This window comes from Coffea arabica, chromosome 7e (assembly GCF_036785885.1).
Source record: "Coffea arabica cultivar ET-39 chromosome 7e, Coffea Arabica ET-39 HiFi, whole genome shotgun sequence".
In the NCBI taxonomy this organism is placed as follows: domain Eukaryota; kingdom Viridiplantae; phylum Streptophyta; class Magnoliopsida; order Gentianales; family Rubiaceae; genus Coffea; species Coffea arabica.
In genome coordinates this window covers 1712380-1780857 of record NC_092323.1, presented here as the reverse complement: position 1 = coordinate 1780857, position 68478 = coordinate 1712380, and the positions used below count along the sequence as shown (strand labels likewise).

At 37.3% G+C, this 68478-nt stretch overlaps 9 protein-coding genes and 1 long non-coding RNA gene across 19 annotated transcripts in view; 5 read left to right on the top strand and 5 right to left on the bottom strand.

Moving 5' to 3' along the window:
* The window catches only part of LOC113722870 (pentatricopeptide repeat-containing protein At5g14080), a 3297-nt gene extending 383 nt beyond the window's left edge, over window positions 1–2914 (top strand). The window contains exons 1-2 of one of the 2 annotated variants that reach the window (XM_072058898.1): window positions 1–1427; window positions 2335–2914. The exon at window positions 1–1427 is cut by the window's left edge and continues 383 nt beyond it. In XM_072058898.1, the coding sequence (XP_071914999.1) occupies window positions 1–1427; window positions 2335–2504 (1597 nt within the window). In that variant the 3' untranslated portion in view covers window positions 2505–2914. Of the gene's footprint in view, window positions 1428–2241 lie in introns of both variants that reach the window. The other variant, XM_027246094.2, reaches the window with a different exon arrangement.
* A 556-nt stretch (window positions 2915–3470) lies between these two features.
* Window positions 3471–5746, bottom strand: LOC113722873 (large ribosomal subunit protein eL8y). Of its 2 annotated transcripts, XM_027246097.2 has the most exons (6): window positions 5588–5746; window positions 5151–5403; window positions 4258–4427; window positions 4033–4161; window positions 3862–3954; window positions 3471–3775 (listed from the first exon to the last, which is right to left on the bottom strand). In XM_027246097.2, exons 1-6 carry the CDS (start codon window positions 5588–5590, stop codon window positions 3644–3646), a joined length of 780 nt encoding a protein of 259 aa, XP_027101898.1. In that variant the 5' UTR covers window positions 5591–5746; the 3' UTR covers window positions 3471–3643. The 2 variants fall into 2 exon arrangements, with proteins under 2 accessions (XP_027101898.1, XP_027101897.1); XM_027246096.2 differs by having other exon boundaries at window positions 4033–4427.
* Window positions 5747–14418: 8672 nt separating this feature from the next.
* Window positions 14419–14650, top strand: LOC113722869 (uncharacterized). Its single transcript, XR_003456844.2, has 2 exons — window positions 14419–14475; window positions 14506–14650. It is a non-coding gene; the product is annotated as an uncharacterized lncRNA (long non-coding RNA).
* On the bottom strand, window positions 14501–16739 carry LOC113722868 (large ribosomal subunit protein eL8y). Of its 2 annotated transcripts, XM_027246093.2 has the most exons (6): window positions 16601–16739; window positions 16165–16417; window positions 15291–15460; window positions 15066–15194; window positions 14895–14987; window positions 14501–14808 (listed from the first exon to the last, which is right to left on the bottom strand). In XM_027246093.2, exons 1-6 carry the CDS (start codon window positions 16601–16603, stop codon window positions 14677–14679), a joined length of 780 nt encoding a protein of 259 aa, XP_027101894.1. In that variant the 5' UTR covers window positions 16604–16739; the 3' UTR covers window positions 14501–14676. The 2 variants fall into 2 exon arrangements, with proteins under 2 accessions (XP_027101894.1, XP_027101893.1); XM_027246092.2 differs by having other exon boundaries at window positions 15066–15460.
* Window positions 16740–19054: 2315 nt separating this feature from the next.
* Window positions 19055–22268, top strand: LOC113722866 (GRAS family protein RAM1-like). The gene is made up of 2 exons (XM_072060473.1): window positions 19055–20596; window positions 20749–22268. The coding sequence occupies exons 1-2, from the start codon at window positions 19499–19501 to the stop codon at window positions 21868–21870; spliced, it is 2220 nt and encodes a 739-aa protein (XP_071916574.1). The 5' UTR covers window positions 19055–19498; the 3' UTR covers window positions 21871–22268.
* A 352-nt stretch (window positions 22269–22620) lies between these two features.
* On the bottom strand, window positions 22621–27851 carry LOC113722867 (membrane-anchored ubiquitin-fold protein 4). Of its 4 annotated transcripts, XM_027246089.2 has the most exons (4): window positions 27740–27851; window positions 27029–27666; window positions 24706–24876; window positions 22820–23823 (listed from the first exon to the last, which is right to left on the bottom strand). In XM_027246089.2, the coding sequence occupies exons 2-4, from the start codon at window positions 27156–27158 to the stop codon at window positions 23621–23623; spliced, it is 504 nt and encodes a 167-aa protein (XP_027101890.1). In that variant the 5' UTR covers window positions 27159–27666; window positions 27740–27851; the 3' UTR covers window positions 22820–23620. The 4 variants fall into 4 exon arrangements, with proteins under 4 accessions (XP_027101891.1, XP_027101892.1, XP_027101890.1 ...); XM_027246090.2 differs by having other exon boundaries at window positions 22621–22911; window positions 27029–27835; XM_027246091.2 differs by having other exon boundaries at window positions 22621–22908; window positions 27029–27835.
* A 3368-nt stretch (window positions 27852–31219) lies between these two features.
* Window positions 31220–38682, bottom strand: LOC113722865 (uncharacterized). Of its 4 annotated transcripts, none has more exons than XM_072058874.1 (8): window positions 38316–38682; window positions 36843–36981; window positions 36038–36285; window positions 35104–35223; window positions 34834–34993; window positions 33289–33428; window positions 33151–33186; window positions 31220–32307 (listed from the first exon to the last, which is right to left on the bottom strand). In XM_072058874.1, exons 2-8 carry the CDS (start codon window positions 36916–36918, stop codon window positions 31546–31548), a joined length of 1542 nt encoding a protein of 513 aa, XP_071914975.1. In that variant the 5' UTR covers window positions 36919–36981; window positions 38316–38682; the 3' UTR covers window positions 31220–31545. The 4 variants fall into 4 exon arrangements, with proteins under 4 accessions (XP_071914975.1, XP_071914974.1, XP_071914976.1 ...); XM_072058873.1 differs by having other exon boundaries at window positions 38256–38679; XM_072058875.1 differs by having other exon boundaries at window positions 34834–34990; window positions 38256–38670.
* A 7607-nt stretch (window positions 38683–46289) lies between these two features.
* On the bottom strand, window positions 46290–48590 carry LOC113723088 (exocyst complex component EXO70C2). The gene has a single exon (XM_027246353.2). The coding sequence runs from the start codon at window positions 48588–48590 to the stop codon at window positions 46290–46292; it is 2301 nt and encodes a 766-aa protein (XP_027102154.2).
* Window positions 48591–53159: 4569 nt separating this feature from the next.
* Window positions 53160–56983, top strand: LOC113723087 (uncharacterized). Its single transcript, XM_027246352.2, has 7 exons — window positions 53160–53736; window positions 54394–54556; window positions 54891–55091; window positions 55177–55422; window positions 55640–55781; window positions 55914–56145; window positions 56233–56983. Exons 1-7 carry the CDS (start codon window positions 53388–53390, stop codon window positions 56568–56570), a joined length of 1671 nt encoding a protein of 556 aa, XP_027102153.2. The 5' UTR covers window positions 53160–53387; the 3' UTR covers window positions 56571–56983.
* Window positions 56984–63646: 6663 nt separating this feature from the next.
* On the top strand, window positions 63647–67499 carry LOC140011024 (probable serine/threonine-protein kinase PBL7). The gene is made up of 5 exons (XM_072058850.1): window positions 63647–64404; window positions 65209–65402; window positions 65562–65751; window positions 66054–66445; window positions 66828–67499. Exons 1-5 carry the CDS (start codon window positions 64254–64256, stop codon window positions 67263–67265), a joined length of 1365 nt encoding a protein of 454 aa, XP_071914951.1. The 5' UTR covers window positions 63647–64253; the 3' UTR covers window positions 67266–67499.
* Window positions 67500–68478: the final 979 nt, after the last annotated feature.

Genomic DNA, 68478 nt, shown 5'->3' with positions numbered 1-68478 from the left:
GCACACTTCCGCTACTTTCCAATCCGTCCTCAAATCTCTCTCCATTGCCCGCCAATTCAACAGTGTCGATATGCTCTTAAAGCAAGTCAAAGCCCTCGATATCCACCTTGACCCTTGCGTTTATCAGTCCCTTATTTGCTACCACCTTGCAGGCAGGAAAACCCATATTGCTTTCTCGATTTTCCAACAACTCCTCCATTCTGCGGCTTCCAAAATCCAATCTGAAACCTGCAATTCACTTCTCGCCGCTCTGTCTTCCGAGGGGGGGAACCTGAACGATGCCCGCAAGGTGTTGGATGAAATGCTTCACAGAGGCATCGCCTTGACTACAGTTGGTTTCGGTGTGTTCGTATGGAGGTTTTGCAGAAATGCTCAAGTGGGACAGGTGTTGAAGTTGTTGGATGAGGTTCATATGAACATAGGGTTTTCACGGCTAAATCGGTCAATCATTGCATTTTTGGTTGTTCACGGGCTGAGTTCTCAGTCTAGAGCGCCTGATGCTATTCCTATGTTGGATGACCTGAGGGTAAGAGAATACAAACCTGATTTCTTGGCTTACAGAACTGTTGCGGAAGCATTACGGGAGATGGGAAATGTGGTTGATGTTCAGAATGTGTTGAAGAAGAAACGGAAGTTGGGGGTGGCACCCAGGTCTAATGACTATGGACAATTTATATTTGCCTTGATATCTGTGAGACTTGTTTGCGAAGCAAAACAAGTAGCTCAAGTCATTATCAGTGGAAATTTCCCCCTTGAGGAGGACGCTCTTAATGCTTTAATAGGATCCGTATCAACTGTTGATCCATATTGTGCAGTGTCGTTTCTGAATTTCATGCTTGACAAAGAAGGGCTTCCAACCCTTCTTACTTTAACCAATCTGGGTAGGAACCTCTGTAAGCATGGGAGATCCAGCGAGTTAGTTGAGGTTTTTCAAGTTTTGTCCGCAAAAGATTACTTCGTTGACACACAGAGTTACAACGTGATAATTACATTTTTGTGCAAGGCTGGGAGAATTAAAGAAGCCTATCAGGCACTGCAGGAGATGAAGAAGAAAGGTTTGGTTCCAGATGTATCATGCTACAATGCTCTTCTGGAAGCTTGCTGCAGGGAGGATTTACTGCGCCCAGCAAAAAGATTGTGGGATGAGATGTTCACAAATTGCTGCAATGGAAATGTACAGACTTACTCTATCTTTATCCAGAAGTTCGTTGAAATAGGTGAGATTGATGAGGCTCACAGGCTGTTTTGTTGCATGTTTGAGAAAGGGGTTGCACCTGATGTAACAATATATACAACCCTCCTTGGAGGACTTTGTCGAGCTAAACATCTGGACACTGCTGTTAGAGTTTTTAACAAGTCTGCTGAACAGGATATGAAGCTTGGCCAGACCACTTTGATTGCATTCATCCTCTTCCTTTGTAAAGAAGGTGCGATTCCATCCTGTTAGTTGCTATTGTGTGAATGAACTGGGAGCTATTGACAAACGCTTGGAGCTTCTAACAACTCAGTTGTTCTCCGCCTAGGAAACATAAACTGGATCGGGTGGCTTGTCATCATAAGATTTAAGAGCAGTCTTTGGAGTGTGGCATCTTCTAGGAGTCTTCCAGGATGAAATTTGTCCTTGATGCATCATTGCCTTGAACTGTGAAAACACATGATCAAATTCAACCGGATTGCTATCCCATTTGGCGTTATGCTCCCAACCCCCTCTGGAGACCTCTTGCCTATTAACTGATATCCTAATTGACAATTACTCCTTAAGGATCCAATGCCACCTATCTTGGCCTCAAACCATGATGGGAGTTGTTAGGAGTGCCACAATGGTGGAGTGATTGATCCCATTCCCTGTCATGTGCCAATCACCAGTTTTAAGTCTTAATGCTTTTAGGGCCTGTCCTAATCTGCTCAGACCTTTCTAAGGTACTCAAAAAGAAGCCATTGTTGGGGGAAAAAAATTAAGCTAAAAGCTCTTCCCATAAGCCACTCGTGGACTGCCTTATCTTGATTGACTTTGTTTAGCTTAAAATAAGCTAAAACCAGTTAAAAGTAAACAAGAACAGCTCAAAACAACCTTTAGTTGTGAAATACATATACATAAAAAAGAAAGAGTAATCTGCTCATGTTAAGCAACCTAGAACAGGTCCATTATATGAGTAGCAATTCCTATTTTCAGTACTCTCTGTTCTTCTATAATATTCTATTAAATATGCATTTTTATTGATTTTTCCTTGAACCTTGCAGGTTTATATGTTCCTACTTCCAAATTGCTTACCAGTTGCATCTGTGGCATAGAAAATTTAGAAGCTCATATGACCTTTCTGAAATTTTTAGCAGATGCTGGAGAGGTTTCATTGGCCAGTGAACACCTAGAGCAGATAGGAGATAAATCGCCTTTGATGTTGCATGCTTTGCACACTGACATAATGTCATTTTCATCTTCACCAAAGCTCAAGCCAATTGTAAAGTTATTTCAGCAGCTGCAAGAAAATCATCAGAACTTTTGAAGCTGGTTCCAAGAAGGAAATGCACAGCAGTAATCTTAATGGATTTCAAGCTTAGTCTTTTTGACAATGATCCAATGTTTATCCTCCTCCAGGATAATACATCGTCCTCTCGCGGTCAGGGGAAGTACTGCTGTCGAGTACCTAAAGAGTTATCTCTGCCATTTATTCCTTTCTTTTTTTTTTCCAACTAGCACCAGGCCAAGCAGAAAGAAAAGCGAGAACTGGCATTTAATTTGGCTTGTATCCAAGTAGCTCTAGATTTTGTGAAGAATAAAGTGAAACGTAAATTGTTTAATCTGTAATAATAGCTGAGTAGGTTTGTGTATATATGTCTCGCTATTGTCATGTAAATATGCACAATGACCAGTGCTGAAACTGAGGCTAAAACTTCGGCTGTGTCCCCTGCTTAATCTCTTATTTTTTAAAATCTTCATGCTGAGCCAACTAGAGAGATTGAACATGATCTATATCTCCTCACAAAGGGTAATACGAGTATCTGGTATTAATCAGCTCTTTCTGCGTAATCTAATCTTTACAAACTTTGAAAATGGGATTTAACTTCCTTAGTAGCCTTGGTATTACTTTAAACATGTGATTTCAACCCTAAGAGCGTCCTAAGTTGATCCATTTTGCATGCTAGAGCTTATCCTTGGAATGGTAGCATCAGCAGTCTCCACTCGCATTGACCTTAAGGCGATTATTGACAAACAATTAAAGTCACTATACATAGCAGAGAGGACGACACGATCTTGCGAAATTCAGCTCAGTGACAGGCAAGAACGGAAGACTAGTTGCAACAAGGGAATGTTAAGGGCGGGGAATCTTGATATCAGAGCAGCCGGCGGTAGTAGACATACCCAATTAGTCCTCAGATACTTAACACACAGTTTTTTCTCACCAGTCAAGCGGACCAAATATGACCAACCAAACCGCGCTCAATGCCAATTATAAACTCGGCCAACATCATTTATGGAAACAACTACCATTCATAAAGCAAGCAGTCAACACAAAATTTAACTATTGCAGAAGCTTTGATAATCAAACATGCCAAATAAATGTCTACCAAAAATACACATGTATGTCAGAAGCAAAAAATCTAAAGCCGCAAATAAAAATCAGGACAAGGAAAATCGCTCTTTCTAAGACATCCTCTGAGCGGCTTCCTTTTGAAGAAGCTTCTCCTTCGCCTTGGTTTTTGCTTGAGATTTGGACCCCATGACTCCACCACCCCACTTTTTCCTGTACTCCTCATACTTATCGTTGAAGTTAGCCTGTCAGGAGAAATCATAATGTCAGATGAGTTTTTAAGGCAAGGAAATATCATTACTTGTACAACCCCTACGAAATTATGCATCACCTTAATGGCCTCCAAAATTTTCGAGAACTCCAACTTATCTTCATTCTTCACTGAGGTCAGGCACAAGACTGATGCAGTTTTCTTATGAACAATCTGCGAGAGAGTGTGAATTACATCAGTCCTGGCTACAATAAAAGCTTCCAAAAAGGCTCCACAAAGAGGGAAACTTACCGCTCCCAATCGCGATTTTCCCTTCACAATACAATAGGGAATTTCCATCTTTCTGCACAAAGCAGGTAGCCAAACAACCAACTCAATTGGGTCCACATCGTGAGCAATAACCACCAATTGTGCCTTGTTCTGCAGAAAATAATTTCTATGAGCCACAGCTTGCACTACCAAGAGTGAGACACTACAGAAAACCAACAGAGTATAGAAGAAAAGTAGGATAAAGACCTGCTCAACAAGGTACGTCACATGCTTTAAACCGTATTTGACAACAATTGGCTTCTTAGCATCAGAAGCTTTCCCTTCAGCCTCAGCTTGAGCTCTCTTGAGAAGACGCTCTTTTTTGGCTGCCTTGTCCTCAGGCCTGTACTTGAGAAGCATCTTGAACAGATTTGTTGCTGTATATCAAAGGAAGCATCAGAGAATACATACATTGGCAAGAGAAAAAACGAAGCAGCGAAATGGCAACCCCAAAAGGAAACAAGATATCTCCTTGACTGGTATTAATAAGATAGGGACACAATTAGAGACTCCCTTAAATCTACCAAGGCAACTTATTAGCTTTTACCAATTTCATGACAACAGATAGCGCAAAACACTACGACTCAGTTTCTAGTAATCCAAGAGATTATAGGGGAAGACAAACTACAGTTACCATGTACAAATATTATGATCCGAGCAACCTCAATTTCTTTCTATTTATCACATCTGGCATATCCAGTTGGCTAGGAACCATAAAAGAATGATTTTTAAATTTACGTAAAGATTTCGTTTCCTATTTAGTTACAGCAACACCGTTTGCCCTGCTCAACCAATAATGATCAGGGAAAAAGGAATGGGATCCTATTCTACACAATCATCAGGGGAAAGAGGATACGAATGAGTATGCATTTGAAGTAGGATTACAAATGCAATAGGTGATCAATATGCGAGAGAGCACAGATTTATGTCAAGAACATAACTGGATATTTCTTTATAGCAGTAAAATACCAGACCAGGGTTGTCAAGATGGTGCAATCAAGGTGAAGAACTCAGAGTCCCGATAAAAACCATCTTATAACATTAAGAAAAAAGGGAAACAACATAATAAATAAAAAGCGAGTGAGGGAGAGAGAGGTGACCAAGATTTTTGTCGAGAGTCTTGGAGAACTGGTTGAGCGCCGGAGGAACCTTCAAGCGCTGCCTGAGGATCCTCTTCTTCCTCTGGATCCGGACATTGAGAGGCCATTTGACGAACCTGGTGAGATCCTTCTTCGGTGGGAGGGCTCCTCCAATTCCGAACTGCTTCGGACGCTTCTCGAACAGAGGATTCGCCACCTTCTCGGTTTTCCTCCTCGCCACTGCAGCTGGAGCCCTCGCACCTCTCTTTGGAGCCTTCGAAACAAAAAAAATCATCCATCAATGACAACACAAAGAAATCAAAATGTCAGTGAAGTATCGGTTTTTTCAAAACCAAACGAAAGATTGGAAATTAGAATCCAACATCTGCATATATGTGTATCAGCAACAATCATCATCGATGACACAGAAATAACTCGGTGGCGAAGAACCGCCTTACCATTTTTCTTTGCCCGAGGAGTTTGGAGAACGACGGCGCCAAAAACCCTAGGCTTAGTTTGGGAGTTTAGGATAGAAAAAAGAAGAGAAGGAAAGACTCAAGTTACGAGAGACGAGAAGAGAATAGGAAGAATAGGAAGGAAAGACTCATGTTATGAGAAATTTGCCAAATTGGTTCCTAATATTTTCACAAAAAACTTTTTTAGTACCCAATATTTAAAATCAATCAGAATCATCCCTAACATATAAATTATGATCCATTTTGGTCTTAATGCTCTTATTTGCTCATTTCTCTGACTGAAAATAGCACGCTTCTCTCACGTGAGCATATTTTTAAGGGCAAAACCGGGAAACACACTTCATTCTCGATTGAAAGTAAAAGTAACCTTTTTCACTTTTTTTCCTAAAATTACAGTCATAAAAAACTCTAGTTTTCTCCCTGAATTTTGGGAGGAAGCATATGGAGAAGGTATTATATACCTAATGTTGAATAGGGCCCTTTTTTCTTTTGCTTTCGTGCCAACCAAACACCAAGCACCACAAGACCAATTGCTACAAAGCCCACAAATTCAATTGCCATAACTAGGGCTGCAAACGAGTCGAGTCGAGTTTTGAGCTAATCGAGTCGAGTCTCGACTGAATTTTACCAAGCTCGAACTCGACGAGCCGGCAATTTCGAACTCGAGCTCGACTCAAACGCTCGAAAAAATAAAAAAAAATTATTTTATTTATTAAAAAATAAATAAAATAATATTTTTTTGTTAATAAATAATAAAATAATATTTTTTTTGTTAATAAATAATAAAATATTAAGGATATATACGTAATTTTACTATGAAAATAAAAAAATATATATAATATACGTAATTTTATTATTAAATAAAAAAAATAAAATATATATATATATATACTCAAGGCTCGCAAGCTAACGAGCTTAATATTCTGAGCTCGAGTTCGAGCTCGAGTTTGACTCGAGCCGGCTCGAGCTCGATATTAATCGAGCTCAACTCGAGCTTGACTCGAGCCGCTCGCGAGCGGCTCGATTCGTTTGCAGCCCTAGCCATAACAACTTTGCCCTTCATGCCCCCACCATTTCTGGATATTGTGATTGCATTAATATTTGGAGCAGATGTAGTTGATCTTGTAGTGGGTTTCTCAGGGACAATTGCTAGTAAGGCTGAGCTAATTGGAGCATCAGTTTGGGATGTATTATTCCGGGAGGCAGGGAGAGAATGTGGAATAAGAGATGTGGTGATGAAAAGAGGAGATGCAATCGAAAGTGGAAGGGGGATTTAACAAGGATGGAACTTGGGAAGAAGCAAGTGGCGATACAGGAGGTAATGCAGGAGAGGGATGGGTGGTGAGTTGTGACTCTATAGTGGGATGAGGTGGAGAAACTGAGATAGATAGTGATGAAACTACAATTGGTAGAGGAGGAGAAGGTGAAAGAGTTGGAGAGGGAGGTGCTGTGCCAAAGGGAGAGGAAGGTGATGCTTGTAGGGGAGGAGGGGGTGATATGATTACAGATGACGGGAGAGGCAGCAGGGGGTGGCGGTGGTGGCACAGTTTTATGTAACTGTAGTTTTAGGGGGAAAGGTGAAAAGAGATACTTTTGTTTTCAATCGGAAATGAAGTGCGTTTTTTGATTTTACTCTTAAAAATATGCCCACGTGAGAGAGACGTGCTATTTTCAGTCGGAAAAATGAGTAAATACGAGCATTTGGATCAAAATGGATCATAATTTATATGTTAGGAACGATTCTGGATGATTTTAAATGTTGGGGACTAAAAAAGTTTTTTTTGTGAAAATGCTAGGGACCAAATTGGCAAATTTTCCTTATATTATTTGGGAGTTTTTAGAATTAGTAAAATGATTTTGGATATGAAAGTCATTAAATATTTATTCAAAACCATTTTAAGGATAAAATGGGCATTTTCAAAAAATTTGACAAGTTTCCTCAAAATTTCTTTTCATTTTCGTCCAATTTGGAAGGAAAAATTTTGGCTACTTTTTATCCTTCGAAATTCTCCCATTTCCTTTCTTTTCTTTTTTTACTAAAAACTAACAAAAAAAAGGAAAACTAAGGAAGTGTTTGGATAGCAGATTATTTCAAATAATATTTTATTTGCATTATAAACACATTTTTCAACCCATCTTTTTATATTTTCAATAACATTTTTATCTCATATACATCACATCAAAAAAAGTAATACAGTAATTATTCCAAATAATATTCTATCCAAACATTCTGGACCAAATTCTCAGCTCCCAAACAAAGCCTCTGGAAGTTGAGGATAGAAAAGAAAAGATTAGAAAGGTTAATTAAAAATGAAAAGCAAAGAAAAGAATTGAAGAGAACCCTAGTTGTTTGGGGATAATTTCAGAAACCTCCTTTAAAGTTTCTGATTATTTTACTGGTCTCTTTTTAGATTTTAAAAACTACATTAATCTCTCTTGAGATTTATCATCTTGTAACATTTACGTCCAATCAACAATTAAAAAATGATATAGAAGAGAGAAAATAATATGATTTCACCATTGCCCCTAATTTTCCAAATTATTTAATTAATCTAATACTCGTCCAAACATTAACAAAAAAATATTAGAATTTAAGGTTTATCATCAGAAATCAAATCACATATGGTATCAAAAATAATATATCATTATATATATTTTAATTAATGTAAGATATAAATTGCTCTTTTTAGTCACAAAACCAATATCATACATAATCAATTGCAAATAATCAAAAAAATTTGTAACCAAAATATTACAAAATGCGAAGTTCAATACCATAAAAATTTCAGCAACTAACTTTATTATATTGACAAGAATATTTATGATGTTAAAGTTTATTCTCTGTAATATTTTGGTTGCAAATTTTTTGATTATTTATTGTTGATCATGTTTGACAATAAATATGTAACTAAAAAGTGTAATTTTGATCTTGTATTAAGTGAAAAATATAAAATGATATGTTATTTTTTGATACTATATGTGATTTAGTCTCTAATGATAAATAACAAATTTTAGTGCTTTTTTTAATGTGTGGGTTAGGATTAAATTAATTAAATAATGTAGTAGATGAGGAGTAATGATGAAATCATATTATTTTCTCTCTCCCAATATCACTTTTTAATTATCGATTAGGCCTAAATGTTACAATGTAATTAATCTTAAGAGAGATTAGTGTAATTTTTAAAATTTGTAGGGATGCGAGTGAAATAGTCACAAATCTCAGGGAAGGTTTCTGAAATTATCCCGTGTTTGGGAGTTTTGGAAAGGAAACATTACTAATGTTGCTATTTTGTTAAAGTGCCTATCCTTTTTATGTTTTTAAATAATATTTGAAGGCAAATATGATATTTAATTTTTAGTTGCAAAAGTGGTTGAGTTTTCCTTCCATTTCATCCCACTTTTGGTCGAAAAAGTTAGTAGGTGTTTTAAAAGGAAAAGAATCCTTTCATTTCCATTATTTTCCTTTTCATTCTCCCGTTTAAAAACTCCCAAACTTATGATTTTCAAATTTTTTTCTCCAAATCCTTTCTTCTTCTTTCTTTTCCTTCCATCCAAACAGATTACAAAGACTACCTTCACCTTTTTTTTCAACCCAACAAAAACCACAATCCATTCCACAAACCCTACACCTCTTGTTTTTATGTTGGGGATAATTTAAGAAATCTCCTTGAGATTTTTTATAATTTTATTTAACACCTTTAAATTTTTAAAAATATCACTTATCCCCTTATTTTCAAATTTTTGTAACATTTTCAACCCGATTCAAATTATATCATTAAAATACCATGTTTAGGAAAGAGAAAATTATTTCATTCCAAAGTTGCCTTTTTATGTGATTCCTTAGTTGTAATCACAAATCAATTTAAAATCCTTTCATATTTGAAAACTTGATGGATGTGTTTTTTAGTAAAAAAATTATATGTTTAGAGTTAAGAAATTTTTTAACAAATCTTATCTATAATTTGGAGACAAAATTTTAAATTGGAAAATAATAAATAATTAACAAAGTATTTAAAAACTATTTGAAATATTGTAAAGATATGGAAAAAATAACTTTTTCATCTTCTAAATATCTCAAATAAATTCTATAATATAATTTAAAAATTTTCCCCTTTTCTAAATTTTCAAGCCATTGATTCAAATAAATAAAAATTAAATATTTTAAATAGTTCATAAATTTTATTAATTTCAAACAAAATATGTTACATAAAAAGAAAGATTTTTCTCATTTAATAATCTAAGGGCATGTGATAAACATATGGATAAATAAAGGTTGGATAAATTCTAAAGTTTTTAGATTTTAACTAGCCTCCTTAATTGCAACACTTTTGTAGAAGAATTCTACATTTTTGTCAAATAAACAATCAGAATAATATCGGGTTTCTTTCTTCCTACGTGACCGTGAAGTACCAAATAGACAAAGCTTAAAGGAAAAAATTACTTTGTAATTTGAAAACATGTTAAATAAAATTTTATTATTTGTTTGTATTTAAAAAAATATATATTGTTTATGGTTGCAATTATTATACATTGTTCCTTTAAAAAAAGAACATTTTCATAGTTTTTGTCCTTATTTTTAACATATGATTATTACACGAACAATTAAAAAAATTAAGGCAATAAAAGGACATTATTGGAAAGAAATTATTTTCTATTTCCTAAAATGAGTATTTTAATCATATAATTTGAATTGGATTGAGTATGTTATAAAAAATTTAAAAACCCTAACTGCGTTGTTTAGGAGTTTTGGAATGGAAACATCACTACTGTTGGTCTTTTACTAAAGTGCTTGTCTTTTTATGTTTTTAAATTATATTTGAAGGGCAAATATGAAATTTCATTTTTAGTTGTAAGATTGGTTATGGGCTTGTTTGGCAAAGGAGTTTTTTTTATCAAAGTTTTAACCTACAAGTCTTTTAACAACTTTAATAACAGTAATTTCTAAAAAATTTTAAAATATACACTTTAAAATACTAAAAAATGCAAAAAAAATCATCCTAGAGTGTCATGAAATTTGAAGTGAGAAATTTTAATAATAGAAATTAGGGAAGTTTTACATGAAAAAAAATATTTCGGTATGAAATTCATTCGTCAATGTGCCTCTTGTCCCAAATCTTGTGGAGTGGTAAGGCAGTTGCATCTCCAATGTATGTGCTGTGTGGAAAATTTTGCAGAACCTGTAGCCATTCGGAACAGCATACAGATGGCGATGTAAAAAAGCTAATAGCTACCCACACTCTCTTTTTCAACCCAACAAAAATCCACAATCCGCTCCACAAACCCCACAACTCCTGTTTTTATACTGGGGATAATTTTAGAAATCTCACTTGAGGTTTTTGATAATTTTACTTAGTGTCCTTAAAATGTTAAAAATATCACATAAACCCTAAAATTATTGAAAGTGTATACTATATGCATGCATTAACCACTAGCCTTTGGGCAAGCGGCCACCACCAATGCATTAAAACTTGGTGGGATGGGAGGCAAGGATTCAAATCTTGCCTCTCACTAATTTGTCACAATTAAATGTGGCATTGCTTAAAAAATGCAGATGCACCCGTCTGGTCCGATGGTGGTTCAGTCCCCTCCGGCTTACCCCAGAACTTCTTCAGGTCCTCCCCCTCTCCATAATGTAGGAAGCTATCGTATCGAAAAAAAAAAAAAAATACTATATGCATGCATTAATTGGTAGCAATTGGGATGGCGCTGTCAAACGCACAAAACACAAAGTGAAAAATTGTGCAGCCAATAATACTATGTGGATGGTATTTCCAAACTACAGACATGCTTAGATTTACCGTCACTAATTCCCGTATATATATAAAAAGTTTAACTATGGAGGTGGGCAAATAGCCATACACGATATTAATGGCATGTTGTTGAGCATACCAGGCCTTCTTATATGACACATCAACATGAAACTCATGTTTAATTGCCGTCTGAATTTCTTTGATTGGAAAATGTAATCAGTAATAATGTTAGAACTCAACTCGTTGTGATTATTACGGTTGGAGATATGAATAATTGAGTGATCCCCCGCATATGTCACAAAGGTTTATAATCTAATCGTATTTAGATGTTGAAGCACTTACTAAATGTATACATGTGTTTGGATAGAGTATTATTTGAAATATTATTTGGAATAATTACTGTAGCACTTTTTGTGATGTGATGTATGTGAGATAAAAAGTAGTTGAGAATATAAAAAGGTGGATTGTGAGATGTGTTTATGATACAAGCGAAATATTATTTGAGATAAATTTGCAATCCAAACAGCAAAAAGATAAACTTTACCTAAGAGGAAATAATCCTTTTTCAGCGGCAAATACGTAACTACTGAAATGGTATTAAAAGCATAGTACAGCAAAAAAAAAAGGATAAAAAAGTTACGTAAATCGTATTTTTTGTATCTCTAGCAGAAATGCTGCAAATTAGGGTTATCACAGAAACTGCATTTTGGCTGTAGACTGCAGTTGCTAGATTGGCGACAAAGAATGGGGCAAAAAGGCAGCAGCCAATGGCAGTAACAAGAGTAAAATGACTAGTAAAATTAAGATGAGAAGGGTTATCAACTAGTTACTACGTAATTAATTCTCGCACAAGGCAATGTTTCTCGAAGAGGGTCCATAATTCAAAGCGTTAAGGCTGTAGGTGGACGTATTTGCTTGCCCTTGATTTGATTTCTATCCCGTCGGATGTGGTTCTGGAACCAGGGATATTACAAGCCGAGGACCTACTCGAAGCTAAACTGGCCCTGTACCAATTCCTCACCGCCTTTTCTCTTGCACATTCAATTCATCGACTGACGGTATTTCCAACTTGTGAAATCCGCAACCGTTAGTAGTTCAATTGACTGAGAATGAGATCTGTTTAGTAGTTCTTGAAGAAATTGCCGCGTGAAAGTCTTTTGGCGGCTTGTCCAGGGAATGTAGCCTATGTAGGTGGATCTTCTTTTGGCTTGTACGCTTATCTTGGCTTTGCATAGTGTGAGATTTTTTTCCCCCTTTTTCACTGTTTTCTGCTGTTGGCAAGAATTTCAAACCAAGGAAAATGAGAACCTCAAGCACCATGGCACTCGAGGTACCTAGTCCTTGCTAAAACAGTTGTTGCTTTGTCAAAACTCTTTGATCATTGCGGTAGCAAGGGCTGAAGTGGGCTTTTTCTTGAGGTGGTAAAATTGGAATACATGTGGCAATCACCAGTTTTAAGTCTTAATGCTTTTAGGGCCTGTCCTAATCTGCTCAAACCTTTCTAAGCTACTCAAAGAGAAGCCATTGTTGGAAAAAGGCTGCCTTACCTTGATTGACTTTGTTTAGCTTAAAATCAGCTAAAACCAGTTAAAAGTAAACAAGACAGTTCAAAACAAGCTTAGTCTTTCTGACAATGATCCAATGTTTATCCTCCTTCAGGATAATACATCGTCCTCTCGCGGTCAGGGGAAGTACTGCTGTCGAATACCTAAAGAGTTATCTCTGCCATTTATTCCTTTTTTTTTTTTTTCCAACCAGCACCAGGCCAAGCAGAAAGAAAAGCGAGAACTGGCATTTAATTTGGCTTGTATCCAAGTAGCTCTAGATTTTGTGAAGAATAAAATGAAACGTAAATTGTTTAATCTGTAATAGCTGAGTAGGTTTGTATATATGTGTATCTCACTATTTTTAATCTCATTATTGACGTGTATTATATATGTCTCACTGTTGTCATGTAAATATGCACAATGATCAGTGCTGAAACTGAGGCTAAAACTTTTGGCTGTGTCCCCTGCTTAATCTCTTATTTTTTAAAACCATCATGCTGAGCCAACTAGAGAGATTGAGCATGATCTATATCTCCGCACAAAGGGTAATACGAGGATCTCGTATTAATCAACTCTTTCTGCGTAATCTAAGCTTTACAAACTGTGAAAATGGGATTTAACTTCCTTAGTAGCCTATGTATTACTTTGTAACATGTGATTTCAACCCTAAGAGGGTCCTAAGTTGATCCATTTTGCAAGCTAGAGCATATCCTTGGTGGTATAGTAGCATCAGCAGTCTCCACCCGCATTGACCTTAGGGCGATTATTGACAAACAATTAAATTCACTAAACATAGCAGAGAGGACGACACGATCTTGCGAAATTCAGTTCAGTGACAGGCAAGAACGGAAGACTAGTTGCAACAGGGAATCTTGATATCAGAGCAGCCGGCGGTAGTAGACATACCCAATTCCTGATCGTGATTCTTTCTTCTCAATTTAAGAAGAATATCCATCTAAGCAACCAAATAAGCTGCATGCTGACCAGCCTCTCAAGACCAGACAGATCTCCCTGATTCATCTTTACAGGGAGATCCACGACCTCAATGCCCATTTGGCATTTTCAGCCTCATAAAAAAATCAATTGGCTTATTGGGTACTAAATGTTTTAATGAAAATGTTTATATTTCAAAGGGAAAAATAAACATTCATTCTCCCAAACTAAATAAATAAACATTTCCCAAGAGAAGTGGAAGAATTCTTAAGCCTACCCACTCCCACTTTTTTCCCCTCCCATTAGCGGGAAGAGGTGGAATGAACACTTAAATAAGGGAACTATTAAACCTCATATTTGTCCCTGACATATAATTCAAACAGACAACGAGAATGGAACATGAGCAAAGGTCCAACATTATGACATTTTCCAGCCAATACTCCCAAACAACTTAAGAGAGATACTCTCTTCCCCTCTCTCCCCATTAAAAGTTTTGCCTTCTTTCTCTTTCCCTTCCTAAACTCTCAAACTAGTCCGCAGGTCCTTAACACACAGTTCTTTCTCACCAGTCAAGCGGCCCAAATATGACCAACCAAACCGCGCTCAATGCCAATTATAAACTCGGCCAACATCATTTATGGTTCTCCGATACCATTAGCCACAACTCAAGGAAACAACTACCATTCATAAAGCAAGCAGTCAACACAAAATTTAACTATTGCACGAAGTTTTGATAATCAAACATGCCAAATAAATGTCTACCAAAAATACATATGTATGTCAGAAGCAAAAAATCTAAAGCCGCAAATAAAAATCAGGACAAGGAGGAAAATCGCTCTTTCTAAGACATCCTCTGAGCGGCTTCCTTTTGAAGAAGCTTCTCCTTCGCCTTGGTTTTTGCTTGAGATTTGGACCCCATGACTCCACCACCCCACTTTTTCCTGTACTCCTCATACTTATCGTTGAAGTTAGCCTGTCAGGAGAAATCATAATGTCAGATGAGTTTTTAAGGCAAGGAAATATCATTACTTGTACAACCCCTACGAAATTATGCATCACCTTAATGGCCTCCAAAATTTTCGAGAACTCCAACTTATCTTCATTCTTCACTGAGGTCAGGCACAAGACTGATGCAGTTTTCTTATGAACAATCTGCGAGAGAGTGTGAATTACATCAGTCCTGGCTACAATAAAAGCTTCCAAAAAGGCTCCACAAAGAGGGAAACTTACCGCTCCCAATCGCGATTTTCCCTTCACAATACAATAGGGAATTTCCATCTTTCTGCACAAAGCAGGAAGCCAAACAACCAACTCAATTGGGTCCACATCGTGAGCAATAACCACCAATTGTGCCTTGTTCTGCAGAAAATAATTTCTATGAGCCACAGCTTGCACTACCAAGAGTGAGACACTACAGAAAACCAACAGAGTATAGAAGAAAAGTAGGATAAAGACCTGCTCAACAAGGTACGTCACATGCTTTAAACCGTATTTGACAACAATTGGCTTCTTAGCATCAGAAGCTTTCCCTTCAGCCTCAGCTTGAGCTCTCTTGAGAAGACGCTCTTTTTTGGCTGCCTTGTCCTCAGGCCTGTACTTGAGAAGCATCTTGAACAGATTTGTTGCTGCATATCAAAGGAAGCATCAGAAAATACATACATTGGCAAGAGAAAAAACGAAGCAGTGAAATGGCAACCCCGAAAGGAAACAAGATATCTCCTTGACTGGTATTAATAAAATAGGGACAAAATTAGAGACTCCCTCAAATCTACCACAGCAAATTATTAGCTTTTACCAATTTCATGACAACAGATAGAGCAAAACATTACGACTCAGTTTCTAGTAATCCAAGAGATTATAGGGGAAAACAAACTACAGTTACCATGTACAAATATTATGCTCCGAGCAACCTCAATTTCTTTCTATTTACCACATCTGGCATATCGAGTTGGATAAGAACCATAAAAGAATGATTTTTAAATTTACGTAAAGATTTCATTTCCTATTTAGTCACAGCAACACCGTTTGCCCTGCTCAACCATGGGATCCTATTCTACGCAATCATCCGCCCGGGGGGGGGGGAGAATAAGAATGAGTAAGCATTTGAAGTAGGATTACAAATGCAATAGGTGATCAATATGCGAGAGAGCACAGATTTATGTCAAGAAAATAACTGGATTTTTCTTTATAGCAGTAAAATACCAGACCAGGGTTGTCAAGATGGTGCAATCAAGGTGAAGAACTCAGAGTCCCGATAAAAATCATATTATAACATTAAGAAAAAAGGGAAACAACATAATAAATAAAAAGCGAGTGAGGGAGAGGTGACCAAGATTTTTGTCGAGAGTCTTGGAGAACTGGTTGAGCGCCGGAGGAACCTTCAAGCGCTGCCTGAGGATCCTCTTCTTCCTCTGGATCCGGACGTTGAGAGGCCATTTGACGAACCTGGTGAGATCCTTCTTCGGTGGGAGGGCTCCTCCAATTCCGAACTGCTTCGGACGCTTCTCGAACAGAGGATTCGCCACCTTCTCGGTTTTCCTCCTCGCCACTGCAGCTGGAGCCCTCGCACCTCTCTTTGGAGCCTTCAAAACAAAAAAATCATCCATCAATGACAACACAAAGGAATCAAAATGTCAGAGAGTTGTCGGTTTTTTCAAAACCAAACGAAAGATTGGAAATTAGAATGCAGCATCTGCATATATGTGTATCAGCAACAATCATCATCGAGAAGACAGAAATAACTTGGTGGTGAAGAGCCGCCTTACCATTTCGTTGCCTGAGGGGTTTGGAGAAACGACGGCGCGACGTCAAAAACCCTAGGGCTTAGTTTGGGAGTTTAGGATAGAAAAGAAAAGATGAGAAAGGTTAAATTAAAAAAGAAAAGCAGAGAATGGAAGTGCAGAGAAACCCTAGTTGCTTGGGGATAATTTCATAAACGTCCCTAAAGTTTCTAACTATTCCACTGGGCTCCCTTTAGATTTTAAAAAAATACACTAATCTCTCTTGAGATTTATTATCTTGTGATATATACCTCCAACCAACAATTAAAAAATAATATAAAAGAGAGAAAATAATATGATTTCATTGTTGTTCTTGATTTACTAAATTATTTAATTAATCTAATACCCGTCCAAGCATTAATAAAAAAATAATAGAATTTGATGTTTATCATTAGAGATTAAATCACATATGACATCAAAAATAGTATATCATTCTGTATATTTTAATTAATATAAGATATAAATTGCTCTTCTTAGTGAGAAAGTCATTATCAAACATAATCAACTACAAATAATAATAAAAAAATCTGTAACTAAAATATTACAAAATGTGAAGTTTAATACCATAAAAATTTCAACAACTACACAAGAATATTTATGATGTTAAAATTTGCTCTCTGCAATATTTTGGTTGCAAATTTTTTGATTATTTATTGTTGATTATGTTTGATAATGAGTATGTAATTGAAAAGTGTAATTTGGATATTGTATTAAGTGAAAAATAAAAAAAGATATACTACTTTTTTGATACTATATATGATTTGATCCCTAATGATAAACATCAAAATTTAGTACATTTTTTAATGTATGGATTACGATTAAATTAATTAAATAATGTAATAGATGAGGGATAATGATGAAATTATATTATCTTCTCTCTTCTAATATCACTTTTTAATTATCGATTGGGTCTAAATGTTACAATGTAATTAATCTCAAAGGAAATTAGAGTAATTTTTAAAATTTGAAAGAAGGCCAGTAAAATAGTCAAAAATTTCAAGGAAGGTTTCTGAAATTATCCCTTGTTTGGGAGTTTTGGAAGGGAAGTACCACTAATGTTGGTCTTTTATTAAAGTGCCTATCCTTTTTATGTTTTTAAATTATATTGAATGACAAATATGATATTTTATTTTTAATTGAAAGAGTGGTTATGGATCTGTTTGGAAAAAGAGTTTTTTTACCGAATGCTTCTCTTACAAATTTTTTAACAGTTTTAATTACTATAATCTCAAAAAATTTCTTAAAATTTTTAAAATATACACTTTAAAATACTAAAAAATATACAAAAACAATTACCATCATTCATTTCTTCTTCTTACTTCCCCTATCTCAATCCACCACCATCTCCGTAGTCGGCTAGTGTCAGCAAACACTTTTGCCAACACAGGAACGTTGAATGAGTTGGATCAGAATTGAAATTTTTTGACATGAACACTTAATGAGGTGTATAAGAATTGAAATTTTTCTATACGAATACGATAAAGAAGCCAATTTTCACCCCCAATTGTCACCCCTAGGTAAAATCTTATTCAAGTGAGAGCTGAAAACGACACAAATTCAATGAAAGGAAGGGCCATTTGTGTTTTGTTTTCAAAATTTTTAACCGCAAAAATCTCCTCCCGCAGACATTGCGAAACCGAAGAAGGTAGCCTCGCAATTTTTTTATAATAATAATATACGTTAAGGTTCATCTTGGTCATTAAATTATGTATGATGACTGATGGAATATCTCCATCCGCACGGGACCTGCCTTTCCCAATCATTCCCCTTCGACCAATCACCAAATTTTCGATCCCCGAAACCTTGTTCTTGGATGGGCCGGCCCAAGGAGAGTGGGACCCATTTCACACCAAATTGTCTCTAGCCTCAGCTAGGGCTGTATCAGCTTTCACATTTTTCTTTAAAGTAAAAATAGGATCTCATCTCTGTGTATTGGGTGGCGTATTAAATAAATTTTAAAAAATTTTTAAGGGGCGGTTGTGGTTAATGAACACGGTACTGGTTGGTTAATTGTGATAACATCTTCGAATTCGCTGCTACATCTTTTAACCCAAAAATAAATAAATAAATAAATAGATTATGTTAAATTAAATTATAGAAATTTTACCACTGCAACAAAAAAAAAAAAAAGAGAATGCCGAATGCTAAAATCTGTTAGTAAAGTACCATTATAGCTTTTGTTTATACATAAAAAAAAAAAAAAAAAGTCCCAACCGTAGACGGACCACGGCCGACAGGTTTGTTTTGCGCGATTGAATAGTTGATGGCGAAAGTTAAATACGTAGGTAGCTTTGTGAGTTGCGGGCGGTATTTTCCTCTCTCTCTTTTTTAGAATGCCCATTTTTCCCTGTAGAGAAAGAAAGAAAGAAATACGAGTACATAAAAACTACTACTGTCTCGCCTGGAAAACAACCGTTGCGGGAGCTCATCATCATCACCAAGTAACTTCCAAGCACTTGAAATTAAAACTGCAGTTTTTTGTCTTGACATTTCTATTTTTAACCTTCAATTTCTTGCGATACAATCTGGACAATATGCCAAAACGTGGGGCGATAAAAAGAAAGAGAGACACCAAACTCTCTGCTCTGCCTCTATTTGTTCGCCATCCAAATTCAAAACCAACGCCCCTACGCAGACCGACTGATGCGTGCGTACGTGGGCAAATTATTACCTGCAACCAGAATCGTGCTTAAGAGAGGGGGAGCGCTCTGTAATAATCCTACCAGATTAATTGGAAAACACCTGCTTTGAACTAATTGGTCTGATAAAACATATACTACTACTTCCGCCTCCTCCTCCTCCTCCGCCTCCTCCTTGTAAGTAGTAATAACATCCACCAATAGTTGGAGCCCGCCTGGACTGGAGGGGGCCAGCTAGCGAAGAATGATAAATTCTCTGTGCGGGAGCATGGAGAGTTTGAAGAGTGAGGTGGGGAACCTCCGGACTTGCGACGCTGGGAGTTTCAAGAAGGAGACCGCTGATCCGACCATAATGGAAGGTCTAGTAAGCAGATCAGACAACTCCTGTGCTACTAAATTGCGACCCTCTTCTCCAAATGAATCAGCTGTTTCAGAATCAAGAAAGACACCTACCCCTCCTTCCTCCCAATACGATCACGCATCTGGTACCAGCCTGGTTCCACCTAGCCTCAAATTCCCGGCTCTCAAACTCCAGCCGGACCAGGACGTTGAGATTCAATCCCCTGACCGTTGCTTGTGGGAGTTCTTTGCAGATCAATTGGAGGGGGATTTTATGATCTCTTCCCCAGTTAGGATTGCACCCTCCTCCTCTCCCGCTCCCCAAGCAGCTTCAGGCTACCAAAATACTACTACTACTCATGATATTATTAACAACAACAGCAGCAGCTACAATTTCAGCCACGCGCAGGCTCAGGCTATGCATGGGCTGAGTCTGATGGTGTGCTCTCCCTCTCCGCCCCGCATGTCATCCCCACTGGGACCTTATAATAGAGATAAAGGTAAAGGTCTGAGCCCACTCCACAGGGTTCTCAATTCTCCAAACCACGAGTATATGCAGGTGGAGAGCCTCTCCTTGCCAGCTCTTGAGTTCTTGGACGACCTGGACAAGGATGATGATGATTTTGGGGGTTCCTACTCAAACAGCTGTAAAGGTCCAGATATTGCTGGAATTAGTTCCTCCGACTGTTTTGATTTATCCTCGGTCCCAGAACTATTGGAGTGCTTGACAATGCCAAATCCTGCTGCCAGCTCAAGATTTTGTGCATCCATGGCCGATACTGAAGATAATGACACTAGTACCACTACTAGTAGTATTTATCAATTCAGCAGCTCCGGCGAGTCCGCCCCGTTACTCCAGCAATTGCAACAGGAAAGGCAGCAAGAAAAGCAACAGCAGCTAGGATCAATATCTCATCGACCGAACCACCAACCCCCGCCGCCAGTAGAGATGAACTTGAATTCCAGCCTGATGGTGCAGCCTCTTTCAATCGGACCAGAACAGGTAATTGAGAGAATCCGTTACTTTTGAATTACATGAGCTCGAATAAATCGTAACTAGCTCTAGCGGGCGGGTTGATGTGTGTGTGTATATATATATATAGATGCATGTACGTGACTCTGCTGCTGTTGTTTGACTTGTTGGTACTGGTACAGGAACAGGATAGCGGACTCCGTTTGGTGCACCTTCTGCTTGCCTGCGCCGAAGCAGTCGCCAAAGAAGACTACATGTTAGCCAGGAGGTATCTTCACCACCTCAACCGGGTGGTGACTCCCCTTGGAGATTCCATGCAACGGGTTGCCTCGTGCTTCGCGGAAGCCTTGGGAGCAAGACTCGCAGCAACCCTCACGGCCAAACCTACTACTGCCGCCTCCAGGCCCTTTAACCCTTTCCCCCCAAACTCGCTGGAAATCCTCAAGATCTACCAGATCCTCTACCAAGCCTGCCCTTACATCAAATTTGCTCATTTCACGGCCAACCAAGCCATCTTCGAGGCCTTTGAAGCCGAAGAGCGAGTGCATGTGATCGATCTAGACATCCTTCAAGGTTACCAGTGGCCGGCTTTCATGCAAGCGCTGGCAGCGAGACCCGGAGGAGCACCGTTCCTTCGGATAACCGGAGTCGGACCCTACCCGGAGGCGGTGAGGGAAACGGGGCGATGTTTGACTGAGCTGGCCCACTCCCTCCACATCCCATTCGAGTTCCACCCAGTGGGAGAGCAGCTGGAGGACCTGAAGCCGCACATGTTGAACAGGAGGGTGGGGGAGGCTCTGGCGGTGAACTCGGTGAACCGGTTGCACTGGGTCCCAGGGAACAGTTTGGGGAATCTGTTGGGCATGATCAGGGACCAAGCGCCGAACATAGTGACCATCGTGGAGCAAGAGGCGAGCCACAACGGGCCCTACTTCTTGGGCAGATTCCTGGAGGCGCTGCATTACTACTCGGCGATATTCGACTCCCTGGATGCAACATTTCCGGCGGAGTCGGCTCAGAGGGCGAAGGTGGAGCAGTACATATTTGCACCGGAGATAAGGAACATTGTAGCGGAGGAGGGGCGGGAGAGGGTAAGGAGGCACGAGAGGTTGGAGAAATGGAGGAAGATAATGGAAGGGAAGGGGTACAGAGGGGTGGGGCTGAGCGCGAACGCGGTGACTCAGTCGAAAATATTGTTAGGGTTGTATTCGTGCGAGGGGTATAGGTTGACGGAGGACAAGGGTTGCTTGCTGTTGGGATGGCAGGACAGAGCCATTGTCGCTGCTTCTGCATGGCGGTGCTAGTAAGAATCATCCTCCTCATCATGGCGGTGCTTCTGCATTGCTCTGTTCTATTCTAGTCATCTTTGTTCCTTCTTACGTCGCGTTCCTATCTTTCTTTTCTTTTTTTTTTTGGGTCTTTGTATCTCAGATTCTTCATACCCTTGGAGGGTCATGTCGAAGAAGAGCACCGGCGAGAAAAGGGTCGTAACTACTGCATTACTACATTTTAAGTGCTAGTCCTCCTCATAGTCTTAATTCGCTTGTATGCAAGCACTAAGAGAGAAAAAAGACCTAGTCCTACCATCTCCAGCCCCCAATCTTTCCTTTCAAGCCAGGGCAATTCTTGTTCTGATCTTCAGTTTGAGCTAACATCTGTTATACAGTAAAAGAATAAAAAGAGCCTCCAGTGTTTATAGTAATTGACAACTTTGGGAATTCGGATCAATCATATGTGACATTATTGTTAACTATCATTGATAACTTCGGAAACGCAGAACAATAACAGTACCGAGACTGAGTCTGGAACGAAGACAGAATCATCAAACGGCAATTCTCCTCAAGTAGTATTCAATTGATGCGCCATTGAAATGGAATCAACGGAACCCTGTCCTATCAAGGACCCTAGGAATGGACTTCCACACGACGAGATATTGCTCGTTGGACTTGTCGTGTAGTAGTAAGAACTAAGAACAGAAGCTGATGTAAACTCACACACACACACACATATGGCCTGTATTCCCCCCCCAAAAAAAAGCCCTTTTTTCCAGGGTATTCGCTTCAGCCACATACATGGCCTGTATTCATCATGTATAGTAAACTGTAACTCTGCAGCTACAAATGTACACGAAATACCACAATACAAATGTACCATATGTAACACACGTACATCATAACAACATGGCAACACCAAACAATGCGGTGAACACAGTTTACAAATTACTATTGTTTTCTCTGACTACAAATTCCACAACCAGGTAAACGCAAAGATCCCAAGAGATTCACCTCACATTATTGAACACGCACAGATGCCTTTCTTTGGAGCCTCCTCAACCTTCTTTTCTGCTAGACACACACAAATTACCCTTCAGCAGTCATTCAAACAGAGAGAAGAAAAGGAGATTGAACATCACGTGAAAATGAGGAAGAACGCGAAGAGGAAGGAATGATCTTGCCCGACTAAAATTAACATTACAAATTCTTTATTCCCCACCCCAACACCCCCCCCCCCTGCCCGCAAAAAGGATATTGGATATACTCAAGTTGTCTGTTGATTATATGTTGTTATCTTTCCTCATCATCACTGGAATTACTACAATTGTTACTCTGGCGCGAAATCTCTAAGATTCCAGACGTTTTAAGCAATAGTCTCCAGTAATTGTTAAAGTGTTTAATGAACAAGCTCCTTTCTGCTTTACAAAGTTCATAAATTTAGTATCCAATAATTAGTAATTTTTCCTAAAAACAACCCTGTGGAGTAATAGTGGAGTTGAAACTTCGCCTCCAAATCTTATATTTAGTTATCCATCAGATATATTTGGATAAAGTCCAAAGACCAGGAAGTACTTCTCTTTTACGGAAGTCGATTGATAACTTTAGCAAACTTTCTCTTAAACAGAAATTAAAGGAGGGAAAAACAATAAGCAAAACCAAACCCTCCCTCTCGTGCCTACTTTCATAGCCTTACAGTACGCACCACCACAATACACTCCAATCAGTCATAGGACTCTCAACCTCAGATCTGTCGTTTCCAGTTAAATGGCACAAATACTACTCAAGCAAAGATGCAAGTTGTTTTGTACAGATACAATGGTAGTTCCATTTGTGCGGTTGACTTGAGATTTATGAATGACTGACTTAGTCCTTGAATGTTCTTGATCACAAATAGCATTTCCATGCTGCCGCTAGGGTGATGCAACAAATATAAAAACATCATAACCTTCAGTGGTTGCAACCCAATCATTCCCACCATTCCTACTAAAATTGCAAAATCCAGGTCTTAGAAACATTTTTAAATTATGCAGCAATACTTCCAAATAGTAAAACAGTTGGTTCTAGTTTTATTGGACCATGATCCTGAATCATAGCCATTTCACTAATGTTCCTTTCCAACGCAAGTGGTGGTGGGGAGGCAACAGACAGAAAGCACATGTGAGAGGGAGGGGGAGGAGGTTGACATCCAAATGATCAAAGTAAAGCAGGAAAGGTGATTCTGAAAGTCTTTCAGGTCTACTCATGTAAGTTTGTCCAGTGCGCTATAGCAATCGTTTCTGAGATTCCTGTTTTATTGAACTATGATCCTGAAATTCTAGCCATTTCACAATGTTCCTTTACAACGTGAGTGGGGGCAGGGAGGCTATAGAAAGTAAGTACATGGAGAGGGAGGGGGAGGAGGTTGATATACAAGAAGGGTGATTCACGAATTCTTTTCAGGTCCACTGCCGTAAATTTGTCCAATACACTAGCAATTCATCTCTATTAGTACGATCTAAGAAGCTATAGCCCAAACTGCATGTAGGATGGGCAGACTGAAAGAAAACCATACATTACCAGCGTTTTATTACAATTTGAGCTATCTCAAGTACCACGGAGACACTCTTGGGCCACATCCCGTGACAAACCTACTTCAAACACTGGAACAAAGAATTACTTGTGACAACAATAAATTACACCATTTTTATTTCTCTAGTCTTCAGCTAAAACAAAGCTACAGTAAAAAAAGGTTAGACATACTAATTTTAAGAAGTGAAGTTTTGGTGTGCACAAATCACGATTGGATACCCAATGGAATAACACCCAGAGATTGGAAGCACAAAATTTGTACTGCATGGAGGTACAAATCGGATAAAATTGACTAACCTGTCTTTGCTTTAGCTAAAGATGGCTGCACAACAGCATGCATTGTGATTACACCTTTCGGCAACTCCCCAAAAGGCATCTTGCACTGGCCAACAGTCCTGTTGTTTTCCAAAATTTTGCCAGCACTTATTAATTTCACATCATTTGCGGCCTTTGGTGCAATTTTCTTATCTGAGATATAAAGGACATTTAGCAATGCTGAAACTGTAACAAACCTCTAGGTTACAAATCTGATGTTAGCTACTCGAATGGCATCATGCACAAGGAAAATGGTAAATACTTTAGTTCCGTATAATTGACAGAGCCAGAAAAACTGTTCAGTGTGCCAAAATAAAGTTCTTTTAGTTCTCTAGATAGTATGTGACAATAATTAACACGTAGTAAGCAATAGCAAGTAATTAATACACAATTCAAGAGGATGCGAATAACCCACTAATACTCTACAACTCACCGAAGTACAAACTATTGCATATAAAAAAACTAACTAGTAGATTAAAACGCTAAAATAATTGGACTTGTACTTATAGTCATCATTAATGATGCATAAAATCTATCACTTGTTTCTTTTAATAAATATTGTATGGAAATTACTCATAGACACTGATTTAATATTGAATTTTTACCGATTATGGGGTAAAAAATGAATCTTCTTCTACCCTACATTTTCCTCCGGTCAGTGGTGGCATGTTGACAAATTAGTAGGATAAAATTAATAGTTTTTAAAAAATTCTATGCCTAGAAGTCAAATTCTCCTACAAGCCCTCACTAGCCAAAGGCTAGATAGGCTACTATTCCATATCCCAGTGAGTGGGAAAGTTGAACTTGACATTTCGACTTTCCAAAAAACGCTGGAAGGAAAAAAAAAAACTTACAAGTAAAAACCGTTGCTTTTGCATGCCATATCGTTATGCTTGTGTCTTTGCTTTAAGTTTTCTATCTATTGCTATTCTCTTCATACAATGCACATAAAGGAGGAAAGGAACTAGCCAAAAGCCAGAAAGATGAGATGTATTTGCCCTTAATCTTGGTGCCTACCAGACGGCAAGATGAACAAACTTAGGGGTAGGCAGTGTAAGATTTCCATACAGGGAAGCATACCATACTGGACTGACATGAGGCAATGTTAACATGCGCAACAGCTTTGAGAGGAACATCAGCAGAAACGGATTAAGGAAGCCTTAGATTCCAAATGATACCCAGGAAAATTCTAAGGCTAGTTACTAAAAACTGCATACCCCAGCGTACCTGAGCATCTAATATGCTTAAACAGGACAAACTCAACAAGTCAAAATCAGGCACCAATGACTGTTCTCAAAGGCAATTATGGGAGATGTCTGAGGGTGCGCCCCAGTGCAAGGCGAGGCTGACTTACATTGAGGCTTTGGTGGAGGCACGAGTTCCAGCAAGCTTACACCCCATTAACACTCCAAGTTTTGGGGCGATGCCCAGTCCCTGAGGAGCTAAGAACTACTAAATTTTGCCCACAGGGCCCGCCGGGGGGGGGGGGGAGGGGAATGAATGAGGAAGAAGGATAAGTTAATGGAGAACGCTACAAGCAAACAGAGAGAGAAGAGATGAGAAACTAGAAACCCTAAGATTAGTGCCAAAGAAGAAAATAAAGTTAGAAATGGCATCACTCTTCTATGAAATGCACCTCCAGCGGTAATTTGTTTGATCCACTTGCATGAGCAATAAAAAGATATTTCTTTTCCTAAAAGATGTAGGATAAGAAAAGACATTTATAATGTAGGTTTTCTTATTATTGATCGAAATATGTATCATCAATTTAAAGCATTTTCATCTTTTACACTTTATGATATTCATATGGCTAAAAGGGAAGCAGGGCATACAAGATGTACACTGCCTAGGGAAGGTTTCAGAGAAAAAGGCAAATTGAACTACTATGTGAGATCAGTTTCATTTCCTGCCCAAAAAAAAAAAAAAAAAAAAAGCCTGGTCAGTCCAGCAGGTTAAGAGACACTGATGATTATTAAAAATTAATGTAATCCACCAGGATACATGACTAACTGAAATTGTTCGACTCTTCCTACTTCGTCCTTGGCCACCCCTCCCATCCGAATAAAAGAACATTTTAAGGCAGTCTATTAGAGAAGCAAAGTACGCACCAGAAAAGTAGAAATTTGTTGATCAACGAAAACCAAAAGGCCCTAAATGGATTATAAATACTCGTAGTGAGATAATACTAGGTGGGAAGGCATGTTGGGGAGGGAAGAAATTTTTGTTTTGTTTTTTTTTTTTTTTGTGATGGGGGGGTGGGGGGGGGGGGGGGGGGGAGGGTGGAAACTTAAGAGTTGCAGCCAACCTTTAGGCCACTCAGCGACGATTCTTTCCTTGAGCATAGCAACAGTTGAAGCCGGTGAGTAACGAAAGGGGCCGATGTCTGATCCATCGTATAATCGAAACTTGAGCTCGACCAAGTCCTCCTCCGGCATTTGCAAAGAAAACCCCCTGCCTTAATTTTCTTTTTTCTGAAGTAGTCTCCAGACACCCTTTCGTCCGATCAAACCAGGCGGCGCCGGCTCTTTCTAGGAGAAAAATCGAACCTTGCCCCCCGACACCTCCCCACGCCTCCCCTCCGTTCACGAAATCACCACCTCACCTACCAACAACACCTCCAACCGGTGGAGTATTCAGATGGGATTGATGAAACGGCGGTGGCACGTACAGACTCAGCTTCAGAGAAAAACACGGAATAATGGAATTACTAGCAGCAGTAGCAGGCGGTGATACATAGATATATTGATTAAATATTAGTACTCCGCATAACTAATAGCAGTAGCATGATGATGATAATGATACGAATACTAGTAGCAGGGAGAAGAGAAAGTTGGGGGATGGGGATGGGGGTGGCGGTGTTGGACCACGGATCTTCTTGACGCTCTTACCCTACCAATACCATTCGTCTCTTCTTCTTCTACTCACTCACTACTGCTCCCTTTCCTGTATTCAATTGCCAATTAGTAGTAGTGAACCAGTGAAAATATAGCAATAACATGCTTTACCCTTTTCTTACCATTTCTACTCCGTTCTCCGCCACCCTCTTTCTCTCTCTCTCTATAATTCTATTTTAACACTACTACCTCTTTCTTTGTGTTTTTTTTGTTTTTTTTTCCCCCCTCCCTCCATGCCCCCCTCCTTTTATTATTCTCATTAACATCGCCCTATTTTGCCTTTTTATTTATTGCTATTTCTTTATTTTGCATTCTCCTGTCCTGTCCCATTTTGTTCTTTTCAATTTCAGTTAAAGAGATAGATGAAGGGGAAACTTGAGTCCCAATCTGGTCAACTTTCAGTGTTGACCCATACGTGATTCAAATAATACTAGTACTTACTACTACTTTCATCTCACTTTAACCGTCTTTTTTTTTTATTATTATTCCTTTCATACAATTTTAACAGTCTTATTTTTCTTTTTTTTTATTCGATTCAAATAATAATTCACTTTTCAACTGAAAAAATATAACTAATTTTTATCTTTGTTATCATTAAATATAAGCTACCTTATTTAATACAATTAAATTTTTTAAAATATATTGGCATATCAAAAACCAAACTTTGTTACCATTCTAAGCTTATTCATAAAAGTTCAGAGAACCAAAAGTCGTCATTGCTTTCAAAACATGAGTGAAAATTGAAAGGTCATCCATATTCTCGCAAATTTTCCGATGAAACTCCAACAAAATAGTGTATGATTTCGTTTCTACAAATCATGAATATGAACAAGTTATTTTTTGAAATGCAGGGAATTTTTTTTGCCCAAGTTGAAACCAGTGAGGCCATTGATCTTGGCTGATGATGGAAAACAAAATGGAGTATTAGGCACCTGAAATTTTTTGATTGGAAACTTTAAAAATGCTCGTTGATTCTTTCTTTTCATGTAATTCAACTTTTCATCAATATATATATATTGCTTTGGTTCATGCATTAAACGGTGCATCCTTTCTATTGGTATTGTTGTTGTGATTAATGTAAAAGATACAGTAATAATTAGTCATAACCCTAATATTAACTTAAGGATACTTTAAGAAAATAGTAGGTTAGATTTGCGCTTGTAGCAAAGTTAACTATTTTTTCTTAAATTATATGAAAAAAAAAAATCAAAGTGGAATGGAGAGAGTGTAAGATTTGAATTTTGTGCTAAAAAAATTAAAAATTTTAGTCAAGGCTCACAAGGCCCTATTTTGATAATCCAATTCAGCACTTAAATTTAATGAATTTAAACCTTAATATGTTTATATGTGTTTGATAATTAAAAAAAAATAGAACGTCTTAATCAATTAAGTGATTCTGAATTCCCTAACAAGACATACTTTAAAAAAAAGTTTTAAACTATTCACTTATCACTTAATACAAATGCAAGATTTATTACTTTATTGTATCAAAATAATTTTATTTGTTATAATATATTTTTATTTTTAATACACGGTTCTTTTTTTAATATCTTATTTTTAATGAAACTAAATCATGTATATTACAAATAACAATATAACATTTTAACATCATCGTTATTGAATAAATCAACATAAGAAAAAATATAAAAATATATGAAATTTAGTATTCAATTGTCTATAATTATCTAACAGACATGTTGTATTCAATATTCAGATTAGAATAATAAATTGTATCAGATTCAGCATTTAATAATTGAATAATTTAATGGATTCAAATTTTAGATTTCAATTTTATCAAACGAACCACTTGTAAAATGGGAAAAAAGTATACTATTACAAAAAAAACTATTACATTTTCTTTTAGGAAATTGTACTGTTGGTGATTGCTTGTCTATGATAAAATGCAACCTGTATCTACCCAAAAAATACAATTTGTAAATATTATTCGACGGGAAATTTAATTTTAGCTTGGTCCAAATCAATAATTATTTAACAAATCTAGTAATTAACCTTTGATCAATTAAAATACTCCACACAAAGAGAGGTGCCAAAATGAGTTCGAAATCGAATTCGACTCAAATAGTTTAACAAATTAATCTCGAGTTTGAACTCAAGTATTTATACAAATAAACGAATCGAACTCTAACAACATTTGTAATTTATTAATATTTGAACCGAACTCGAATTCATATAATATACGAATAAAGTTTTAACATCAAATATTTGGCTCGAATCAACTAGTTAAAAGCTTTATTTAGGGCCAAAGTGCTAAGCCTGTAGTACATCGCAATTTTAACTAATTCCGTTCATTTTATATCCGTATAGTCGGCGTAGACCCACAAGGCCACAATTCATCATCTGCTTCAAACCTGACACTCCCGAATTTACCCCCAAAAAAATGAAAGAAAGAAAGAAAAACAATGGCGGAAGAATCTAAAGTTGAAAAATACAAAGGAAAGGTACGTTGAGGCTAAATCCAAATGGTGATGTGGATTCGGAATCACATATGGCGATTTTTTTTTTTTCTTGGCAGCACGCATTTCTTGTATTATTATTATTATTATTATTTTGACAAATTCTGACGTCAGAGAGAGGATTCCAGCCCTTATTTTATCAAAGACTGAAAATTAGAGGAGGAGGGACAAAATCTTGAATTAGGTTCCGGACAGAGACATTTTTATCAACTGTTGTAAAGCTTGAGGTTGGAATATGGTGGTGTTTGAATTTCAAAGTCCGTAGGCTACCTCCAGAATATGTAACGTCGTTGTCTATTCAATAAAAAGGAATAATTTTGGCCATTCACGGATCGTTCAGAATATGCACAACTGAATCTAGTGCCTGTAAATTGATCAATACACCTTAAATAGTGTGATCCCTTCCCTCTCCACCCCCCTCCAATCAAAAAAAAAACAGAGGGAGAGCGAGAGAAAGAGACGTTTTAGGACGATAATCACCAGTCCTTGCGACCACTCCAATGTGAGAATTGATTTTCCAAAAGAAGAAGTAAATTCTGTTAGAGAAATGGGATAACCATTTACTACGAATATATGAATGGGATAATTCTTTTATTTGATGTATGTGAGGTAAAAAGATAATTAGAAAATATGTCTACGAAAAATATAAAAAATTGTCGGTGGAAAATAGTAGATTATACTGAAAGAAAGAACTGAGAAGACCGACCCAATAAACTTGTAGACCCGCGAGACCATGAGGATGGATGATCAGGGCCTCATCAATTCAATGTCATCATTGGCCTCTGGGGGGTCGATCCAGTTCATAGGCAAGTTTTGGGCACTTCACGCCCATGCCCCAGAGCGGAAAAGCTGACACAGACAACAGGTGCTGACGCTGAGTATGACCACCGCGTTCGTTTCGTTTTCTGAAGCCAATCTTTGTACTACTATTAATTATATTTGCAAACTGCAGCTGGAGGAGTCACTGGCGTCCGAGAACTGCAGGACGAATAAGAAGCACTCCTACAAAATACGCTAAACTAGAAGGGAAAGAGCATTCGTTCAAACTTCATATTGCCTATACTTTCACTGCCGTCAAGTTATGTTGGCATTTTGAAGTAGTACTATCAGTGACTTGCACTGGTGTGGTAAGCCAAATCATTTGCCCATTTCTAATGCACAAAGCAATGTATCCGTACAATTAAAAACGAAGGGCTCAGGCTGATGACCATTTCTTACAGGTATAACTTGCAACTGAATGCAATCATTTCAAGCCCTAAATTATCAAAATAAAAATCAAGCAATCAAGTTACAAACTCTTTCTTCTGTTAAGCACAATGTACATACTCTTTAACAGTGTGATTCATGCATCCTTCTCCCGGTTGCACTCTTAAATGCAGAATGACGAAAGCATCCATGTACTACCAACTGCTCTAAGCTTCTAACCTAATAAGCACGGCAACCCAAGCACAACTCTACTGACGACTTACGGGTGCCATTGGCAAGGATGGTTGCTGACCATAAAAACCACCTTCAGTTGGATAACTCTGGTAGGTATTTGTTGGAGCAGCTGCAAACGGAGCAACCCCATTGACCGGAAATGTGGGGGAATAACCGGGCACGGCGACTTGCTGCTGTTGAATTGTACTGTAGCCAAATGGTACACTCGCTATTGTACCAGCAGATGACATATATTGGGGCACAGGGTACGGCTGCATAGGTGGAAGTGGTGGCAACGGTGGAGGAGATGATGGGGGTGGCGGTTGTTCATTTGAAGTCACATCCTGGGAAAAGACGGGGATATTTTGTTGGAAAGCTTCAGAATTTTGCAAAGGAACATAAGAGGACCTATCATTCTCAAGCTTAGGTCTTTTTTCAGACGGATAATCACTGGGAGATTCTTTGACTGGATTGCCTATAACACCCTCTGACGCCAGGGAAGACAGGACAAAAGTTAACATCTGGGCTGAAGATGATGATGCTGTAAGCTTTGCTGCCACTGCTGCTGCTGCAGATTTCGTATCTTCTTCCAAGTGGCTAGACTTTTCAGTAAATGATACCTGTTGTGAGTACATCACTGGAGCTGATTGCTCTTTACTTCCAGAGTCAAAATCATGTGTCCCTTGGGAAAGGTGATTTTCTGGGCGGTCCTGCTCAGCTAGAACTTGCTCGTTGTTATCGCAACTTAGTAACTGTCCGCATTTATTGCCTGCCTGTTCTGAGTGGACCCGTGCAGCCTAGAAGGAAACATATACAAGCCAAGCACCAAGTTAATAGCTTCACCCCCAAAGCAGCAGAATTCAAGACCAGCAACAATGGCTCATTAAAAGCTAGTCTATGACATTAGTTATGCAGCAGAAAACTGAAAGAGACCCCAAGGGGATCAATTTCTGACCTTAGATTATGTCCACTGTAACCAATGGCAAATCAGGAATTCCCTATTAGCAGGGTATTATCCTTGGCTTACAGGGAAAGGCATAGACAATTGTGTAGCATGTGACATTATTTTTACAAGCACCATCAAGGCTGGTATATGGCAGTGGAAAGACCGACTACAACGGAGAAAATATTCCCTTTCCCTAACCTACAGTATTTACATCTAAATAAAAAACCCATATAAAGTCCCCAACTTCGGCTGGATCAACCAGCTAACAAACATCCCTATCAGAATATTCAAGCATATGTTTATTGAAGCCAGTGTCTGTTAAGGGCAGATCCTTGTTTACCTGTTGACTATCAGCTATTGTTATTTAATCACCACTATTCAATTTTTCCAATAATATAAATGTCATTAACCCAAGAAATTGAATGAGTCTGCAAGCATTGCTTCAAATACTTAATGTGGATGTTGCTGAAACAGGAGATCTTGTCATTATAGACTAGAGACGTACAACAGCTCTTTTTAATTGTTGTTATACAATAGTAACTTATACAGTCAAAAAAGAGACACCTGAAAAGCACAACTTCAAGCACACTGCAAACGTCAAAGTACAAATTGTTCCATATTTATCTACAAGTCAAAATCTAAATGTTGAAAATTACAATCCCGAAGCAACCAAAATAGCAGAAGATAAAATTACCTGGAGTTGGTTGCGGACTTGATCCAGCTTATACTCCTGAGAAGGAAATTGCAAAAGCTCTCAATTAGACCAATTAACTAAAGAATAATCAGCTATCAAGTAAATTTGAGCTACATCTTAATCACAAGGGTAACTAACCTCCTCCTGAAGAGCCTCTCTCAGATGAGCCATCAGGTTTGCCCTTGATGATTCAATAGATGTAAGTAGCCCAATGCAGTCCCTCAATGTGGCGTGCTGCCCCTTGAGCTCATCTACAATACCCGATCCATCAACTGGCCCTATGCATATACATAGAATTGGAAAAAGAACGAGGTGAAGCAAGACAAGCAATATTGTGACCATCTGAATCCCCAATATATTCCTAAAAGGGTAAAATACTTGTGGTTGAGTAAATGTACATGCTAGCTCCTGATGGTTTAAAACCTACACTTCAACCCCCTATAGTTTTAATTAAAGTGAAACCGTTAATTTTTCTGTTAGATTTAACTGTCACATGGGCATTGTCAAACTTTTTAATTAAAATAGTGATGAAATTATCAAATTACCCTTTAAAACAAGGTTAAAATAAATTTATAACAAAATTTGAGGTCCAAGTGTGATTTATGCGTTCTCCATCCTATCCAGCAAACAAGTTCCATGCTTTCCGCTGCCCTTCTACTGTTTCTTCATACAACCGCTGCCATCTTTCCTCCTCTCCTCAACAAACGCTACAACTTCCTCCGCAACCACCCTAATCTCCTCCTCCCTTCTCAAGTCATCAGTTCAAGTGATGGCTTAGACCAACTGGTGCTTCCATGGCCCATAGGTTTGACCCAATAATTGAGACCAAATATTGAACTTGGATGTTACTTGGTTAGCGGCAAAGGGAATATTGGATGTTACTGAGTCGAAGTTCTTTGGAAAACCACTGCAACAATTGAATTTGGGCTTTTGTAAATTTGGATGTCTCAGGCCCAATTTTTCTTTAATATAAAAGCCACATTTTGATAAGAAATTTCTCAAGTCTGCAATTTTCACTTTCAAGCGAAAACTTGATCTGTTATTTTGCATAGAGAATGAGCTGCAATTCTTGATGAAAATCTGATGTGTCATTTGCTGTTTTGTTCTCAATGTTAGATGGAATGAACACAAAAGTGTAGTAGTTAGGACTAGTTTTAGAGTTTCAGAAAGAGCTAGGCGAGGTTAGGAGGAAGGAGGTAATGGTAAGGGAAAAAAGTGGGGAGAGTGAGGTGGCACCACAGAACGAGGGAGGTGAAGCCCAACGAGAAGGCAGTGAGGTCTGAGAGGAGGGAAATTGGTATGATGATTTTTTTTTTTGGGGTCACAATTTGATTTGTTTTAATAATTAATTATCAATTTAACCTATTACTAATTTAACCCTTACAACTGTTAATTGTAACAGAAAGCATTTCACGTTAGTCAAATCACAGGGGGCTTAAGTGTAGGTTTTCAAACCATAGATAACGGATCTGTACATTTGGTAAGCACAAGGTGGATTTTTGTATTTTACCCTTACTAAAATCAAGCAGATAAGTATGAGCAACATGGAAAGCAACACACTTTCCATGGACAATCGTAGGCAGATAGTGGGAACAGTGTATCTGCATTCATTACCAGGCATGTGCCATACAACCATGCATATGCCGAACATCTCTAACATGAGAAATCCCATTAACGGCGTACCTGATCTCAAATCACCCCCAATTTCCTTATCAGCTTTCTGAATACAGTTGATGGCACTCCTGCATTTGTTTATCACAGAATCTTCATCCAGTTGACTACTGTATACAAGTTGATAACTTGAAACTATTCTGTCCAGAGCATCACCAGCAGCATGTCTCTGCTTGAAAAGAGAGGAACAGAGGAAAAAGAATATTCTCAACTGCAAAGGGGGAAAATTTGATATGTAATTATAAAATTCTACCATTCGATGTAAAAAGACAATCACCATACCAGTTTGGATCCAGTATGCTTTAAGTTTCTATTTGCATTATCCACTTGCCTTCCCACAAATTCTTCCTTAAGAATCTGCCCACGAGAACCAAACACCTTTCTCTCTTCCCAAATGCTAACCTGAATATAACAGAAAATAAAGCAAAGACATAAAAAAGTGAAGCCGCAGCAGGGTCAGATATGACTGGGCTATTTGATAGAGTACTTTCACCCACAGGAAAACAAACTGTAAAGGAGAAAACGCTAACTCATTGTGATGAAATGAACTAGATGACAAATAAGAATTCACTGTTGCACCTGTCACATTGCACTCTAAATACCCACTGACATCAAATTTGAAGCTCTAGACAACATGCATGCTCTCAATGAAAGATGAACAGTAAACCTTTTAAAAAAGCAACTCTTGTCCTTCCCCTCTTTTTTTTTGTTTATTTTCCTTTCTTTTGATAAGCAAAGAGTGATCAGCAGTGCAGCAAAAAATGCAAAACAAAGAACAGCTTATAAGCAAAGCTTTATTAGTAGAGCTGTGCTAGCCTTTGAGGAAACTATTGCTGCTCATCCAGTACTATCTTCTTTTTTTATTTTTTTTTCTCTCCTCTCTTACTAACACAAAACAGATAAAGGATGTCAGTTATCAAGCAATTGATTACTGTATCTAAAGATTCTGAACTGAATTATATTCAAAAGCATAGAAATAAAAATGTAGCTCATACTTATAGGGGTGGGAAGAGAGCCAAGCTAAGGCAGGGGAACAAAGGCTGGTCAAAAGGGAAGATAATCATCAACATAACACCCCTTATACCATGTTGATTACCAAAATTATACAGTTAATCACCATCAGTTTGGGGCAGTCTTTTTTCTTTTATTGGTGACATAAAGAACCAAAATATCCTCTCATCACATTTAGTAGATGCAACAAATTAATGGAGCATACCAGCCGTACTGCAGCAGTCCTTCCAGACTCATCTCCATTTTCAATTACATCACGAAGTGCATCTGGAAGAACCTTCCAAAACTCACCAACAAACTCTGAACCCTTTCGTCTACTGTTCTGAAGTATATCATTTGCAAGATATAGATAAGCCAACCTCTGCTCACGTGGAGAGCAATGAAATTGCCTATCCCATGTTTCAACAACTTGTTTCGCTTTGTTCATGTGAAAAATGCACCAATGTGATAAAGCTATATTGCATTAAGGACAACATAGTACTACTTTGCACAATCAGCAGGATCAAATTAAGTGAAATTACTGAAAATAATTGCCAACATAGACATTCACAACAGGTTGGAGGGAGCAATTGACGTAAGTTGAAAAATAAATACACTTTGTCTGAAGTTAGTACGGGCAGCGAGAGTCAGTGGCACGTATAAGACCAGACACAAAGATAACACCATAAGACTACATGACCCCATAGACTTTTCAAATAACTGGAAAATTGCAGTTATTAACCACTATAAAACAAAATTCAAAAAAAACCACAGATCCTATGATTAGCACTTGATGAAGTAGCTCGGTAATAGACCAACCAGAGCATTCAGGCCACATAGAAAGCAATTCAACGTAAAGCACTAAAACCTAATAGCCAGAAAGAGCATAGCAAGAAATGCATGCAGTATCCTTTTCAGATTGCTACTATCATGGATGGAAGAGGATGATGTACTGTCCATACATTGGCCTAAAGACTGATCAAGATAAATAATAAATAATTTGCAAATCCATAAACAAGAATACAGGATACTCTCGATACTCTGCTGTGAAATGTTTAGCTTTGCAAGCTTTTCCACCAAAATCTGCGGATTAAATGTGCTTCCCATGATTCTTGTCCAACGTCTGTGCTAGAAAACCCTAAAGGCAGGCACTTACAAGAGTATCACCCTCTGCAAATATAAGATACTATGAGATATTCATGGCAATTACGTGGTATATCCAAGTAATACACAAGAAAAATAAGGGCTAACACTATCATAATCAGGGCAGAAATGTCAATGTATGATGACTGAATGTTCAACAGCGACTAATTGATCAGAAGAGTTCGAAATGGCCATGGAAAAGGACAAAATTATCCTCCAATCAATTTGATGGATTAATAAACATTCTGAGTGTTATCCAATGGAAAATCCTAAAGTTGTTTCCAAGGATCAGAATACACATTTTACATTTGCCACATGCATTCCCCATTTGACCAGCCTATCCAGAGTGTTCAACCTGCTCTTGCAAGCCAACCATAAAATAAAAGCAAACCTGGGAACTATCACCAACCATTTGTAACAGCTTAGCAAACAACCAGTTAGAATTAGTGAGCCAATCATTGAAAGAAAACTCTTGACAGATCTTACTGCATTATCAGTGTACAAACATTACAAAACAGCTAAACAAGCAGCTTTGAATAAGTAGCATGATAACGAAGATTTCCGACCATGGTTGTCTTTCAAGATTATGATTCAAGTCTAGCGAAGGTTTTAATGAATTATCTACCAAACATATTTATGATTAATATAATGAACTCACATTTGATCAATCTCTTTCACTACAGATAATGTAAAACAACTGTTATAAAATATAGACAGGATAAGCTTCCCAATAATATATTTTGGTATGAGGAATTCAAATCTTACCATCTTAAAGTTGATAATCATCTTCTCCCCCCCCCCCCCCTAAAAAAAAACCCAAAAAAGAAGTACAGCCTATCAAGTATTAGTGTGAACAAGCAAAGAATCAATCACTGGAATAAGAAGAAACGAGAACATTCACGAATTCCATCTTTTTAGGAAGAAATTCAGTTGACAAAAATAAACAAAAGAAGCAAACAAAGTTCAAGCACCTGGACACCCAGCAAAAAAAATGAAGATCAAATAGGAAAGGGAGGGGGGGAAGAGGGATAAATTGTACTAACATATTACTATTACACTAGAGTAGAACACTCTGGACAAATCCTTCATGGTGAAAAACGTCAGAACCGAGATGTGTGCACGTAAATCCCTAAAGTAAGGAAAGAGTGATAGTATAACACAAGAAAATGAATAAAAGGAGGAAAACAATATTAAAAAAAAAAAAAAGCTAATGCCACCCAACACCAACAAGGTTGAAAGAGAGACAATGATGCAGGAAATAACAATAAACAGTGCATACAGAATAAAAGAGACAAACGAACCAGTTGAAGAAGAATCGAAAAGGAAGGGGCTGGGAACCGTTAAGAGGACCGGTGGTACACCTGCTATTGGATTGATTTCTCAGGAACCAAAGAGAAGGATCCCCATGGATGATAAGTACAGCTTTTGTAGTTTTTTTCTTTTTTTTTTTTTTCTTTTGGGGTGAATACTGGAGCTTTGTCTTTCTTCACCAAGAATAGGCTGAAAGGAGGTGCTGGTGAGGGTGAAGGTGCGGGTGCGGACGCTGCTGCAGGCGTGGCTGCTCTTATATTTTCACAAAAGCCGGTGCCGGTGCCGGTGGACGTGGACAGAACCGTATAGGGGTGTTGTTGGGCCGGGGAAGGGACCCGACGACTGAGGGTTGGAATTGAGTAGTTATTAGTTCTTACATAGTATATAATTCTTTTATTCTTTGCAATTCCCATTTTTTCTATTTATTTTCTTCACTTGGAACTTAATAAGGAACCCGTACACAGCGCACAAATTGCTAATTCTCGGTCTAAATCTATGCGCTCTCGCTTTCTCGTCCATGTTACAAATTTCCGTTTCTTCTTCTCCTCCTCCGTCATTCTCCTCCGTCATTCTCAATGTTCTTTTAATGCATGATCTCAATTGAAAAGAAAGTTTCCGTAAATTGTTTTCTCTGCACCATGAAACTCACAAATTTTGCTAGTTCTGTCTTGGGACGTGGCAAAACCCCTTTTATTGGAGATTTGCGATTTCAAAGTCATAAATTTAACATATTAAATTTGCCCCCTAAATTTTATATTTCTAGCTTTACACTTAACTATGTTAGATTTTATTACTACTTTTTTAAACTTTAAAACTTTACAGAGGTTCCAACGAAAATAATACAACGCCATCATCAATTAAAACAAAGAGTTGCATGTGACATGAAATGATCAGGAGAAGAGAGTCGAGTCGAATTGGATTGGTAAAATCAACCCTACAATAAATACTGTGATCAGAACTAATTTTTTTTGTCAATTGAGTCCCTCCACATGCCCCCGCGTGAATGGTCCAGCGGCAGCGCCTCTCACCATTGAAGCTTGAAGTCACAAGTTCGAGTCTCCGCTACGCTGGATTTCTCCGCGCACTTAACGCGTTCGGGCCGGGTTGGGGCGCCGGGTCCGGGTCGCAGGAAATTAGTCGGGCCCCGTAAGGATTGACCCGGACACCCCTGTGTCTAAAAAAAAAAAAAAAAAAGAGAGTCCCTCCACATCTTTTCATTTTTCTCTCAACTTAAGCCCACTCCTTGCATATTTTTTAAACAAATTTTATGCAAGTTTGTCAGATATGATGTATACATGTAAGGAATAATATTTTAATATTTTTTAAAATATGATATATTTAAAATAAAAAAGTAATGCCGAGCATGTCGAGGGAACATTTCTAACTGAAAACTTCGCCAGTTTTTTTGTCTCCAAATATTTTTCCCTTGCTTTTTATTCGCATCTAAACAAATACGGGCGGGGCTCCAGAAGGCAAAACAGGCAAAGTGCGCGTACTTAATGATGTAACGCTGCAGTGTAAGTAAATCTAAAATGTCAATTTCTTGTTTTGGTCCGATTAATGTTTGATTTGGCTTGGCTTCGGTTCACGCCTGCGCAAGTACGCATCCCCTTTTCTTTTTCCCTTTTTTTTTTCGGTTGTCGTTGGGTTGGGTTTCCCTGCTCCTCATTCCTCTCTTTATAGGCTACAGCAGCAAACATACGAAGGAGGGCCGCGGGGTTTCTTTTGGGGGGGCCCTCCTGTACCGTACAACAAATTTTGGGAACCATCCACTGAAACAGACGTTTAACCACTGAGCCTTGGGTCTGTGATTACCAAAGAGGGACTTGACATAAGAGTGGAGTTGAGGGTTTAAATCTCATCTGTAGCGAAAAAATTTTAAAAATTATATCAAAATACTTCTTTAGAATTGTATCAAAACACTTCTTTGATCTAGTAAGATCTGTATATCTATTAATCCCTAATATAAGTCTCTTTAGGTTCCCCTCCCATATAGTCTAAAATAAAGTAGATTATATAATTATTATTGTCTCCGAAAAAAAATAAAGAGACTAAGACAGGCGTTCTTTGCACCATCCACAATCCTCCACCACATAATAGGCGTGTATAATTTAACAATTTCCCTTTTTGTTAAGCTGAATTTGACAAAATTGAAATTTAAAATTTGAATTTATTAAATTATTAAATATTAAATTTGATACATTCAAATATATATATCACATTAAATGATAAGTGAATAGTTGGTCACTTACTTATTCTCGAGATCAAGTTTTGACTAGAAACTTGGGGCCTGTTTGGAACCCGAGTTTTTGGCCAAATTTTTTAACAACTTTAACTACAAGAATCCAAAAAAACTTATCAAACTTTTTAATCTACACACTTCAAAATATCTAATATACAAAAAACTTCCTCTTTTCTTCTTCTTTCTCCCCCACTCTGATCCACCATACCTTCATCGCCGGCCACCACATCCGCCGCTGCTTCCGGCGCCGGCCTCCCTTTTTTTTTTTTTCCTTTTCTCCCTCTCCCTCTCCCCCTCCCCCTCCCTCTTTGACAGATCTGCAACCCCTCTTTTGGCTATTTTTCTTCTTTTTTTTCTCTCCCTTCCCCTATCTGCGATTTGGTCACACGACCACATTGGGCAAAGGGGGAGGGGGAGAGGGAGATGGAGAAGAGGGGGAGAGAAAAAGCAAAAAAAAAAAAAAATCATGGCTGCCGGTTCTCTGGCTTCAGGAGGGTGAAGGGGAGCAGAGAGGGAGAGGGAGAAGAGGGGAGAAGAAAAAGAAAAAAAATTGGCTTCACCATGGCTGTTGGTTCTTCAAAGCTGGAGGCAGAGGTGGTGGGGGAGGGAAGGGGAAGGGGGAAGGAAGAAGAAGAAGAAGAAGAAGAAGAGAGGAAAGAAAATAAAAGAAAAAGGAAAGAAAGAAAGAAAAAAAAAAAGAGAAAGAGAAAAAGGAAAACTTAAAGCAATTTTGGACCATCTGCGTTCTTCAATGTCGGAGCAGAGGTGACGGGGAAGGAAGAAGAGAGGAAAGAAAAGAAAAAGAAAAGGAAAAAAAGTTTTTTCATCTCACAAAATTTTTCCAAAAACTTCTACAGTGCACTACAGTAAAGTTTTAAACAAATTTCTAAAAAACTTAGGTTCCAAACGAGGCCTTGGAAAGGAGATACGGAAAGCAAAAGGAGGAGGAGTTGGGGAAAAGTGAGCATTTGAACATTTTTACTATATGGCACCAATTCTTGATTGAGGGCATTGTCGTAAAAGCACAAAATGTTGCACCGAACCGAACCGAACCAGTACCTCATAAGGTTTACTGGAAGTGGCAGCGGCGGCAACATACCAGCAGAGGAATGTAATGTAATCAACGGAAATTTGCTAAAACTAAGTTGACTTTGCCCCGCTGTTCGCACGGGTTGCCCATGATTTGTTTATGAATATTTTTTTTGGTCTCGTGAATGTGTTTTAGGGTGATAGGAAGAGTGTGGAAAGTGATGATATTACTTAGATAATAATAAAGTTTAATAGTATTAGAGGAGTAGTAAAAAAATGAGCATGTGTATGAAAAATGTGGGTGTGAATGAAATTTTATGTTGAAGTAGTATAGATATTATTACCATGGATATATGTATGTTGGAGAAAAATATAAATAATGAAAATATTGCGTATTTTTATCAAATATGGTTATACAGTAGGAGATTTTTTTTATTATTAGTTAAAAATTCATCCAAGAAATTTGAGCTCACTGCGCTCAATAGAAAAGATAGCATTTGTTACTATGATATTGAAATTAAGACATAAATAAATGATGCATAAAAAATAGCAGCATTGAATGTGTGCAAAGAGCATTAAATAGGCGTCCAATCGGGGAATTCTTTATTTTGTTGTTACTAATAAATAAATAATATAGAGTAATTAGGGGAAAATTTCATGCTAAAAAGTAAAAGGGAAAATCGCCATTTTAGTCCTTGAACTATTTTACTTATGCCAATTTCATCCCTCAATGTTTTTTTAGCCTAATTTAGTCCTTCAACTTAAATTTATTGTCCAATTAAATCCTTTCAGGAACGCACCACCAATTACAATTTTTCCGGCACAAAATCACCACCCAATTAAGGGCAATCCAGGAATTACAAAGCAAGGGCCAAAGCTAGAACCCAAAAAACTAAAAAGGGGAGAAAAACAAAATTTCGACCAAATTGGGATAGAAAATAGAGATTGTCAAAAGTTCTCTCCAGGACCATCACCAGTATCATCAAAAGTTCTAAAAAAATTCGTTCAAGTCGTTTATCTACCTTCCATCAAATAAGGGTTGAAAAACTTGAAATGCCTCCTTAGCAAGTCTAGCCTGTCTAGTGTTCGCATACCCAGAAAACCATGGTGATTCATGAAACTACAATTCTTTTAAGCATTTCATCAAACACTTTTCCGGCTTTTTCGACAAAATGCAATCTAGAAAACATATTGAACAAAGAACTACACACAATGTAGAGTGCATATTAAGCAAAAAAAGCTGCTCACAAAAATATCTCACAAATGAGCTGTTTTTATGACAATCACACAAGATTTTACCCCAATTAATGAATCCTCTGGAAAAAAACAATGCAGCAATTAAGAAAGGGCAATAAAGGAAACTCGAGAACTATGGCCAGAAGGAAAAGACCAGTGGTCGACGGCAAAAGACACAAACATGTTTTTGTTGGAGATGAGTCGGGGGCGGCGGATGAGATGTTTGAGGCGGCCAATGAGGAGGATGTCCAGAAGTGCTCCTAAAAACAGGTCGAGGAGAAAACGGTTGGCAGTGGCGGCGGTGGTCGAGAGAGGGTAGAGGAGGAGGGAGAGGATTAGAGGGCAGAAGAGGTGACCGTTCCCTGAGAATTCGAGGAATTTGAGGAAACTGTAAGGATTGTTGGGCAGAGGGAAAGGGCAGTGTCAAATTTAATAAGGTGGCGGAGGATGATGGTAGAATTGTTGGGGACGTTGAACCCATTTTTTGCAGGTTTGGATGGGTGGATTCGGCGGGCTCGCCACCCTACTCTCACTTCTCCGTCGGCCATCACTCCAGGGAGTCGTCTACCAGCCGCTTCTCCGGCTCCCTCAAGCCTGGATCGAGGAAGATCAACCCAAACGATGGCGGATCGGGTGGGAATAGGCACCCTAGCCATAAGGGCCAAAAACTGTGGAAAGAGTGTGACGTGATTGAGGAGGAAGGATTGCTGGAAGACCCAGAGTCACGAAAGCCCCTTCCCAGGCGGTGCTATTTTCTCGCCTTCGTTGTGGGATTTTTCTCATTTGGTGATTCCGTTATCTGCTGGTTATCACGAAAGAGTGTAGTTTCATGAATCACCATGGTGATTCCGTTAACCAGCAGATAACTAGTTTGCCGGATTCCAGCCACTTCTTTTGCAGATTTTTGTTTTTCTCCCCAATTTAGTGTAAAATTTTTGTTTTACCCCATTAGATGAAAATTTTTCATATTTCTTTATTTTAACGTAGGACATGACTTGTACTTCCATTCTTGCCCTTGGTTAGGTAGCGTTTTTTCATGTCGGAAAAGGTTTAGTGGGTGGCACCACCGTAAAAGGATTTAATTGGACAATAAATTTAAGTTGAAGGACTAAATTAGGCTAAAAAAACATTAAGGGATGAAATTGGCATAAGTAAAATAGTTCAAGGACTAAAATGGCGATTTTCCCAAAGTAAAAATACAGGAAAGAATGATTCAGATCATTTGCAGAGGAAAGAAACATTTTACTAATACAATTTCAGTCTACTAAACCAATCCAGCCATTCTCTCTTCATGCGACCTGTGGCTGCGAAGGATTGTCTCCGCGAGTCAGCTGAAATCCTACTCTTAGAAAGAAGGATTCTTTCTGAAAATATCTTCCTCCATCTCCACTTAGTTGTCCCTTCATTATCCTCGAAATCAATCAGTTCATCAGGATCAGTTGTCAGAGGCGATCATCATCCTGGGAAGCTAAAACCTGATTAAAGGTCCACAACAACTCAAAACAGGCATCCACAAAAAAATCACGAGCCAAATGAATCTCTATTCTGGGCACATAATAGTTGAAAATGCAGAAATGTCTAAGGATGCAAAATGACTCCAGGAGCAATAGTTCCCACAGATCTCAAACCTCAATTGGAATGGCCTTTGTTGATAAGCAGTCAAACTAAAGGCCTCCATGTTTCTTAGCCGACGTATTTATGAGCACTAATCTAAAGCAAGAGCTAACACACAGTTCGTGTAAAAGCCAATACGTATCTTTAAAAAAAATTGCGATCAAGCAATCAAAGTAACTGAACATTTGTTAGGTCAACGCCAAACACCTAAAACACCATTATATTCATCTCCTCGCTTACAAAACAGAGGAGCCAGCCATGAAGTTACGGCAAAATTGTTCTGGGACTTGGCTTCCAAATTCAAGACAGTAATTTAATCTCCAAACAAGAACAAAGTCGTGCATTAATGACAGTGGTCAGAGTCACGAATTTTGTCTTGCGGCTCATAAGTAAATTAATTCATCTGTTTGAGTCCTTATGATGATTGATCTTCCGCAGCTTCCTCAATAAATATAATCTTAGCCTTGAATCTGTATATAGAGGACTCCTTCCACACAGTCTTTAAAGGGCGATTTTTTTTCATATAATTTATTGGTAAAATGGTTAATAATTTAACTATGAAAAATAATTATTTGAGGATATATTTGTTGGTATAAAGGTTAATATGTCAACCATGAAAATAATTATTGGAGCAAATATTTGTTTGCAAAAAGGTCAATATGTTAACTATGAAAACAATTATTCAAAGCAAAAGTAGGGTAAGAAAGAGTGAGTAGTCATAGACTTCATTTTTCTTCTCTGATATGCTCGTCTCTCTTTTGCTTGTTGATCTTCCTTTTCTGCTACTGATGAAGCAACAGAGTTCTCTCCGCATTTCTGATCAGCCTCATTTTTTGGCTCGCAATTTCCACCTGAATTTGTAAATGGTGGCATATCAACGCATGCTGGGCGACCATGAACCAATTGGGATCCTCGATATTTGTGTCAAATTCAGTGCCAATCCCATTTATCACGTGAAGGTAAAATAAACTCAAAAATCAATTTTAGTTATTAAAAAAAATTAAAGAGCACGTGACAATTTAAATGAATAGGATGCTTGACATAATTATAGAAGTTGCAATGAAGAAAACTTGAGTTAAATCAAACCAACTTGAGTTATTAAAAAAATTAAAGAGTAGATAATAATTTAAATAAATAGGGCATTTAGTTGCGACTAGAAGGTGGCACTGACAATCCCATGTATGAACCAGAACTGCTGAAAGATCTACTCCTTAAATCCTAGGGAAAATGGAGTAATGTAGCATTAATACGAGACTTGGTTAACATGGATGAAAGCTCAACAGGAAAAGGAGAATGAATATGAACATGAGAGCATTCAATAAATAAATTAACGAGTAATTAAACTTTCCTAATTACTTTTACGAAAAAGATACATCATCCAAGCTAACTAGTCAAAATTACAAAATCAGATTCATGATGTTTTGCATTTGGAACAAAAAAAGAAACGACGTAACCACTAACAGGATAAGTCTAAAAATTTTAGAAAAAAGACGGAAATTAAGAGGGATCGAGGACGATCAGTTTACAGTTTACAGGCATCAACGATGACGACGACGACAAACATGTCTGGGAAACCGGTCTGTATCGGTGAAGCAAGAGAGTTTGGGGAAGTCCCTAGTCCTAGCCCTAGCCACCATGCATGCATCTCTCTTCTTCACTTTGTTATATTCTGATGAAATTCGTTCACATGACAGTCAAATTCTGAACAGCTAGCCAGCGGTGTCAACTGTCAAGATCGACAACAAACCAAAGGGACCATCCGTACTTACTAATAAATTTGACCTCTTCATCAAACCAAAACCAAAACCAAAAGCATATGCTACAACTTAATCTCAACTGGTGCGCTTGCGTTTCATTTGCTGGTTCACAATCTGATCAAACCAAATTTATGCTATTAATAATGCTACAACTTTTTTCTCCCAGTCGGGGTGGCGTTCCCATCAAACAGCTCGTCAACGTATGTTTCTATATCCTCAGGTTGGTACTTGACGTACTTCTCGGTCTGCCTCCCCGGCGTCAGGTACTGACCGTACCTGGCCATGAATGCTCGATACGCCGGTATCACCATGTTGGATATAGACACCCTCAGCTCCGATTGAAGTTGCTCGTCGCTAACCACCCAAGCACTCTGCGTCTTGTGTATCTCGTCAAACATTGCGTTGAAGCTCTTGAACCTTTCCTTGAGAACCGGCTTCGCCACCTTCCCGTTTACATTCAATCCCTCGTGATTCATCAGGCAGTTCAAGGGCTTCCCCCAGGTCTCCCGTTGGTAGTTCTTGTGATACTGCCTCAGCTCCGACGACCTCTTTCGGCACCAAGTGTCCCCCATCAAGCTGTTCATCTCCCCAGCCCCCCTAATCTTTTGCAATATGTACCGCCCGTTGTTCATCATGAATATCGAACTCAACGACAGATCCCTGTAGAGTTTGGACTTGGCCTCCAGATTGGCGTCCAGTAGATCCATAACCTTCGTCACCTGCACCTGGAACGGAGACTGCCCCGCTTTCTGATTGCTCTGGTTTCCATCCGCGTTAGCCTGTGAAGTGTTGTAGTCGAACTCTGATCCCGCACCCGAGTCCGCTCTTTCGATCTTCTGATGCTCTCTGAACACCTGTTCCAGCGTGTCCTTGTACTCGCACGCATACTTGAGATAATTCATGGTATAGCGAGTCAAGGGGTGAACTGCACCGCCTGGAACCGGGGTCTTTCCAGCATCGGCTTTGATGGAGTTCTCCAGCTCGCAGAAGATGCAGATCACGGCATCAGCCAGCCGGCTTCGGGTGAGGGAGGCCTCCGACTTGATCTCGTCCAGGGTTTGAGGAGGCAGTAGGCCGTTGTCCATCTTGGGAAGGACATCTCTTAGGGTCTCGTATATGTCCAGAAACTTGAACAGCTTCTCGGCGGCACGCTTACTCATGGCGACAGCTTCCGAGAAATTGAGGAGTTGGACTACCATGCCTCGGAGCAGGGTGCTGAACAGGGCCTCGGGGATTGCTGCATGATCCACGAAGATGGCATCCGCGAGCTTGCGTTCTCTGGAGAATTGGACGGTGGCGAACTGCTTGAATGTTCTGATCCACGCTTCGATCTCTCTCTCCAGCGACTCCCAATTCATCTTCTGCACGTCGTCAATGCTGAACTTCTCAAACCCAAACTTATGTATAGTCTCCTCTAACGCGTTCCGTCGCGCGATGAAGTAGACCTGGCAGCATTCTGTTTCGTAGCCTCCCACAAGCATGGCCTTGGCTAATCTACTCAATTCTGACAATATCTCTTCCGAGTATCCAAGATTGTCATTGTTATCGTTGTTGTTATTATTATCATTATTATTTGTATCTTCAGGATGAGGATCATTATTTTCTGCTGCAACGCCGGTAGGAGGAGGAGGACGTGGTGGTTGTTCCCCTCCGTCCTGGGCATTGGTGGAGGAGCTTGACGACGAAGGGTTATTCACAACAGTCTCCGGATCTTGATGATCGGGAATTTTGTATTCTTCAAGGAGGGATCTGAATTCCTCTTCCACATAAGTCATTGCACGCTGGAGAACACTACCAATGCGGTTGATGGAATAGGCGTACTTGTAATCAGACGAAAATTCAGAAAGCAAAGCTGATAGTCTGGAAACGCGGTTCACTGCTTCTAGGAATGAGGCAGAGTCCTCGTCTGTCAGCCGGGTCCATTTAACAGGATTGTCGCTTGAATCGTAATCATCTATCTTGGCTTCAAAAAGAACAGCAAACTGCTCCACAAATATAGGCACATTGGAATTCTCATCATCATTCTTTGAGCTTAAGCTTGAGTTTGACAGAGAAGAGATGTATTGGTCAATCTCTTCCGAGACCTTGCCCAGATCAGGAGGCAAAGGAGAAGGCTCTTCCACCTCTGATGCCGCTTCTGTTGTTGGATCACCCTCCACCGCCTTCTCTACCTCCTCCTCATTCTCGTTAATTTCTCCTGTCGCGGTGGGCAGCTCCTTTTCGGTATCGAGTGGATTATCGGTTCCAAGCTCTTTTGGGGTATGGCTTTGATCGGGTGATTCAGCTTTTTCGCTTCCATTTTCTTTAGTCGTTGGATTTTGTTGATTATCAAGACCTCCCTGGTGGCCTTGTGCGTCGTCAGTATTGCCATCATTTGCAGTAGAGCCAAAACTAGAAACATTTTCTGGCAGAGGTTTCTCTTTCTCTGCAGTGTCGACGGTAGACATTTTTCAGATGCAAAGATGCTTGTTTTTGTTTTTCGTACAATGATACAACCTGAAAGAATAGGTCTTGGTAGTAGGAGAGGAAAGAGAGAAAGAAAGAGAGTGAAAGGGATTAAGGCAAACCATGCAAAACTAGAGAGAGAGACAGACAGACAGAAAGAGAAGGGATTAGTTACAAAGTTTCTTGGTTTTTGTTTTTCATACAAAAATAAATTTTTATTTTGGGAAAAGGAAAAAATAGGCCTATGACAGCGGAAGAGGAGAAAAAAAAGAGAGGAGGAAAGAGGGTGAAGGGATCAAGGCAAACCATGCAAAGGGTGCCCGAAAGGCTCCGGAGATACTGGAGCTGTTTGATTTTGCAATTACTTTTTCATATATTTGAACTTTTCTATTCTTTATTTTCTTCTTTGAATATGATTGAAATGGTGGGTGGTGGACTCGTAGTTGTAACTTGTATCGTTTCTCTGACAAAGGACCTGAAGCTAAGGAATGAGGAAAACCAAATATGGCAAGTGTTTGTGCGGACACGATGATTTTGAGGATTTCTTTGGTTCGGAGAACACTTCGCAAAAGATCTGTTTACCATTGTGCGGACACCATAATTCTTTGCTACCGCTGCAATGTTAGTGGCGCCCAAGACTTGGGCATCTCTTTTTTTCACTAGTAGTAATTCATTTCTAAAATGATTCCGGCTTGGAACCTCCTTCAAATATTCACACTCCATCTTAGTTGATTACTTGATTTGGAGCCAACGCTATCGTCTCCTTTTACTGTATTAGAGACAACTATCGTTTGAGTATAGTATTTGTGTAAGTTTCATACTTTAATACCTAGGTTAGTTGGCAGGAACATTAGTTAGGTTTGGTTCAACTCTTTAGTCCTTTCTTTTCTTCCCATTCTTCATGACTACTTGTCTTTCTTTGAACCAGAACCAAAATATATATATATATATATATATATATATATATATATATATATATATATATATATATTCGTATAATATATAAGAGCAGCCTTTCTTTACATGGTGACCAACAAGAGAACACGTTATGGGAGATAGGAGACCAAACGTACTAAAGTTAATAAATACTCCATCAATACGTGATATCAATCGATAGTTCTTATGTTGAAATTTGTAATAGTCAATACATACAATGTTGAAACATTTACATGGAATCATGACACAGCTTGTACCTTAAATCTGGCATACATGTAGTTTAGGAAGAATATGTCCTTCCTGGGTATCTCGATTGGTCACGGAAAACCTCCTAATGTCCCGTTGTCCATTCTCCCCCATCAGAGATCGAGTTCCAGTGATTACCGGTTCGAGGGGATGAGGCCTCTCCTCTCGAATCTCATGGGAATTAGTCGGGTCCGACTTACCCGAAGCCCGGATACCCCCTGAGTAGACAAAAAAAAAAAAGTAGTTTAGGAAGAATACAACAAGCAATTTAGATTGGGATAATATCAGAAACCTCCCTTGAGGTTTCTCTTAATATCACTTAGCACCCTTGAGATATTAGAAATATCACTTACCTCCCATAATAATTGTAAAAATACTATACTAACCCTCACTTAACACATAATTTACAACATATTAAATAAATGAAGCTCAAAATTTTTTTAAAAAAAGAAATGGAAGTCACTTTCTTCTTTTTTTCCCTTTTCTCCATCATTCTCTCTTACTCATATTTTTTGGATGAATATGCAATATTATATTATAAATTATAATAAATTAAATTTTATTTATCTTTTACTTTTGTGATTGTGATAAAGTGGGGTACTAATTATTTGCTTATTTTGAGTTGATTTTTATAATAATTGGTATAATTTAATGGTTTGAGCAAGGGTTAAGAAGATGGTGGAAAAAATATAAATTCATAAGAAATCGATTTTGAGCATATCGAATTAAATTGATACAAATGAATTTTTTTCCAAATACCATTTTTATTTTTCAAATTTATATTTTTATGGGGTATAGCATTGTCTATATGTTAAGAAATTTTGAATAAAAATACCATTTATTCTATAGCATTATCATACTGTTGTTATCACTTTATCCCTTGAAATTATAGTGATACAATGGTTTTAATTCTTAACATTATTTTCTAAGCATTTTATCTGATCGTTAATCTAACTAGTATGGTCAAAAAATTTTAAATATATTTACCCTTTTTATATATAATTAAAAATAAAAAATTGGAATGGTTATTCTTCCTTTTTTTTCACTTTAAGAGATTCAAAAACATAAAAATAAAAAGATTTTCTCAAATTTCTTTTTTAAAACTTATTAATACTAGAAAAAGAAAAGGAGATAGGAAAGAATGAGACAGAAAATTAGATTTTGCAAAGAAAGAAAATAAAGAAGAGTCTAATATTATCATATTACTTTAAGGTTGTCAGAATTATAATTGAAATTTGATGGTAAACAGAAAAGTGAAATAATTTAAAATAATACGTATTTAATTCTTTCTTATTTGTATTTTTTTAAAAAAAAAGAATTGAGTTCTCTCTCTCTATCTCTTTCTCCCCTTCCTCCTCCCCTTCCACCTCCCTCTCCCCATCTTTCTAGTTGTTTTAATATTAATAAGATTGTCAGGAAGAAAGAGATTAATATTTTGACTTTATTTCTTGATACTAAAAAGGAGAAGAGCCACTATAAATTTTTTATTATGTTTATTATACAAAAAGGAGGGTACTTTTTTCTAAAGTTCTTTAACTTGCTATGTTGGTTTAATGGTGGGAAAAATTGTTTAAAAAATAACTCTATATGGTAAATTGATAATGACGATATAGTTTATGGGGGTAAGGTGATAATAATTTTAAGGGTTAAATATGTCTTTTCACTTTAATTAACAAAATCTGTTAAATTTGACCGTTAGTCTTTGGAGTAAAGTAATTAAAATGTAACGTTAAGGGGAAATTTGATAGTGGCACCGAACGTTAACGGAGTAAAGTAATAATAACCCATTTGATAATCATATAAACTTAAGTATTGAATTGAAACATTCTATTCTGTCTATGTTATATAATTTAGTACCAAAATTATGTTTTACTTTTAGGGTGTATTAAATTAGTTTTTATCAATTTTTAGTATTTCTAAACTATATCTCATATAGAATAGGTGTTTGCATGTGGGATGGCATACATATGTTTGTCTGAAAGTTTATTTGTTTGATAGAAGAAACATATGTGTTTTTTGTCGGCATAATAGATAGGCTGTGGTGGAAAGCTTGTGCTGACGCAACGAAACATGCATGTTTTTGTCTGCATAATAGAAAGGTTATGGCTGAAAGCTCGTGCTAACGAGAAAAAAAAAAAAAAAAAAAACTAGCTGCGTGTATTTTATGAAAGCGTTTGGGTGTGTTGAATAATAATTTCAGCAAATAAATGATAAAACAAACAGTCGTTTAAGTAAGCGAATTCTTTTATCGAACTTTACTGTTAGGAAAAATTCATTCGTTAACTTTAAATAATTAATTCATTAACTTTAAATAATTACATGCAATTTAGTGATTCTTTGTAATTTGTAAAAATAAATGATATCGTGTGTACTAAACTTTAGAAAAAAATTAAAAATAATTGCAAACTCTTCAAAATTAGTAAGGAAAGCTTCTAGAGAATTTGAGCCATTAAAATGCACAGAAGTAATAGTTTTCAAAATTAATTTACAACTTTTATAATAAATTGAATAAAATTATATAATAAAATATCATTTGAGATCCTTGTAATGAAATGTGATTTTAAGAAGGTGCTGTTTGAGATTTTAACAAAAAATATGTAAATATTAATGTTTAAAATGTATAAGTTTTTTGCACTAATTAATCTTTGTAGAGTTGGAAGTAATTAGTTTGGAAAGATAATTAATTTTCTATGAAAAGATAATTTGTACACAACATATTTGCAATAGCGAAATTTATATATATACATATAAACATGGGCGTTAATTCATCATGAACTACTATATTCATATATTTATTTTAATGTAGATATATGTACATTTGGGCTTATAAGCCTCATTTGTAACTTTACTTTTCAATATATGAGCGAGTGAAAAATATATTCTCTCTAATCTCTTAACATATTTTAATGTTCTCTACCATTCTTGGTTTAAATGAAGTAGTACTGTAGTAGTATTATTATTAGTTTTACTTCAACTCTCCTTTCGTTTTAGTCGAACGTCCGCGCGAGAGAGAGAGAGAGATAAAAAATGTTTGAATACCAAAATTATCTCAAATAATATTTCGCTTGCATCACAAACACATTTCCCAACTTACCTTCTATATTCTCAACTACTTTTTATCTCACATACATCACATCACAAAAAGTGCTATAGTAATTATTCCAAATAATATTTCAAATAATACACTATCCAAACTTACCCTGAATTGAAACCACATGCGAAGGACAAAAAACAACGTAGCGTAGCATAAAACTTGGACCGAGATTATTAAGAGCTGAGAGGGATAACAAATTTTTTCAAATAATTTTTTACTTCATCGTAAAAATATTTTTGAACTCACCATATATCACATCAAAGCAGAAAGTCCGGATCTAGAATTAGCAGTTAGTATCCTTCACAAAAATCTTCTTGATTGTACCGTACCAATAAAGAGAAATGAAATGAAGCGAAATCTGACAGTGGTACGAGTATAGCTTCTGAAAGTTCGAGCAAGAGGCTAAGAGCTAGTCTTTCTTTTGATTTTGTCAAGTGTCAACTCCAACCCACCGACGGTGCTATATAAGATTCAGATTCGGTGCCCCCCAAAAGGGAAAAAAATATTAAAAAAACCAAGGAGAATGGTGGCGAGGGCGGGGTCGGCCCGGTCGGGGTCGGGGTGGCGGCGGAGGCGACTGTCTTTGGGGTCCTGGTTTTTGATCGCCAGTGCAGCGCTTACGGTGCTGGGATTGCTCATCCTTGCCCTCAGATCCATCGAGCCTTCCGCCGACATCAATGAGACCACCCACCTCGGAATTCAAGAAGAAGAAGAAGAAGAAGGAGAAGAAGAAAAGGCAAAGGTTGTGAATGATAGCAAGGGAGGAGGAGGATGCGCAACGGTTGAAGAGATGGGGGAGATGTTTGGGAGAGGATCTGGAGAGGAGAGTCTCCGAGCCAGGCAAATGATCCACAGTCACTTTCGTCTCAACGGTAATCTACTCCTACCAATCACACACCTGAGCAGCACTACTTCCTTCGAAGTAGCACTAATCACTTCATTCACTACCCCGTACTAATTTTTTTTGGTAGGTAGGTAGTTCCAGGTATGCAGGATTTCTTTTAGGACTCCCGGCAATGCTTATTCTTTGTTTATCCACTTAGTTTCTAGCCTGGAAAACTCTTCCTTCTTTGCTGCGACTTGTTAATTGAGATTTCACCCCTTTCTCTTTTGCGTGCTTATGTTTCTGCTAAAACGTCTTCTTGTGGCCTAGCATCATTTAGCAAAGAAAACAGAGTTCATTGGGCCCATTGGCTATGATTTGCTCAGCTAGACGAGGTTCGCCAACTTATTTAATGACCATGTGCAAATTAAACTTCCTCGCGTTTCCTTTTCGAGACACAATAATATACTACCAACCTGGAAAGCTTTCCCAAATTGCAGCAAACCAGTTGGATTCTTTTTGTTTGTTTATTTGGAGTGTATTTTGAGTACGTTGGCTGGTCTCAGGTCAAGCATTAATTAAACATTCTGCCCAATAGCTAGCTGTTTACGCTAGCCAACTGTGGTTTTTCTGATATCTACACTATTGAAAAACATACCTCTTAATCATCTCATGCTCATTCATACACTTTACTAACTTTTCTCAGGTGCTCCAACAGTCCGAGCGCTGCCTCCGGAGCACTTCTGTAGACATGGTTTTGTGTTAGGAAAAGCATCAGAAGCAGGGTTTGGTAATGAAATGTACAAGATCCTAACTGCCGCAGCTATAAGTGTGATGTTGAACCGGTCTTTGATTATCGGGCAGACCAGGCACATTGGTTCTCTCTCAAGCCTTGCTGTTCATGTTTAGTTTTGGATTTTGTGATTTCTTGACATGCATCCAAATATGCTACTTTCTTACAATTAGGCTAAATGTCAGTCAGTGTCTTGTTGCCTGGAGCTTTTTTCATGGGTAAATTTTGCTAGATCCCAAAGTTGTACTTCACTTTCAGATCTAGACATAGAATGACAGTCCATTGAATATAATTTCCTATACAGGATTAAAAGAACAAGTTGATCATGCGATGTCTAAAACATGAAAGGTGGTTCATCAAGTGATTGTATTAAACGGTTTTTCATTTGAATGGTATGGTTCTCATTTCAGGGGGAAATATCCTTTTGGAGATTACATTTTGTATTCGAATCTTTCCTTTACCTTGGCGGAAGTCAAGCATCTGTGGAGGATGAATGGTTGTGTAGCAAAATATGGGAGACATCTTGTTATGAGGATTGATGATTTTCAGAAGCCGTCACGAACTAATGTTCTATGTGGCAATTGGAGGGAGTGGCACCAACCCATAATATGGTTAGATGTGAATATGATATTATGTTTACTGTTTTGATATACCTGCTAAGATATTATCAGGTGATCCTTTAGTTTTGTACATCAGGTTCCAGAATACCACAGATGCTGTGGCTGCTCAGTTTTTCTTGAAGAGCATGCACCCAGAGATGAGGAAGGCTGCTTCTGATCTTTTTGGAGAGCCAGAAAATTTGCAGCACAGACCTAATGTATTTGGGGAGCTGATGAGAGTGCTTATATCTCCTTCGGAAATTGTAGAACATGCTTTGAACTGGGCCCTTAGTGGTGGTGCTGATCCTGATATTGCGGTGCACATGAGGATGCTTATGAATAGGTAGTCAGAATACCAAAATCTCTTGTGGCTTTTGTTTTGCATGACCTTTAATTCTTGGATGCCATTTGGATGTTCATGATAAATAAATGGAGCATACCTTGTAGATTGTATGTGGGATTGCAACTGATTTGCATAGATATTTCTCTAAAATTGAATCAAACAATATTTTAACCTCCATGAGCTTACTTACATAAGAAGTTTTTGACCATTGTATTAGGTCTGTGAGAGCTGTGTGGGCAGCTCTGGATTGTGTTAGGAAGGCTGCCGGCAAACTATCTTCCAGGCCCAAAGTAGTATTAGTTTCTGATACGCCTTCTTTGCTGGAAGATATTGGACCAAATCTTATGGAATTTGCAGAGGTAAGTTCTTTGCATGTTGAATATGAGCCTCTTATTTTTTATGAAATTCCAACCTGGTGGTAGGATTCCTTCTTAACCTAGACTTGATTCACACAAGATTAGCACTGAACACCCCTAATTGGTTTTTCCCAGGTTCTTCACTTTGACTATGAGCATTTTGAAGGAAATATTACTGCACCAAAAGACAGATTAAGTAACTGGAATCCGAGGGTAAGGGATTGGGGTCCTGCACCCAGATGGGTTGCCTTTGTTGATTTCTTTCTTGCATCACGTGCAAAACATGCTGTGGTCTCTGGGGCTCACAGGCGTGTCGGGACAACCTATGCTCAGCTGATTGCAGCACTGGCTGCAGCTCAGAGACTTGGTAATGGTTATGACACGGACATTTTCTAATCGCTGCTCTTGCTATTGTTGCTGTTTTATGATTGTAATTGTTTGTTTTGTTCTGCAGGGGACAACTCCACTGCCGGTTCAAGTTTTACTTACCTCAGTAGCTTCCAAAGTAATTTACTTTCGGAAGGTTTAAGGAATCAGATTGGCTGGGGGCATGTGTGGAATAGATTTGCTGGTCCATTAAGTTGTAGTCACCAGCCAAATCAATGTGCATCTACACCAATTCTACCTCCCGCCTGGTGGGATGGACTTTGGCAATCACCTATTACACGGGATGTCAAGAGGATGGAAGCATATGGCATTCGACTTTCTGGTTTGGCAACAGTTGACGAGGACTACTTGCACTCGTTCTGTAATTCAAGGAAGATTTCGACCGTAACTGTTACACTGATTTGAGCGTTTTGAAAGTTTTACTATGTTTCTCACGTATTGCAAACTCTGGTACTCGCTTTGATCTGATAAAGGAGGGGAGTGGTAGATATCAAGGCGTTACAGGAAGCCAGTAGTACCTTTCTGGTATGGAGAATCTGAGCGAGGTATTGGACAAAATTTTCTTGTCAGGCTAGAAATCGTTGGTTAATCGTATGATGGATTACTTGCAAGTTACAAAATTACTTTTTTTTTTTTGCTTGGGTTGGTTGGGTCTCAAAGATCCTAGTGGTCTGATTGTAGAAGAGCAATGTAAGACGGCTTGAAAGCTTTTCTGTTCCCAGCAAATACAATTTCCATTTTTGTAGAAGCAGCAAAAGAAACAAGTACTCCTATGTAACCGGTGGAATTGGATTCAATTGAATGGGATTCTTCATTTACCTGTTTGGCCTAAACATGATGCCGGGCAGAAGATTGTAGGCGCGGTCTTTCCTCAAAGAGGTGAATTAAGGCTTTAATTGGTTAAATGCATAGTAATGCCACCCGCCTGTCACCTGTGGATAATTGAGAATTTGAGATAAGCACCGTATACCGGTTTGGATACCTTTATGGTAGGAACCTGCCTATGGTAGAAAGGCCGGCAAATAGCGACACGTGTTAGGGTGCATACAGTCCAAACGGAGACGTTAAATTGTTGCATAGCGCGTGGAGAGGAAATTAGATAGAATCGTTTACGGATACAACCAAAAAGCACACTGACTTCCGTACGAGTTGGGCCAGGAAGTGTTATTGCAGGTTAAAACCAGAGGCATTTATGTATTTGTAAATGTACCCATTACCAATGGAAAAATGCTGCAAATGTCTTGGACAAAAAATGTGCGTAAAGAAGGTACCGAAATTTTAAGAAATAATAAATGATTATCGCACACGCGTGGCGAATAATAATTTGGAAGAAGGAAAAGTGGAGGTAAACGAAAGGATTCAAGCCTTCATTAAATTTATATACATATATAAATTTAGTACCAAGTGTTGAGCTTAAGCATGTGGGAAAATGAAGTAGTAACTATCGTTATGGTAAAAAAACAGTTTTAGACATGATATAATAGGTTATAATAATTTTAGCAACCATTTGATTACCTGTTGGACTTATCCACTTGAATAGAATTATGCGTAAAAATAAGGAAGTAAGTTTGTCATCTAAAATAGAAAGTTAACGTAATAAACTAGTAACTTTTACAGCCCAAAAGGTGAATTGAAAGTATTATGAAACATACTTTTTAAAGAGATAAATTACAATTTTTATCCTGAATATAGTTTTGAGGGAGTAAGTTTATTCAAAGTAATAGTATGTTTTTATACATAAATAATCATTTTTACTTATAACATAGTAAATTTGATTAATAACAAAAACATGCTAATTTGTGGCAAAAATATTCTATTATGCTTAAAAAACTTATGCCAAGCCCATATTTTATTATTATTTGAAATAACACTAAAATGTTTTATTAATAATTAAAACTAAGTACCTTACTTGGTAAGTACTGTTTATATACTTGTATAAATACTTGATCATATGTGAATAAATTAATATTTTTTAAATTTATACATAATTAAATTTTTTGTGTTGCAGTTTAAAAAAAAGTAAGCGAAATTTTTTTTGCACAGAGCACAAAACTCCACAAGTCAAAATAGTTGGTCTGAAAAAGAAAGATACAGCTGAATATCATTGTTTAAAGTACTAAACAAATAGATGTAAAATGCTGGTAAAAAACTGGTACTTTGACATATAATAAAGGAAAGTCATAAAAAGCAGGCCATTTATGGAAAAAGTTCTCATTAATAAAAATACCAACTCTTCACGGCTTTCTTACCAGACCTCCAAAGAATGAGCAAAGTGCCAATAGTTGAAATAGTAAATTTTTTGATTTATACAGAATTAAATTGTTTCTTGCATTTTAAAAAAAATAATGAAAATTTTTTATCAGAAAGCACATAAGTCAAAAGAATTTGTCTAAAAGGGACAGGAATAGCAGATATGTACTACAGTGCTGTTTTTGAAAAATACCCTGAAAAATATGTAATCCAAGCGGAACCGATTCTTTATTATTTAAAATACCAAATCTGTGATTGTATTTTAACTGTTATCCATTGGTATCCTAAAGTATCATGTTCCCATCAAATACCACCTCTTTAACACCCATTTTCCCGTAAAAAATTTATTTATTGGATAAAATAAAAATAAACCGATTTTGCAATAAAACACTAGTTCTTTATAGTTTCCCTCCATTATAAGAACAGAGTGCCCATTTTTCCATTAAAAAATTTATTTATCGGATAAAATAAAAATAAACCCATTTTCCAATAAAATACTAACTCTTTATAACTTTCCTGCATTATAAGAATAGAGTACCCATTTTTTCATAGAAAAATGTATTTATCGGATAAAATAAAAATAAATTCGTTTTCCAATAAAACACTACCTCTTTATGGCTTTCCTGTATTATAAGAACAGAGTACCCATATTTTCATAAAGCAATTTATTTATCGGATAAAATAAAAATAAATCTATTTTCGAATAAAACACTAGCTCTTTATGACTTTCCTCCATTATAAGAACAGAGTACCCATTTTTCATAAAAAGATTTATTTATCGGATAAAATAAAATAAACCTATTTTTCAATAAAACACTAGTTCTTTATGACTTTCCTTCATTATAAGAACACAGTACCTGTATTTCCATAAATCAATTTATTTATCGGATAAAATAAAAATAAATTCATTTTCTCATAAAACATTAATTCTTTATGACTTTCCTCCATTATAAGAACAGAGTTCCCATTTTTTCATAAACGAATTTATTTATCGGATAAAATAAAAATAAATCCGTTTTTTAATAAAACACTAGCTCTTTATGACTTTTTTCCATTATAACACTAGAGTACCCATTTTTTCATTAAAAAATTTATTTGTCAAACAAAATAAAATAAACCCGTTTTTCAATAAAACACTAATCTTTATGGCTTTCCTCCATTATAAGAACAGAGTACCCATTTTTCATAAATAAATTTATTTATTGGATAAAATAAAAATAAATTCATTTTTCAATAAAGCACCAGCTACTTATGGCTTTCCTCCATAAATTATCTATTTTCATAAGTTAATTTATTAGTTGGATAAAATCAGAATAAAATTAGGTTGAATAGCAAATTACCCTCTACGATAAAATTGAAATATAGGAAAATAACCTATAGCAAGTTTTAAGTCCATTTCCATTACAAAAATATGCTAGAAATTCTTTTTGCAAATGCAAGACACCTAATTCATAAAGTTTCAAGAAATCTTTACAACCGTTATGTAAAAGCAACTTATTCATTCTAAATTTTTAGCATCAATTTGATTATCTGTTGGACGTATCCACCTAAATAAGATAATCTGTATTTTCTGGGACACGAGACATAATAATAATTAAACTTGTATTAATGTTGACCTAACAAAATGAGAGAAATAGTATAACAATTAATACAATAATAAGAATAATAGAGTTGGTAATAGTCTAGAATTTTATTTTTTTGTGCAGATAGTTCACGAATATGAGATTGAACCACTAAAAAAAAGACATCTATATCTATCTATATGTATTGCAGAGGGAATTTTGAATAAGGAGCTTTCCAAATTGTCAAAAGTCTGAATACTATTTTATTACAATTTTACATTTCTAAAATTCAGAAATGTTTATGTCACAACTAATCCTATAACTGCTCGTACAAATCCTATACTCATGCTCATGTTTTTCCCACATTTCCCTCACGGTTTCCCCACTAACCCATAAAATTAAAACTCCTAAATTTTAACTAACAAATAATAACCACCCATGTAAAATGATATCTGCAAATTTCAATTAATGTCTCACATTTATTGCTGACTTTACTGATAGTAATAACTGACATTCACATCTCACACTTACCACATTACTCATAGTAATAACTAACTGTTAATTTAAAAAATTTGCACCTATGAAAGTCACATATCCAAAATTTAGGAGTATGTTTAAATTAAAATTTTCACAATTCAACGTATTTTATTGTCATAATATAGTTTACTCTCATAATCATTCACAAAACTGATGCTCACTAATCCAATTGACCCATTTAATTTGTCATCATATAAATTGAATACAGTGAAAAAATTATGTATCATACATTCACCATGGATAAATCTTAGTTACAAACATTTCAGTCAGTGACAAAGCTAAGATTTTTTTCTACACTGGGGCTAAAATTTTTCTAGAGGGGGTAAAATGGGTACTCTGTTTTTATAATAGAGGAAAGTGTTAAAGAATTAGTGTTTTATTGAAAAATAGATTTATTTTTATTTCAACCGATAAATAAATTTGTTTATGGAAAAATGGGTACTCTATTCTTATAATGGAAGAAATCCATAAAGAACTAGTGTTTTATTGAAAAACGAATTTTTATGTATTTTATCCGCTAAATAAATTTGTTTATGGGAAAACATCTTTAAAGATGTAGCATTTGATGGAAAAATGATACTTTAGGATACCAATGGATAACAGTTAAAACACAATCACAGATTTGACATTTTAAATAGTGAAGAATCGGTTCCGTTTGGATTACATATTTTTCAGGATATTTTTCAAAAACAGCCATATAGTCCTTCGAACATGAACTACGAGTACGGTACGTATTTGCTATTCTTTTCCCTTTTAGACCATTCCTTTTGACTTATGTTCTTTCTCATAAAACATTTTCGTTCATTTTTTTTTAAATGCAAAAAAAATTAATGAAATATGTATAAATCTAAAAAAATACTATTTTAATTATTGCCACTTTGCTCATACGTTGCAAGACTGATAAGAAAACCGTGAAGCGTTGCTATTTTTATGAATGATAACTTTTCCCGTAAATGGCTTGCTCTTTATGGCTTTCCTTTATTATATGTCAACGCACCTGCTTTTAACGAGCATTTTACATCTAATTTACTTAGTACTGTAAACAATGATATTCAGAATGTTTCTTTCCCTTTTAGACCAATTACTTTGACTTGTGGATTTTTGTGCTCCGAGAAAAAATATTTTTGCTTACTTTTTTTTAAACTGCAAAAGAAAAAATTAATTTCCCTATAAATTTAAAAAATACTTGTTTATTCACATACGATCAAATATGTATACAAGTATATTAACAATACTTACTAAGTAACGTACTCAGTTTTAATCATTAACAATACATTTTAGTGTTATTTCATAACATATGGGTTTCGTATAAGTTTTTTAAGCATTATACAATATTTTGGCCATAAATTAGCATGTTTTTGTCATTAATCAAATTTACTATGTTATAAGTAAAAATCACTATTTATGTATAAAAACATACTTTTACTTCAAATAAACTTACCCCCTCAAAAATATATTTGAGATATACTATTGTAATTTATCTCTTTAAAAAGTATGTTTCATATTACTTACAATTTACCTTTTGGACTGCAAAAGTTACTAATTTATTACGTTAATTTACTATTTAAGATGAGAAATTTACTTCCTTATTTTTACTCATAATCTTATTTAAGTGGATAGGTCTAACGGGTAATCAAATGGTCGCAAAAATTTTTAGAACCTATTATATCATGTCTAAAACTGTTTTGTTTACCGTAACGATAGTTATGGGACCATTTTCCCGGATGCTTAAGCTGAACACTTGAATACTAAATTTATATATGTATATAAATATAATGAAGGCTTCAATCTCTTTGTGTTTCGCGTTGCCGTGGAATTACTACGTTTACCTCTGCTCCACTTTTCCTTCTTTCAAGTTATTATCCCCGACACGTGTGATATTTACATTTATTAATTGTTAAAACTTTAGTACCTTCTTTACGCATATTTTTTTGTCAAAGGCATTTGCAGTATTTTTCCGTTGCTAACGGGTACATTTGCAAATGCATAAATGCCGGTGGTTTTGACATGCAATTACCCTTCCTTGGTCCAACCTGCTACATTGGAAAAAGTCTGAACGTGTGCTTTTTTGCTTGTAGCCGCAGACTAAAATTTAATGTTTGCTCTTCACGCGCTCTTCCACAATTTAACGTCTCCGTTTACACTCCATCGAACTTCAACACGTGTCATGCTCTGAGTGACTGCCTACGGTAGGAATGGTCAAAGGCTTCCTACCATAAAGGTTTCCGGCCGGTTCTTCCAAAAGGACAGGGCCATCTATTAGCCTTTTTTTGGAAAGCCAGTTTTCACCAAAAATTTTTTACGTAATTCCTATGTTTTCATGAATATATTTTTCAATCTTTTTTTTATCTTACATATATCAAGTCGTTACAGTATATTTTCTATAAAAACTCTAGAAAATTGCAATTCAAACAAGACAGCCATAGAGTCCTAGATAATGATAGGATGGTCAAGAGTTTGCCCAATTTGCAACCTTTTTTTTGGGGTGGTGTGCGAGAAAAGATATTCCAATTTTTAGTTAAAGGAAAATCGTTTAAAATATTCTTTACATTTTATAAAATAATTTTTTTTTGTTCCTCATATTTTACAAAATGAAAATTTTCATTCCTCATTAATCATGTGTACGAATAGTTTTTTTTTTCTTTTAAAACACATGTATGTTTATTTGATTTCACCTGAACAGTTTAAATAATATATAATATATCTCTATTTGATTTCACTTGAACAAACTAATTGTAGTTGTAGGTAAAATCAAATAGAAATATATTACATGCTATTCGTACTGTTAAAATGAAATCAAATATATGTATGTGTGTGTGTTTAAAAAAAATGCTATTTATACACATGATCGATAAGGAATGAAAAATTCATTTTGTGAAGTGTAAGAGATTGTGGATCGGATTATGTGAAATTCGATTAGACAATGTTATTCCTAAAAAATGATCACGTGTGGCAAATTCCGACAAAAAAACTAGTCGAAAATTTAGATAGAAACCAAATTTACCAAATATTTATTTGTAAAGGACGTAAAATTATATTTTAAAAAATGAGAGACAGAAAAAAATCATTTTACAAAATATAAACATCATTTTGAACGATTTTTTCCTCTAGCTAAACCGTCCGGCCTTCGTCCAAAAACTGTACACCGACGGTTTCTTCATTACCCATGATCGAAATTTGAAGCACGGCTGCTCTTTGGTTCTTGAATTTTATGTAGTACTTTGTACTATCGCACGCTATTTATCTCCGTTGGTTGGTGCGTGCGTGGTGGCATAGTTTTTGGGTGGTCCACGAGAAAAACTGACAGGAGAAGATGATGGCTTTTGTTTTGGTTGCTGTTAATTTGCTGGCTGGGTAATGTTTGTTTGGTTTATCAAGGATTTTCTAAGAGGAGCGGGGGCGAGGATGGTGACGCTGATAAGGAGTCGCATTCCTCCGTATCACACGCACGCACGGATCGCACTTGATTCATTTGATGATTTAGTATTTGATTTTGGGTCCCCCTAACGTACAAAAACCTCAAATTTACTCGCTAACTAGTCGGACAAGAAGAAAGTGGAAAACCAAACCCCGGCTCGCACCAGCATCCTAATAAAGAAAGAAGATCATGATTTTGATTCATGAGAACATGTCTCTGGATTTTATGGAGTAGCCAAGGCCTCGAATCCTACTACTCGTACTTATATATATATATATATATAAAATTTTATAGAAAAAGGGCTTGTGTACCTGTCAGAATATGGGCTTGTGTTCATGCTTTGGCTGCAGAAAGGAAGGCGTAAGCATGATGATGGATAAACAACCTGCTGACACTAAGAGAGAATTGGAATTCCATGAGGACGAGGATGCAGCCCTGGCCTCCACCCTTATTCCTGCCTCCTCTTCTTCTGGTTTGTTATTAATTTCTCTCCCCTTTCTTTTTTTTTTTTGTTTTAAAATAAACCAAAAGAGGAAATTCTTGTCATTTTTAGCTTTGTTCGCTTTACTTGGTGTTTCTTTTTCGTTTTCCACCATTCTTGTTGATTATTTATTCGTGCTTGACTGCAAGAAGCTCGTAAACATTACTACTGTAGGAGTACAGTACCACGTATGATAGTTTTACAGGGTTAGAGAAGAGCAGCCACGAAAACGTAATGATCAGAAAGAAAAGCAGAAAAGTTCGATACTTTTAACTGAACAACAATTTCATTGACTTTTAATTTCTCAAAAAATGCTAGGAGTAATTCGGAGCAGAAACTGTCACGCCATTCTAAGTTTCCTTTGCTATGGCACATCTTTGTTGTCCTCTGAACTAAACACCCCTTCTTGCTGCTGCTATAAGAGATAGATAACGGGTTGCAAATTTCCCGTGGTAAGACTTGCAACCCTATCAAGCACGATTAGCTCTCAATAACCTTCTTCATGAATCATGCACTTCGCCACCACTATGCTACAAGTGGACAACTGTCTCTTTTTCATTCCATTCTAGAACAACCCCTTATTTATATGTTATAAAGATCAAAGTCTTTGGCTTTATATGTGGCGAAAACCTACTTGCTTCTGCGCTACTTTGATAGACAGTTGACCGCCAATGCTGTCTCTCTCTCTTGATTTATGTTTTTGAATATCTTCTATTCAAATTGTGCTTCTTTCTTACAGCTTGTGGAACAACTTCTTGCTGCATTTCTTCACTATACTTTCTATGATACGTGCAGTTAAAATGCCTGAAACTTTAGAACCAACACTGAAACGTGGTGCTTCACTGGATAGTTGTCATGTTCAAAATTGTAATACTACATTCTCCTATCGAGAACTTGCTTCTGCAACAAAAAATTTCAGGAGAGAGTGCCTTATTGGAGAAGGCGGTTTTGGGTCCATATATAAAGGGAAGATAGACAGCACCGGTCAGGTAATTCCAATCTAAAACGAACTTCTAGTTGTGGTTGTGGGGCTCTCTTAATGCACTGAATGATTTTTCCTCTGTGATCTCTGCTTTCTTCATAGTTTTTGTGGTGCATGACTTGCAAATTTCTGAAGCTTTAGGACTTCATAAATTATCACTTTTCAGGTCGTAGCTATTAAAAAGCTAGATCCTTCAGGACTTCAAGGGTCTAAAGAGTTCCTTGTGGAGGTTCTCATGCTCTCTCTTTTGCATCATCCTAACCTTGTTGATTTAGTTGGTTTCTGTGCCGAGGGGGAGCAACGTCTTCTTGTATATGAACTCTTGCCTTTGGGTTCACTGGAATATCAGCTCCATGGTAATATGTCATTTTTTTTCTAAATGTTCCGTTTCTCTTTAATTCAAGCTTGAACAAATGAGTCCTGCCGGGAAAATTGGAAGCAATTCTGTTTCTGTAACACCTCTTCTGTAAATTCTTAGGTCTTCCTATTACAGTTTTTAACCAGACCCTTGCTTAAAGATCTCTTTTTCGCATTCAAGAGATGTTGGAATTTGCCACTTTTTCTGCACTTCATCCTTTGTTCCAAGCACTCTCAAGCAGTACTACTTCCTGCTCATTTGCTGTAGTATATAACTAATAGTCCGGGGAACAATTTTCAGATCTTCCTCCTGATATGCAGCCACTGGACTGGAATACAAGGATGAAGATAGCAGCTGGTATAGCTGAAGGGTTGGATTACCTTCACAACCAAGCAGACCCACCTGTAATCCACAGGGACCTCAAGTCATCAAACATACTATTAGGTGAAGGATTTCATCCAAAACTTTCTGACTTTGGGCTTGCAAAGTTTGGTCCGCCCAAGGATAAGTCTCATGTTTCAACAAGGGTCATGGGAACCCAGGGATACTGTGCACCTGAGTATTATGACACAGGAAAACTGACCACGAAGTCTGACATCTACTGTTTTGGTATTGTCTTGTTGGAAATAATAACTGGACGTAGGGCAGTGGATACAACTGGGGAACATGGAAATCAGAAACTTCTTGAATGGGTAACAAAATTGAACCTTTATTTACTTTATAATCAATGTGACTGCACTCTGGCTAAGTTGCGCCTTGCTCAAAATTTGCTCGAGATCTTGCACTTTTCCACTCCAGTAAAAATAGTAGCAATTACATTGTGGCCTTTGACATGGCATATCCTGCACATTTTGCAACAAAGGGCTTACTGGATTGGTATTTTTTCTGGCGACCGGTAGGTGTCTTGTTTGTAGGGACCAAAGTAAGTGCCAACTTTTGAGGGTCTGGGTGCCTGCTATTGAAGTCAGCATCATTGTTTTCCAGAATATAATGAACTTAAAACACCAGATAGAATCTTGTTTCCTTGCTTTGGCTATTCTGTATACCATCTAATTCGCTTCTAATCACTTATAGGCTCGTCCTCTGTTGAAAGATCGCAAGAACTTGAGGCAATTAGCTGATCAAAAATTGCAAGGCCAGTTCTCAGATTATGTTTTACGCCAGGCTATAGATATTGCATTGATGTGTCTTCAGGATAATCCCCAATCACGGCCTTCCATACAAGACTTGGTGTCTGCTACGAAGTACCTAGCAACCCAGAAATTTGGCCGACATGCAGCACACGCCACTCGAGATGGTAAGCGGAATGACGGGAGAGTATCTAGAGAAGAAGGCAAACAAGAGTTAATCACAGCTGTTCAAGGCGCTGAGGATGCTTCACCGGAGTTGAACACATTTACATCAAACAAGGACCAAGAACGGGCGCAAGCTATTGCAGAAGCCAAGCAGTGGGGAGAAAGTTGGAGAGCTAAAATGCAATTGTGTCGGCAGATTGAATCTGATGACCTCTGATAGCATACTTCAGATTGCATTTCCTTCTTGATCTTATAAAGTTACAATGCTTTAAGGAAAAAAATCTGGTAGTTTAGAACCAAAATCTTTTGATTCTGTCACGCTAAGTTTCAATTATCTTGGGGTTAATGGGCTTAAAAACTTTTGATTTCTGTCAAACAAAGTTTGCCGTGTGCAGCAATTCACAGTGCGATTGTACAGCTAAACTCCCGAGAAGTGAATTAAGGTGGAGTCAATGAGTCATAAATGTGTCTTGAAGTTGATCTCTTTGATTTATTATTCGAGTTAAAGTGATCAAGCTTAGAAAGAGTTGCTTTGTTGTCAACCTATATAAGTTCTGGCCGAATTATTGGCTGCAAAAAGCATTGAAAATGAAGAAAATGGAGGTGAAAGTTGAAACCATTCTTTTATTTAATATTACAAAGCCACAAAAAAAAAAGCAGCTAATCCTTCAAGGAACATATGCATTCTTTTCCGTGCAATTTTTCTTGTTGAGTTTTCTTTCTCTTTTTTTTTTTTAAAAAAAAAAGAGAGAGAAGAGCAAAAAATCTTGCATTATTTCATTTCAGCATTTTGTTTTCTCATTAATAATTATCTAGTAATCGGGGATTCAGGACAAGAAAAAAGACACACTGTCTGGTAATATATAGAGCGAGATTCAGGAATACGCAAACGGCTTTTGTGATGATTTTGGAAAAATGGGAGGTTCAAGTGGTAAAGCGGCACTCGCTGACTGCCTTGCCTTGTTAATGATTGTCGCAGAAATAGAATGGGAAAAGCCGAATAATAATGTGCCGTTCCGAAAGGGCTATGTGAGGATATAAACTCACAAGTAAGGAGGTTTAGGTGAGGGCAGAAAAGCGAGAAGAAGAAGATATGTTGGTTGAAATGGGAGAAGCTCTGCAAATCGAAAACTGATGTGGTGGTGTGGGATTTCAGGGATTTAGAGCCTTTTAATCTTGCACTATTAGCAAAGCATGGCTGGAGATCATTGAGAAATCCAAACTCATTGGTTGCAAGAATCTTGAAGTCCCAAATACTCTGCAAGTTCAGATTTCTTTGAAAGCAGAACCTAGTGCAGGTTCATCATTTCTCTGGAAGAGTATTGTTGAAGGGAGAGAAGTACTAAAAAGGAGAATATTATGGAGAATTGGTGACGGCAAAGATGTGAAGGCTGGGATGATCCACGGATTCCACTTCCATCCTCCACTCA

Coding starts and splice junctions, on each gene's coding strand:
- LOC113722866 (XM_072060473.1), top strand. CDS start 19,499: ATGATAAATTCTCTGTGCGGGAGCATGGAGAGTTTGAAGAGTGAGGTG. Junction 20,597..20,748: donor TTTCAATCGGACCAGAACAG/GTAATTGAGAGA, acceptor GTACTGGTACAG/GAACAGGATAGCGGACTCCG.
- LOC113722865 (XM_072058874.1), bottom strand. CDS start 36,918: ATGGGAAGCACATTTAATCCGCAGATTTTGGTGGAAAAGCTTGCAAAG. Junction 35,224..36,037: donor GGACTGCTGCAGTACGGCTG/GTATGCTCCATT, acceptor TGTTATATTCAG/GTTAGCATTTGGGAAGAGAG. Junction 32,308..33,150: donor AAGTCCGCAACCAACTCCAG/GTAATTTTATCT, acceptor GTTTCCTTCTAG/GCTGCACGGGTCCACTCAGA.
- LOC113722868 (XM_027246092.2), bottom strand. Junction 15,461..16,164: donor GACTCTCGACAAAAATCTTG/GTCACCTCTCCC, acceptor TTTGATATGCAG/CAACAAATCTGTTCAAGATG. Junction 14,809..14,894: donor AAATTTTGGAGGCCATTAAG/GTGATGCATAAT, acceptor TTCTCCTGACAG/GCTAACTTCAACGATAAGTA.
- LOC113722873 (XM_027246096.2), bottom strand. Junction 3,955..4,032: donor GAAAATCGCGATTGGGAGCG/GTAAGTTTCCCT, acceptor ACTCTCTCGCAG/ATTGTTCATAAGAAAACTGC. Junction 3,776..3,861: donor AAATTTTGGAGGCCATTAAG/GTGATGCATAAT, acceptor TTCTCCTGACAG/GCTAACTTCAACGATAAGTA.
- LOC113723087 (XM_027246352.2), top strand. CDS start 53,388: ATGGTGGCGAGGGCGGGGTCGGCCCGGTCGGGGTCGGGGTGGCGGCGG. Junction 55,092..55,176: donor TGGCACCAACCCATAATATG/GTTAGATGTGAA, acceptor TTTGTACATCAG/GTTCCAGAATACCACAGATG. Junction 55,782..55,913: donor ATCTTATGGAATTTGCAGAG/GTAAGTTCTTTG, acceptor GGTTTTTCCCAG/GTTCTTCACTTTGACTATGA.
- LOC140011024 (XM_072058850.1), top strand. CDS start 64,254: ATGGGCTTGTGTTCATGCTTTGGCTGCAGAAAGGAAGGCGTAAGCATG. Junction 65,403..65,561: donor AGATAGACAGCACCGGTCAG/GTAATTCCAATC, acceptor ATCACTTTTCAG/GTCGTAGCTATTAAAAAGCT. Junction 66,446..66,827: donor ATCAGAAACTTCTTGAATGG/GTAACAAAATTG, acceptor AATCACTTATAG/GCTCGTCCTCTGTTGAAAGA.
- LOC113723088 (XM_027246353.2), bottom strand. CDS start 48,590: ATGTCTACCGTCGACACTGCAGAGAAAGAGAAACCTCTGCCAGAAAAT.
- LOC113722867 (XM_027246089.2), bottom strand. CDS start 27,158: ATGCCGGAGGAGGACTTGGTCGAGCTCAAGTTTCGATTATACGATGGA. Junction 24,877..27,028: donor CGTCGCTGAGTGGCCTAAAG/GTTGGCTGCAAC, acceptor TTTATATCTCAG/ATAAGAAAATTGCACCAAAG. Junction 23,824..24,705: donor TTTAGCTAAAGCAAAGACAG/GTTAGTCAATTT, acceptor TTGCAATTTTAG/TAGGAATGGTGGGAATGATT.